Source organism: Tenrec ecaudatus, chromosome 2 (genome assembly GCF_050624435.1).
Source record: "Tenrec ecaudatus isolate mTenEca1 chromosome 2, mTenEca1.hap1, whole genome shotgun sequence".
In the NCBI taxonomy this organism is placed as follows: Eukaryota; Metazoa; Chordata; class Mammalia; order Afrosoricida; family Tenrecidae; genus Tenrec; species Tenrec ecaudatus.
This window is the reverse complement of record NC_134531.1, coordinates 194,551,298-194,623,386: the sequence shown is the minus strand read 5'-3', so window position 1 is coordinate 194,623,386 and position 72,089 is coordinate 194,551,298. Positions and strand designations below refer to the sequence as shown.

Here is a 72,089-nt window from a genome sequence, read left to right as displayed (position 1 = left end):
TTCACCCAGAGTGAACAAGTTTCAGTGGAGCTTCCAGACTATGACCAGACTGTGAAGAAGAAGGAATCAGTTGCTGAAGATTTTCAAAAGTTACTTCCTCTGAAGTGAGCAGCTTATGTATAGAATTGAAACATTGTCAGAGATGGTGCCAGATGATGAGCACCATCTGGTTGGAAGGGGCTTGAAAATATGACGGAGGAGAAGTTGCTTTCTCAAAGTCGCGTGGACTATTGTGATGTGAATGCAGTAAAGCCTGTGGAATACAGGTTTCTGGATCTTCATTTTCTGATAGGGCACAACTCAAGGTGAGAAGAAACAGCTGAAAATATTAATTAATACTCAGATCATGGGATGTACAAAGCATGAATCTAGGAAAATTGGAAGTCATCGTGAATGAAATGTAGCAGAAAGATCTGTATCCTAGGCATTAGTGAACTGAACCGGACTGGCATTGGCCATTTGAATCAGAAATCATATAGTTTACCCTGCCGGGAGTGACACAATCGTGACAATTAGGGTTGCATTAGTCAAAAAGGACACTTCCAAGCTCTATCTTGAAGCACAATGTTGTCTGTGATAGGATTATACGAGGGGGACCCCCGCCCAAATGGATTTTTTTTCAAAGCTATGTATTGAATTTTTTTTTTTTTTTACAAAACAACCTTATCACCTTCATTGTACTTTCCATTACACTTAATACATTTGTCAAATCTGTGATTCCATTCTTGGAAACATTTTCCAAGCTCATCTGTTTGGATGCTGCCAGCACCTCCCTCATTTTTTTCTTCACCTCTTCTATGTTGTCAAATTGCTGTCCTTTCATGTCCCTCTTCATTGGAAGAAAAAAAAAAGAAGTCACATGGAGCAAGGTCAGGTGAGTAAGGTTCATGGGACAGGAGTAGCATGCTGTTTTTTTGGGTTTTTTTTTGCCAAAAACTGGTGCACTGAGATGGCTGCATTAGCAGGTGCATTATTCTGGTGGAAAGACCAGTCTTCCATTTACCACAAATCAGGCCCTTTTTAATCGCACACTGTTATGTTATCCTTTTAGAACCTCTAAACAGAAAGCTTGTTTAACAGCCTGGCCTGGTGGGATGAACTCCAAACGCACGATGAGTGACATTTTCACTTGGGAAGTTGATGGATGTCCAGACCAAGGTTTGTCATCAATTGACATGTCACTGTTTTTGAAATGAAAAAACCACTCGAACACTTGAGGTTTTTTACCCCCATAGCACTGTCCTTGTAAGCTGTGTTCAACATCACAACAGTTTCGGTGTCATTTTTCCTGAGCAGGAAACAAAATTTCACAGCCACACTCTGTTCTCTTAAATTGGCCATCACACAAAACAAGGTTTGAGCGAAACTGCTTAACGAAAAAATTCACTGTGACCAGGGAGAACTTTCCTAGGCAATACCACTGGGTGCACTAACTCAGAGCGTGTTGCTGGATGGTTACCTAGTAGGGGAAAATGCGTACTATGAACTTTTTGATGTTTTGTGGGGGTACCCCTTGTTTTTATCTATCTTCAAGGAAATCCAATCAATACAACTATTATTCAAATGTATGCACCAACCGCAAAAGCTATGATGAAATTGAAGAACAATTGAAGAGCATTGTCTTGATCTGAAATCAAACATGCAATGTGCATTTGAATTATAGTTCTGGCTAAGATTACTGAAAATACCTTGGACTGCTAAAAGAACAAACAAATCTGCCTTGTAAGAAGCATGGCCAGCGTGTTCTTTAGAGAAAAGGGTAAGAAGACTTTGTCTTGCATACTTTGGACTTTTTATCAGGACAGACAAACCCCTGGAGAAGGACATCATGCTGGGTAAAGTGGAGGGGCAGTGAAAAAGAGGAAGGCCCTCAAGATGGACTGACATAGTGGCTGTAACAATGAGCTCAAACAGCAACAATTGTGAGGATGGTGCAGAACCAGGCAGTATTTTGTTCTTTTGTGTATTGGGTCGCTATGGTTCAGAACCAACTCAATGGCACTTAACAACAATAATTTTACATCTTCAATGATTTACTTAACCCTCACATTTGAAAGATAGTCTGGTAGTTCCATAATCTGTTATTCATTTGAGTACTAAGAGTGAAAGGGTGGAGTTTAGTCTGTCAATCAGGTTGCAGCTTGATGATCTCACTTGGAGTTGCTAAGGAGATAAATAGTTTGCTGGAGGCAGGAGACAGACCCACTCCTTGAGAAACACTCTACTTACAAGACATATGGAGCTATGCTGATGGCAGTGAGAGCCCTAGACTGGAGAAGCCATGTGGAGACCCTTGCCAGCAATGAGATGCTTTTTACCATCACCGAATCCACAAGACTTTCCACCCACTTGCCTGTGATCTTCCTGCATTCGGCATCATTGTATGTGTTTCATGAGTGTGAAGAGGGCTTTATAGATTGATATTGAACATATAGTCTAATATCAGACTTATGGACTTGATCTGAACTTGACTGGAATGTTTTCTCAATATTCAATTGCTCACATACATAAAGTTCTTTGTTATACACATATGAGTGTCCATGAATTTCTCTAGTCTACCCAGACTAACACAGATAGATAGGTTTAAAGTGTCTATGTTGATAAGTTGTCTTACCACCTTACTATTAATAATACGTTGGCACTTGAAGACATTGGCACTTGAAGATACTATGTTTTAAGTCTATTGGGAGGTGCATTTCATTGTTGAAAGTGTCAGAGAATCAGTCATTCAGTTCTTGTACACAACAGTAAGTGTGTGTGGGGTAAAAAAAAAGAGATCCTCTACTTAATCACAGATAAAATTGATAATAGGTAAAGCCCACAAGTTGGGCTGCTAACTGCAAGGTCAACAATTCAAAAACACCAGCTTCCCATGGAGAGAATGATTTGGCTTTCTACACCCGTAAAGAATTATGGGCTCAGAAACCCATGTGAGCAGTTCTACCTTGTCCTATAGGGTTGTTATGCGTTAGAATAGACTCAATGGCAGTGAGGTTTAAAAGATTATTTCAAATGCTTTGTATTTATAATTTCTTTTATTCCTCTTTATGTAGTCACTGTTATTTTCTCTCTTTTTCAGATAATGGAGTCAAGACCCAGAGCAATTAAATAACTTGACAGCGGCAACAGTTCTGCTCATGAACTGACTGTCACACCTGAGTGCCTATTCTTTACTCTTCATATATGCTACAATATCATTCTGTGTAGAGATTTTGATACTTAAAAGATAGCCATCTAAAATTCTAAGTGTGTGTCTGATTAATGCTAAGTGTTCAGTACATGCTATTTCTTGGGACTGCTCTCCTCCTCTGACAGCTACATCTGTATTTTACATAGCCCCTTTGAGAATCTGCCTACTTACTCTGCTTTAATGAGAGTGCTCATGTGTCAGCCAAGGGTTGTCTGAAGATATCTGTAAATCTTTCCCTCAAGGTAGCACGGGAATGCTGGGTATTGCACAGAACCCATAGCAAACTACTCTTTAAACTACTCTCGGCATCACAGAAGTCTCTGTTTCCAGAGCATCATACAATCTCTCTCTAATGGTTCTATCAGGTTTAACTTCCAATACTTCTTTCTATAAAGTGCTCAAGACAGATACTGTATATACTCATGTATAAGCTGAGTTTTTCAGCACAATTTTAATACAGTTTTTGTGGTAAAATTAGGTGCCTCGGCTTCTACTCAAGTATATATGGCATGTAGGGCACAGCAAAGAACAGATGCCGTATTCTGTTCTTCACACACACTCCTGTTGGCTGTCTATTACCCCCACATGTTACTCTCCCACACCACTGCTTCCAGCTTCCTATCATCCCACCCTTCTTCCCTCATTACTAGCTTTATGAAATCCAGTTTAATTTCGTTCTCTATTATAGGGAGAGTCACAGGCCATGCTTCAATGAGTCAGATTACAAGCATACAGGGGTCAGGGGCCTTGATCAGAGATAAAAACTGAAAGAGAAAAGGCAGGCTTTCAGGAGTGCCACCAATCTGGGCATAGTGCCATGCGAGGACAGGTGCAGAGCAGGGCCAAACAGTGCCGGCTGGGACAGAGATAGATCTGGCAAAAAATAAAGATAACCCAGAATTTGAAAAATTACCTCTCCATAAATTATCCCCAGAAACCCCTTCTGAAAAATGGGGCTTATTTGGTTATTTAATGAATGGTTAATAGAAGCACCCTAATAAGTTTATTTATAGAAAATTTCTTTTTTATTCCCCAAACAAAATTGGCCATCACAAAAAAATGACTATATACACGAACTTCTCCAGATGTAATACACAGAAATCAAATTGACTACACATGTGGGAAGAGATGATGCAGAATCTCAGTTTCGGCAGCTGAAATCAGGCCAGGGACTGTGTGTGGAACAGACCATCAATTGTTCATAAATAATTTCAGGTTGAAGCTGAAGAAAATGAAAATAAACCTATGAAAGCCAAGTTACAACCTTGAGTACATCCCCCCTGAATTTCAAGAATGGTTTAACACATTCAACACTAATGACAGAAGATCTGAAGAGCAATGGAAGGACATAAATTACAACATACATGAAAGCAGTCATTAAAAAGAAAGGAAAGAAAAGGTCAACATGGATGGCAGAAGAGACTCGAAACATGTCGCTAAGGCACATGAATGAAATGGCAACGCTGAAGAGCTGAAGAGAAAATTTCAAAGGGCAGCTTGAGAAGACAAACTAAAATAATGAAATGTGCAAGGACTTAGAGTTAGAAAGCCAAAGAGGAAAAACATGCTGAGCACATCTTACACTGAGAGAACTCAAGAAAAAATTCAAGCATCGAGTTGCAAATATTAAAAATCACATGGGCAAAGTAGAAAGCAAATGTTTGAGAATGATGATGGCAACAAATGTACAGATGTGCTTGACACAATGGGTGGATGTGTGGATTGTGATAGTTGTATGAGCCCCCAATAAAATGATTTTTTAAAAATCACATGGGCAAAATATTGACGCAGGAATGAATATTTTGATGTAGGAATCATCCAAAGAATGCATAGAGGAACTGTACCAAAGCTCATTAATATTCAAACATTCATATGAGCACGTGAGCAAAAATCAATGGTATTGAAGAAAGTTCAAGCTGCACTGAGAGCATCAATTAAAAACAAGTCTCCATAAATTGACGAAATAATAATTGAAATTTCTCAAGAGCTGATAGAGCTCTGGCCCATGCCAGGAAATTTGGAAGGCAGTTACTTGAAGAACTGACTGGAAGAGATCGATATTTGTACCCATTAAAAGAAAGGTGACCAAACAGAATGCTCAAACGATAGAACAATATCATTAATAGCACATGCAAGTAAAATTTTGCTGAAGAGCATCCAACAATGGTTTCAGGAGTATCATTGACAACTGCCAGAGATTCAGGCTGAATTCAGAAGAAGACGTGGAACATTGGAAGAACAATGTGGATATCATTGCTCATGTTAGGTGGGTTTTGGCTGAAAGCAGAGAATGCCAGGAAGGTGTTTACTTGTGTTTTATTGACTATGCCATGGCATTCAGCTATATGGATCATAAAAACTGGATAGCCTTGAAAAGAATGGGAATTCCAGAACACTTCACAGTGCTCGTGCAGAACTTATACGTGGATCAAGGGGCAGTTGTAGGACCAGTGCAAGGGAACACTATGGTTTGAAATCAGGGAAGGTGTGTGTCAGGGTTACATCCTCCCACCATACTTATTCAATAGCTACACTATGCAAACAATGAGAAAAGCTGCATTACATGAAGAAAAATATGACAGGACTGGAGGAAGCCTTATTAACAACCTACAATATGCGGAGGATACAACTTTGCTTGTTGAAAGTGGGAAGGACTTGAGGCATTTGCTGATGAAGATCAAAGTCTTCAGTATGGATTACAACTCAATGTAAAGAAGGCTAGAATTCTGACTACTGGACTAATATGGAACATCATGATAAATGAAGCAAAGACGAAAGTTGTCAAGGAGTTTTCTTTGCTTGTATCCACAATCTATGCTCATGGAAGCAGCAATCAAATGACTCACTGCATTGGGTAAATATGCTGCATAAGACCTCTTTAAAGGGATCAGTTATCAGGCATCAAAGGAAAAAAAATCACATCATTGGGTGCACCACCTCCATGATACGATCGCTGAGGACAAACGGGTGCATAAGCAAATGTGGCGAAGAAAGTTGATGGTGCCTGGCTATCAAAAGAGATAGCGTCTGGGGTCTTAAAGGCTTGAAGGTAAACAAGCGGCCATCTAGTTCAGAAGCAACAAATTCCACATGGAAGAAGCACACCAGCCTGTGTGATCACGAGGTGTCGAAGGGATCAGGTATCAGGCATCAAAGAACAAAAAATCATATTGTGAGGGGGAGTGCAGAGTGGAGACCCAAAGCCCATTTGTCTGCCACTGGAGATCCCCTTGCAGAAGGATCTAGGGGAGGAGATGAGTCCGTCAGGGTGCAATGTAGCACCAATGAAGAATACAGCTTTCCTCCAGTTCCTAAATGCTTCCTCCCCACCAACTATCATGTCATGATCCGAATTCTACCTTGCAAGTCTGGATAGAGCAAGGATATACACTGGTGCGGATAGGAGCTGGAGGCACAGGGAATCCAGGGCAGATGATACCCTCAGGACCAGGGGAGTGAGTGGCAATACTGGGAGGGTAGAGGGGGAGTGGGTTGGAAAGAGGGAACCGATTACAAGGATCTACATGTGACCTCCTCCCTGGGGGACGGACAACAGAAAAAGTGGGTGAAGGGAGAATTCGGACAGGGCAAGATATGACAAAATAACAATTTATAAATTATCAAGGGCTCATGAGGGAGGGGGGAGCGGGGAGGAAGGGGAAAAAAAAGGACCTGATGCAAAGGGCTTAAGTGGAGAGCAAAAGCTTTGAAAGTGATGGGGGCAAAGAATGTAGATGTGGTTTACACAATTGATGTATGTGTGGATTGTGATAAGAGTTGTATGAGTCCCTAATAAAATGTTTTTTTTAAGACCTCTTTAAACTGTTGAAAAGCAAGTATATTACTTTGAGGATGGAGGTGCACCTGACTCAAGCAATGGTATTTTCAATCGTGTTCTATGCATGTGAAAGTTGGACATCACTGAATAAGGAAAGCTGAAGAAGAATCGATGCGTTTGAACTATGGTGCGGTAAAGAATATTGAAAGTACCATGGTACGGACTGCCAAAAGAACAAACCAAAGTCTTGGAAGTAGTGCAGGCAGAATGCTCCCTTAGAGGCAAGGATGGTGAGACTCTGGTCATGTTCTTAGGAGAGAGCAGTCCTTGGAGAAGGGCCAGTGAAAAAGCGGAAAGCCCTTGACGATGAGTTGACACAGTGGCTGCAACAATGGCCTCAGACATAAGAACGGTGGTGAGGAGGGTGCAGGACCATGTAGCGCTTTATTCTGGTGCACAGAGGATCACTCGGGGGCCCGGACCAGTTCGATGGCACATGACCACAAGCTTAGTCTGGCATCAGAAGCCCAGGTGGGATAGTGGTTTCAAGTTGGGCTACTAACAGCTAGGTCAGCAGTTGGAAACCACCAGCCAGTCTGCAGGAGAAAGGTGAGGCTTTCTCTTCCTGTAAAGAGGTACAGTCTCAGAAGCCCACAGAGACAGTTCTACCCTGCCCTAGAGGATGGCTGTGAACCACAAAGGACTCCATGCAGTGAGTTGAGTTTGACTCCAGCCCGGCGGTTCTCAACCTTCCTCTTGCCACGACCCTTTCATGCGCTTCCTCATGTGGTGGTGACCCCCCAACCATAGTTATTTTCGTTGCCACTTCATCACTGTCATTTTGTTACTGTGATGAATTGGGAAACACCTGTGAAAGGGTCATTCGGCCCCCAGGTTGAGAACCACTGGTCTAGAAACTCTGCTGAAACCTGTTTAACATCATAGCAACACGTTTCTTTTGACAGCGGAAGTTTCACATGCATGAAGCAAAAACCAACCAACGTGAAAAATGAAAGATAGTATATCACTTTTAACCCTTGAATAGTATTCCAATAGAGGTAACCTAGGCTATTAGGTAAGCACTGGACTGCTAACTGCAAGGTAAGTGAGTCAAAACCACCGCTACCCTTTTGGAGAAAGGCGAGGCTCTCTGTACCCATAAACATTGATAGCCTGGGAACCCCTGTATAGGGTGGCACTGAGCTGGAATGGGCCTGATGGCAGAGGAGGTAAGTGGGTGGTGCAGTGGTTAAAGAGTTCAGCTGCTAATGGGAAGGATGGCAGCCCCCCAGCCCCTCTGCAGAAGGGCTGCTTGCATAGCAATTACAAATTTGAAAACCTCGTGGTCTATTTCTACCCCGACTCTCGGTTTGCTAAATCACTGGCCATGGGTATTCTGCTACTGAGTGCTTGCATTTTAGCCCAAAGACCCAGAGCTGATTCAAAAGACAGGCCTAGCTTCAGGAAGGGTCACAGCCCTGAAATCCTTGTGACGTTTCCTCTGTGCACATATGGTTACTATAAGGCACTACCTCTTTTTGCACTTGTTAGAATATTAAGAAGAAATTCCGGAAAGGTGAAATGGATACATCAGAGTGGATGCACTTTTAACGAAGACATTTCATTCTTAATTCTGAAAGGCTTGCAGGGGGAGCCCGCTGTCTCATTTTCCCCTTGTCCCTCTGGCGGTCTATGAGAGGGTCCGTTTCCATGGACCTTGGATAGCACCCAGGGTGCTGGGTCCTTAGAACATTTCCCAGTCTAGTACAAGGAACCAAGCACCGAGGCTCTGCTTGGCTCCAAAGCTCTTCACTCTTGCAGCCTTGTGCCGTGCGCTTGTCACACAATTTTGAGTTTCAGCAGCCCCGGAGATTTGCCCAGGATCGTAGTGACCACAACAAGGCGCTGTTCCCCAGTCAAGGCCTGGTGGATCCCTCCTCTCTCCGCAAAGCCACGCCCTCTCTCCGAAACCAGCGCCGGGCTCCACTGTGGCAAGGGCAGGATTTGGAGCTTCCTTCTCCTCTTCTGCTCAAGTTTCTGCTCCGGTAAGTGCGAGCCCTGGAGGCGCTTCGCATGCTGCCGAGGGGGGTTCTTGGCGCCCTCTTGCCTGCCGCGGGTGGGGTTACGGCCCCTGAAGCGTTTAGGGGTGGTCTCGGGCAGACCTCCGGCTGCCCTACCCCGCAGAATTGTAGATTCCCCCCCCTCGCCCAGGTCTTCGTTTCAAGTGTCCCCGTCTCCAAAGCCTCCAGGGGGCCCCAGCCACCGGCCAGGGCTAGGCTCTTGCAGCCGAAGGTTCAGCGGGCGGGTCCCTATCTGGGTGGGCTGCGGGTTGAGGAGCCCGGGCTTGGGCCACTCTCACCCCACGCGCTCCGGCGGTTCCTCCCCATCTGCTAGGACCCCGCGGTTCTTGTCGGACCCTCCAGGGAGAAATCGGGGGTGGGGTGGGGTGAGGGGTTGCTCCTGGAGTACGCGCGGGGTGCGCGCTGGGGGTCGCGATCGGCGGTGGAAAGGGCCCCGAGGAGCTGGGCTTTGTCCTCATCTGTCCCCGCTCGCCAGACCTGTCCCCGGGTCTTTCCCCGGTCGCTTGACTGTCCTCGGGCTATCTCCACGCACACCTTGCACCTCCCCGCGCCCCTCCTCAAAACCCACAGCCCCCCTCTCTGCCACGGAGTGCACGGCGACTCCTGCGACCCTACAGGACAAGCTGGCACTGCCCCGGTGAGTTTCCAAGAGTGCCCAGTCTTGACGGAAGTAGAAAACCCTGTCTCTCTCCCTCCCTCCGAGCTGTGGGTTTCAAACCGCTGACTTCAAGCTGCACACCGCGAGGCCACTCAGCCTCCAGGTCTCCTACCAGCTCCTGGGAGCCTGGACATCACAAGAGCCTCTCACCGCCCAGCTCTCTAGGATTCCCAGGAGCGAAATGGGAGGACGGAGGGATAGACTGGGATCGGTACCCACAGTGGGCTGGTTGCGGACAACCTCCTAGGGGAAAAGAGAAGCAAGCGCCCAGGCGGTGAAAAACTTCCTTAGTCACAAAATGCGTGGTGGAATCAGGATTTCCATCCACACCGGCCTGACTCAACTTCACCCCACCCCCAGCAACTCGTGCATGGCTTACTGAAATCATGGGGCTAGGGTTGTTGCTGCTTCTGTTAAAAATAAACTTATTGAACTATTTATTTATGTAATTGGTTTGGGTTGTACTGTGTACCATTCCTGCTATGTTTTGCTCAGCCTCCTTTAAAAATTTTTCTTTCAAAAGACTTATTTCAGAGTGTTTCATGATTGTGTGGGTCGACAAGTCTGAAATGTGTAGGTGAGGCTGGCAGGTTGGAAACACTCCGTCGATGTCTTTTTTAATTCCCTAAGTCAGACATTGTGTGTTATTACCGCCCATGTGTAAGGCTGTGCGCAGGGGCCGAGCACACAAAGATGAAAAAACAAGGTGCCTGACCTGAAGAAACGCACAGAAAAAGGAATGCAACTTTTTTTTGGAGGAGCCTGGGTCCTAGTTGATCTTCAAGAAGCACAAAGAGGGACTGACAATCCTTCTCATTCCTGCCTGAGCACCTCCTCCTCACAGAGCGCTTGGCAGAAGCAAGCGCCCAGGATTCGGTAGTCTCCAAGTGAGTGTTTGCTTGAAGGTCAGGGCAAAGGAAGGTGAAGAAGATCCAGTCTGCTCTCCTTTAGACAACGGCCCCTCACCTGAGTCCCCTGGGCCATCCTCTCCTATGCCAGGCCCTTTTCCCTCTGTGACTCTGGCTCTGGATGACTTGAGTGTTAGGAAGAAAGAGTCACTTATCAATATCTCCTACAACCGACCCATGAATAAGCTTCTCTTGTGTTTATGTGTTCGGTTTTAAGGTTGCTGGGTTCCTACCCTAGTCTTCCTCAAGCCTTTCCTATCAAATCCCATTATCTCTATGATTATCTATCTGGATCTTTCTTGTTCTACTCTTAGGTGGGTAGGAAGCAAACTTGTCTTGATGACCACCGCGTCCCCCGAGTAACGATGTGTTGAATAAGTAGATGAGTTGTGAAAGAACTGAGGCAGTTGTTAAAGGTCATGTATGTCTCAGTTTATCAAATAGGGAAATTCGGTTTTTCTCGGGTGTTGTTAAGTTGGTTCTGACTCACAACGACCCTATGTGCAACAGAACAAAACACAGCCCGGTTCCGTGCCATCCTCACGATTGTTAAGTTTGAGCCAATTGTTGCGGCCACGGTATCAATCAATCTCTTTCATAGTCTTCCTCGTGTATGCTGACCTTCCACTTTACCAAGCATGATGGCCTTTTTCAGGGACTGGTCTCTCTTGATAAGATGAAATATCTCCATTCTCACTTCAGAGGAGCACTCTGGCAGTATTTTTTGCAAAACAGTTTGGTTTGTTCTTTTGGTAGCTCATGGTACTTTCAATATTCTTCGACAGTAACATAATTCAAAGATGTCGATTTTTCTTTGGTCTTCTTTATTCAATGTCCAATTTCCACATGCATAGGAGACCACCAAAAAAGACCAAGACTTAGGTCAAGCACATCTACATCCTCAAAGTAGCATCCTTGCTTTTCAACATTTTGAAAAGATCTTGTGCAGCAGACTTGCCCCATGTAATGCATCGTTTGAGCTCTTGGCTGCTACTTCCATGAGCAATGCTTGTGGATGCAAGCAAAATAAAATAGTTAATTACATTGCTTAGTTCTTCTGTGTCTTTCTTGAGCGTCTGTTCTGATGATGTTTCGTTCATCAAGAGTGGTGTATTGAAGACCTCTACCATCATTGTTGCTTTATTCCTGTGCAGTTCTATAAGAGTCGGGTTAATGTATTTTGAGAATCTTTCAATGAGTATGTTTGTTAATTATGGTTATGTCCTCTTGCTATTTTGTCCCGTTATTCATTATGAATTGTCCTTCTTTGTCTCTCATGATGGATTTTGCCTAAAAGTCTGTTTCACTGGAGATTAATATCACCCTCCTGTTGTTGCTGTCATTACCATTATTGTGGATTCAAATACATGACAGCCACCATAATGTCTTGATAATTTACAATAGTCTTTATTCAGTTATAATAAGACTGCTAGAATCTAAAAGTGATTCTCTGATTGCAGTCCCAAGTCCACATCTCAGTCTATCTTTAAGACTGAAAAACTCATTTATCACCTGTTTAGGGTTCAAGCAAGCATGGACAGAAGCAAAAAGCAAACTTAATAGGTTAACTGTAACTTCAAGAAGAGTAAACACGCATTACAAGGTACATTGCTTATCATAAAAGAAATCATACCAAAATTGATTATAACATCCTGGTTGCCATAACAAAATTAACTACACTATACAGATTACAACATCCAAGGAACAATATTGAATCAGAACAAATGATAGATTGAAGAATAATTGAAATCAATTGCAGTGTCCAGAACCTGGGAACATGGGAGTACATTCTAAAATTAGTCACCAGCATAAGGGGAGGGAGACGGGCAGGTAACTAGCAGTCAACTTTCTGAGATGGGAGGGAGCAGTGGGCAGGTTACTTAGCAGCTTACAAAACTGGAGTTTCTTTTGCTAGTCTGCCTCAACCATGATAGCTTTTCGCATCCTTTGATATTTTTAGTCTTTATGTCTAAAGTGCCACCACTTCTCTGTCAGTTTGTCGTACTGTGGTGGCTTGTGTGTTACTGTGATGCTGGAAGCTATGTCCCTGGTATCTCAAATGCCAGCACTGTCACCCCAAGTGAACAGGTTCCAGAAGAGTTTTCAGACTAAAAGCAGGCCATGGAGATGGACTCAGCTACCAACTGCAGAGGAAGCCACAGCTGAAAGCCTTATGCATAGCTTCAAAGCATTTTCAAAAACGGAAAACCCAAACAAAGGAAGCAGAACATTGTCGGACATACTGCCAGCAGATAGGAATGTCGTGGCATTCATTGTCAGAGATACTGCCAGCAGATAGGAATGTAGTGGCATTCATTGTCAGAGATACTGCCAGCAGATAGGAATGTAGTGGCATTCATTGTCAGAAAGGATCTTGCCAGATCCATCAAGAAGCGCAGTGCACACTGTGATCGGATTATATGGATCCGTCTACAAGGAAATCCAATCGACACAATTATCATTCAACTTTATGCACCAATCGCAAAAGCTCATAATAAAGAAAAATTGAAGAATTTTACCAGCTTCAATCAGAAATTGATCAAACATACAGTCAAGATGCATTGATAGGTGTTGGCGATTGGAATGCAAACGTTGGAAACAGAGGCAAAGGAACAGTAGGTGGAAAATAAGGATTTGGTGATAGAAATGAAGTTGAAGATCATGACAGAATTTTACAACATCAATGACTTGTTCGTAGCACATACATTTTTTATTCAAAAAAAGCACACAGGGACTTCTCCAGATGGAGTACACAGAAATTAAATTGACACCATCTGTGGGAAGACACAATGCAGGAGCTCGATTTCAGCAGCTAAAAGCAGATCAGCGGCTGACTGTAGAACAGATCCCTGGACAATATCAGCAGCTAAAAGCAGATCAGCGGCTGACTGTAAAACAGATCCCTGGGCAAATCTGGTGCACAGGATCTCTTTAAAGTGGAGAAGAGCCAGGTGTCACTTGGAGGACGAAGTGTCACGTGACCTAAGCCATGGTATTTTCAGCCACTTCATATCCATGTGAAAGTTGGACAATGAATAAGGAAGCCTGAAGAAGAACTGATGCATTTGAATTGTGGTGCTGGAGAAGAGCAGTGAATGTGTCCTGGCCTGCCAGAAGAATAAACAAATCTGTCTTGGGAGCGTTATGGCCAGAATGCTCCTTGAATGTGAGGATGGCAAGATTTTGTCTCACAGACTTTGGACATGTTATCAGAACATTCTAGTCCCTGGAAAAGGACATCAAGCTTGGTAAGGTGAGGGCCACCAAAATGAAGACTTCAACGAGGTAGATTGACACAGTGGTTGCAGCAATGGGCTAAACTGAACAACTGTGAGGAGGACACAGGACTAGACAGCGTTTCGTTCTGTTGTGCACAGCATTGCTAGGAGTGGGAACAGACTCACTGTCACTTAAGAATAACAAGGGACAAAGTCCTTCAGTGAATTTGATGTTAGTGCTGAGTTGTTCACAATCCTGTTTATCATACCGAGAAACTGCCCTTCTATTTCTAGCTTATTACGTGTTTGCCTTATAAAAAAGGTATTGCATTTTGTCACATGCCTCCTGTGCATAATTAAAATGATCATGTGCTTCCTTTCCTTTGCTCTGTTGATGTGGTATGTTATATTGATTGCTTTTCTAATGTGGAAACACACTGCTTTCCTGGAACAAACCCCACTTGATTATGGTGTGTAGTCTCTTAAGTATGTTATTGGATTTCATATATATCACATAACACACATACACACCTATGTTACCAATGTTATATTATGTGTAGTACGATTTGAACTTTTTCTTTTTCCTTCAAACTTTTTATTATGAATTAAGTGAAGGGTTACAGAGCAGATCATGGTTTTACATTGAACAATTCATAAACTGTCTAATTCAGCTTTTCCACTGAAATCCTCTCCATGCACCATTGGTTATCACACTTCCTCCTCCTGTTTCCTGTTTCCATTCCTCTTTTGTAACTAACCCCCTGAACTTTGTAGGTTAATGCTGCAGTTTTCATCTTAAATGGTGGATTATTCTAACACGGAGATTAATTCAGTCCCAGACCTGTTTGCTAATATTCTGTTGAGAATTTTTGCATCTCTGCCTGTAAGAAGCTCTTGTTGGAGCTGTTGGGGAACATTGGAATGCAAACGGAAAGATCGCCAGTCAGACTCAACAGCTCCTCCTCCTTGAGAGAGATGAGGCTGCCTGTTTGGGTCAGAAACCCACACAGCCTTGCTATGCATTCAAATCAATTTGATGACAGTGGGTTTGGGTCTTCTGGTTTATATTTGTAAGGGGTATTAGTGTACAGTTTTCTTGTAGTATATGCCTAGCTTTGGGTTCAGGGTAATACTTGTCTGATAGAATATGTTAGGAAGCTTTCCCTCTTCTCTCTCTGTTTCTCTATTTTTTGGGGGGAAGAGTTTAAGGTGGATTGGGATTACTTAGATACAGGTTTGGTAGACTTCCTTAGAGAAGCCACCTAGTCCAGGACTTCCCTTTGTTGGGAGGTTTTTGATGACTGATTTATCTGTTCACTTATTATAGATCTGTGGAGATATTCTTTTTATTGAGTCTTTAAAAAATATGTTTCTAGAAATTTGACCATTTTAGCAAGCTTCTAATTAGTTGGTGTATAATTGTTCATATCATTCCTCTATGATTTTTTACTCATATAGCATTAGTTCATATCTCATTTTAAATATCTGCATCTTCCTTGTCAGTGCAGCTAATGATTTGCCATTTTTATTGATTTCTTTTAAAACCAACTTCTGGTGCAACCAGAGACAGAACGGACAGCACAAACTGGAACCCGGGAAAATGGCAGGGAATATTTTGTTTAATGATGCCTTGTCTGGATGTGGGAAGCCCACCTTTCAAAGATGGCCTGGGCAAACCAGCCTGGTGCAGCCTACCCAGGTGCTTACCCTGGGGCTGCTGTGTTAGGCTGGGATGACTAGAGAAACAAATCCAGAGACACTCAGTCTATGTGTGAGAGAGCTTTATGTCAAAAAGCAGTTATATGTCAGGAAACCATCCCAGCCCAGTCCAGATCAAGTCCATAAGCCTGATAATATATAGTCCATTAGTCCAGTCCTAGTCAATAAATCCCTTTTCAGACTCATGCAGCTACATGTAATGACGCAGAATGCAGGAATATCACAGACTGATGGGGGCAAATTTTGTGGATCCAATGGTGGTGGACGCATCTCCAGGGCTCTGGCTGACATCAGAGTGGCTTGAAGTGCCTCATCAACAGGAAGGTGAAGGAGAGGGAGAGGGAGGCTGGCTTCTAGAGAGCCATTTATTTCAGTCGCCCTCCAATCAAGCTGAGACCTGATTGACAGGCTAAACTCCACCCCTTCACTCTATCAGGTTGACAGGAGATTATGTGACGACCCAGAACCACCTGGAGCCTATCTTGGCTCCATTGCACCTGGAGACTCCCTGGGCAGCTGATCCTGGGCACAGTCAAGCCCAATACCAACAGAATTATTTTAGATTTCACTAGAGGGAATGATGTTGTCTTCCACTTCAACCCACGCTTTAATGAGAACAAGAGGGCCATCGTTTGTAATACAAAACAGGGTAACATGTGAGGAAAAGAAGAGAGACAGTGTTTTCCCCTTTGCAAGTGGCAAACCTTTCAAAATCCCAGTGCCTGAAGGGAGTCACTCAATGTCTCCATCAATGGCGCTCCCTTGCTGCAGTACAACCCTTAGATGAGAAATCTCAATGAAATCAGCCAATTGGGAATTTCTGGTGACATAAACCTCATTAGTGCTTCACATGTTATGATATAATCTTAAAGATGCAGGTTTAAAAAATTAACTTCAAATGTAAACTACACATTAAAGTACCATGTTCACTGTAAGTGAAAAATTTCATCCATCAGTATCATTTTGTAACTCATTTATTTAATAAATATTCTGAGTTATCTGTCTCTAAAAAAAACCCCAAAACTTCTGGTTTTGTTGATTCTTTTTTCTCATTTTTTCAATCAATTTATTTTTATTCTGACCTTTATTATTTCTTTACTCATAGTATTTGGGGGGTAGTTTTCTCTCTCTCTCTAGTTTCTCATGCTATAAAGTTAGGTTATTCAGACCTTTCTTATTTTGTAATGTGCTGCTGTTAGGTGCCATCAAGTCAGTACTGACCTGTAGTGATCCTTTGCACAGCAGAACAAGACAGTGACCGGCACTGTCCCATCCTCCCAATTGGTCCTGTGCCTAAGACCCCTTTTTTGCAGCCAAGGTGTCAATCCATCTCCTTGATGGCCTTCTTCTTTTTCTTTTTGAAAAAATCATTTTATTTAGGGCTCTTACAGATATTATAACAATCCATAAATCAATTATTTCAAGCACACTTGTACGTATGTTGCCATTACCCCTTTAAAAACATTATCTTTCTACTTGAGCCCTTTCTAGCAGCTCCTCCTCTTTCGCCTCCCCTCCCCAACCCTCTTACCCTCATGAGCCCTTGATAAATTATATATTATTTTTCATGTCTTACACTGTCCACTGTATCTGTTATTTGTCCCCGTCTGGGGGTCGGGGTTATACATCCATCATTGCAATTGGTCCCCCTTTCTCCCTGGGCCTTCTTCTTTCTCATTGTCCCTCTACTTTACCAAGCAGGATGTCCTTCAGAGTCTCACCATCCTTGCCTTGAGGGAACACGCTGGCTGTACTGCTTCCAAGACAGCTTTGTGTGTAGTTTTGGCAGTCGATGCTACTTTCAGTATTCCTCTCCAGTGCCACAGTTCAAATGAGTGCTGAAAGTCAAGTATGACACTTAGAGGAGTAAGGTGTACCTAACCCAAGTCATGGTATTTTCTTTAAAAAAAAATCATTCTATTGGGGGCTTGTACAGCTCTTTTCACGATCCACACATCCATACATTGTGTCAAGCACATTTGTATATTTGCTGCCATCATCATTTTCAAAACATTTTCTTTCTACTTGAGCCCTTGAATTAGCTCCTCATTTTTCCCCTCCCTCCACACCTCCCTCCCTCATGAACCCTTGATAATTTATAAATTATTATTATTTCATGTCTTACACTGACTAATATCTCCCTTCACCCATTTTTCTGTTGTCCATCCCCCTGGGAGGGGGTTATATGTAGATCGTTGTGATTGGTTCCCTCCTTCTACTCCAACCTTCCCCTTCTCCTTCCCCTCCTGGTATCAATACTCTCATTATTGGTCTTGAGGGGTTTATCTGTCCTGTATTTCCTGTATCTCCAGCTCTTATCTGTACCAGTGTACATGCTCTGGTCTAGCCAGATTTGTAAGGTAGAATTGGGTCATGATAGTGGGGTGTTTGCTTTGTTTTTTTTAATAGTTTTATTAGGGGCTCATACAACTCTTATCACAATCCATACATACATAAATTGTGTAAAGCACATCTGTGCATCCATTGCTCTTATCATTCTCAAAACATTTGCTCTCCACTTAATCCCTGGCATCAGGTCCTCATTTTTCCCCTCGCTCCCTACTCCCCACTCCCCCATGAGCCCTTGATTATTTATAAATTATTGTTTTGTCATATCTTGCCCTGTCCGACGTTTCCCTTCACCCACTTTTCTGTTGTCCGTCCCCCAGGGAGGAGGTCACATGTAGATCCTTGTAATCAGTACTCTCTTTCCAACCCATTCTTCTTCTACCCTGTCAGTATGGCCACTCACACCACTGGTCCTGAAGGGAATCATCCGCCTTGGATTCCCTATGTTTCCAGTTCCTATCTGTACCAGTGTACATCCTCTGGTCTAGCCAGACTTGCAAGGTAGAATTCAGACCATGATAGTGGGAGGGGGAGGAGGGAGGAAGCATCTAGGAACTAGAGGAAAGTTGTATTTTTTATCGTTGCTACATCGCACCCTGACTGACTCATCTCCTCCCCAGACCCCTCTGCAAGTGGATCTCCAGTGGCCAACAAATGGGCTTTGGGTCTCCACACTGCACGCCCCCCCCCCCTTCACTATGATAAGAGTTTTTTGTTCTGATGATACCTTATACCTGATCCCTTCAACATCTCGTGATTGCACAGGAGGTGTGCTTCTTCTATGTGGGCTTTGCTGCTTCTGAGCTAGATGGCCGCTTGTTTACCTTCAGGCCTTTAAGACCCCAGACACTCTACCTTTTGATATCCAGGCACCATCAGCTTTCTTTGCCACATTTGCTTATGCACCCATTTATCTTCAGCAATTGTATCAGGGTGGTGTGCACCTAATGATATGATTTTTTTTTGTTTTTTGATGCTTGATAACTGATCCCTTTGGCAGCTCATGATCACACAGGCTGGTGTTTTCTTCCATGTGGGTTTTGTTGCTTCAGAGCTAGATGGCCACTTGTTTACCCTCAAGCTTTTAAGACCCCAGGTGCTATATCTTTTGATAGCCAGGCGCCATCAGATTTCTTCACCTCATTTGCTTATTCACCCACTTTGTCTTCAGCAATTGTGTCGGGAAAGTGAGCATCATAGAATGCCAATTTAATAGAAGAAAGTATTCTTGCATTGAGGGAGTACTTGAGTGGAGGCCAAATGTCCTTCTGCTACCTTAATACTAAACCTATAAATATAGGCACAAAGATCTATTTCCTCATCCTCATCTACAAATATATTTGCATATGTACACGTCTTTATCTAGACCTCAATAAATGCCCTTTGCCTCCCAGCTCTTTCCTATATTTCCGTTGACTTTCCTCCTGCCCCACTATCATGCTCAGTCCCCACCTGGGTTTCATCAATTCCTCTTGGTTACATTACCCTTAATCATGCCCTACCTGGCCTCCCACACCCACCTTACCACCAATTTGGATCACTGGTTGTTCCCTTGTCCCTGGGTTTGTTAACACCACTTCCTTTGCCCCCACCTCTCCCTCTCACATGTCCCCCCAGAACTGTCGGTCCCATTGTTTTCTCCTCCAGATTGTTCATCCAGCCTATCTTATTTAGACAGACCTGCAGAAATAATAACATGAACAAAAACAAGACCAAACAACAATATACAACAAAACAACAAACCACTGAAAACGAACAAAATAAAACACAACAAGAAAGAAAAGCTTGTAGTTAGTTCAAGGATCATTTGTTGACATTTAGGAGTGTTTTCCAGTCCAGTTTGTTGGGGCACCACGCCCTGACCCCAAAGTACACTTTCAGCATTCCCTGGGGACCTTGCTTCTCCATTCCCTTGCTGTTCTGCTGCACTCCCCCAGTGCTTTGCCTCGGTGTGGCGGCATCAGATCGGGTGTAATTCCCACACTGTATCTGGTGTTGTCCCCTGCAGGGCCATGGGTCAGTGAGGGGCGTCATGTCTCATGATGGGGCTGGCCATGTGGTCCTCTCTGTGGACTGGCTGCTCTAATTGGGGTCATCGTCTTCAAGGCCTGGTGGGCCAGGATGTGCTCCACTCTCTCCTCCTCCCCCTTCATCTGCTCCCATGTGCTCCGATCTGTTATGTCCCTCTCCCGGAGTTGCAGATTCAATGCTGTCCTTTGAAATAAATTCTTCTGGGAGGAGGGGAAGGCATCCACTCTGTATTTGGGACTGGGGCCAGGCCCCCAGACATCTCCACTGGTTCCCTACTCCATGCCAGAAAGTTGCATTCACACCTTGGGGCACTGGGTTGAAGTCTGGTCCCTCTTTCCCTGTGGAGATATAAACAATACCCTTCTCTTGGATGGATTAGCGCCCCATGCCACCGCTACCCATTTCTTCCTTATTTCCATCATTTTTCCCCCTTTCTCCATCTCCTCCCCAGTTGTCTACATGGGCATCCCTACATTGGATCTGGTCCCTGCCATACTACACGGTCCTCACCCCAAGATTGTTTGTATACAGTAGCTTTTTCCCTATGACTCTTTTGCATCTTTAAACGCTTACCTCAGCAGACTCTTGTTGTATTTGTCCTTTTGTGCCTGACTTACTTCGCTTAGCATGATTTCCTCCAGTTCTTCCCATGCAGCAATGTGCTTCATATGTTCATCACTGTTTTTTAGCAATGCGTAGTACTCCGTTGTATGTATATACCAGTTTTTTAATCCAATCACCAGTTGATAGAAATTTGGGTTGCTTCCAAATCCTTGCAATTGTGAACTGTGCCTCAATGAACATTGGAGCACAGATGTTTGGTCTTGGTTTGTTTCTTGTGTCTTCTGGGTATATGCCCAGTAGGGGGATTGCTGGGTCATATGGCAACTTGATTTCTATCTGTTTTAGATATCGCCAGATCGATTTCCATAGTGGTTGTACATACTTACAATTCCACCAGCAGTAGATGAGCGTTCCTGTCTCCCCACAGCCCCTCCAACACTTGTTGCTTCCTGATTTTTTGAATTGGGCTACCTTTGAGGGTGTTAGGTGGTACCTCATTATTGTTTTAATTTGCATTTCTCTTATTGCTAAAGATTGGGAGCATTTTCTCATGTGTTTGTTGGCCATTCAGATTTCTACCCCTGTGAAACTTCTGTTCAAGTCCTTTGCCCACCTCTCAAGTGAGCAATTAGTTTTTTTCTTTTTGAAAGCTAGTAGAGTATTGTAGATTTTAGTAATAAGGCCTTTGTCTAATGTGTCATTGCTAAAGATGTTTTCCCAGTCTGTGTACTGTCTTATTACTCTCTTGGTAAATTATTTCGATGTACACAGGTGTTTTATTTTCAGTATATCCCATTTGTCAACTTGTGCCTCCTCTGTGTTTGTGTCCTTCCCTATTTCTGATAGCCTATGTATCCCCTGTGCCAAAGTTTTCAAGTTGGTCCCAATTCTCTCATTGATAGTTTGGAGTTTAACTTCAAGGTCTGTGGTTCACCTTGTTCATGGAGTGAGATAAGGGTCTTTCTTAATTTTTCCGCAGGTAGATAACCATTTTTTCCAGCACCACTTGTTAAAGAGGGCATCTGCTTCCGATTTCATATTTTTGGGGCCCTTATCAAAGATCAGTTGTCTGTATGCTGATGATTTTATTTCTTAGTTTTCAGTTCTTTTCATTGGTCTGAGTATCTATCATCTACCAATACCATGCGGTTTTGACAACTGTGGCTGTATAGTATGTACTAAAGTCAGGTAAAGCAAGGCCTCCCACTGTGTCCTTCTTGAGGAGTTCTCTGCTAATTCTGGGCTTCTTTCCTCTCCATATGAAGTTGGTAATCAGTTTTTCCATTTATTTGAAGTAAGGTGAGGGTAATAGTATTGGGATTGCATTAAACTTATATAGTGCCTTTAGCAGAACTGACATCTTGACTATATTGAGTCTTCCATTCCATGAGCATGGTACATTCTTCCATTTGTTGAGGTCGCTCTTGGTTTCTTGTAATAGTGTTCTGTACTTTTCCCCATATAGATCTTTTGTTCTTTTAGTCAGGTATATTCCTAGATATTTCAATTTGTATTTGGCTTTTGTGAAGGGTATCACCTTTTTGATATCCTATTCTGTGGTCTATTCCGATGTGTATAACAGTCCAATGGACTTCCATTTGTTGATCTTGTATCATGCCACTCTGCCAAACTCATCTATTGCTTCTAGTACTCCCCTTGTGGAACTTTTGGGATTTTCCATATATAAAACCATAACATCTACAATAGTTTCACCTCTTCCTTCCCCCAGAGGAATATCTTTGATGTCTTTTCTTTGCCTTGTGCTATTAGCTAAAACCTCCAGTAAAATATGAAATAAGAATGGGGACAAGGGGCATCCTTGTCTGGTCCCCCTTCTCAGTGGGATTGTGTTAGTCTTTTCTCCATTGACTAACACGTTGGCTGTTGGTTTTTCATATATAGCTTGTATTGTCTTGAGAAAGTTTCCTTCCATTCCTATCTCCTCAAGTGTCTTAAACAGAAATTGGTGTTGGATGTTGTCAAATGCTATTTCTGCATCTATCGATATTGTTATGTGATTCTTATAGTTTTATGTCAATGTGATGAATAATACTAATGGTCTTTCATATGTTGAACCATCTCTGCATCCCTGGTATGAATCCCACTTGGTCATGATGAATTATTTGTTTTATATACTTTTGTATTCTGTTGGATAGTATTTTGTTAAGGATTTTTGCATTGATGTTCATTAGAAATATTGGTCCGTAGTTCTCGATTCTTGTGGGATCCTTTCCCGGTTTTTGTATCAGAGTTATACTAGCTTCATAGAAGGAGTTTGGGAGTTTGCCATCTTTTTCTATGTTCTGGAAGATTTTGTGTAGGATTGGTGTTAGTTCTTCCCTAAATGCTTGGTAGAATTCTCCTGTGAAGCCATCTGGTCCAGGGGATTTTTTGGCAATCCCTTGATAACCTTGTGTATTTCTTCTATTGCTATGTGTCTGTTGAGATTTTTGACCTCTAGGGAGGATAGTCTAGGGAGGGATTGTTTTTCCAAGAATTTGTCCATGTCTTCCAAATTGTTGAATTCATTGGAGTACAATCCTTCATAGTACTGTGTAACTATCCTTTTGATTTCATTAGGGTTTGTTGTAATGTCCCCTCTTTAGTCCCTTATTCTTGCCATTGAAGTTTGTTCCCTCCTTTCTTTGGTTAGGTTTGCCAGTGGTCTATCGATTCTGTTTATTGTTTCAAAGAACCAATTTTTTGCAGTATTAATTTTTTCCATAGTTTTCTTATTTTCCCTCTCCTGAATCTCAGGCCTGATTTTTATAATTTCTTTTCTTTTGGTATTAGTAGGATTGTCCTGCTGGATGCTCTAGTTGTTGTAAATTTTGTGCCAACATAGCAATCATGAGTCTCACTTCCTTTCTCAGGTATACATGTATTGCTATGAAACTTCCTGTGATGACGGCCTTTGCTGTGTCCCATAAGTTTTGGTACGTCATGTGCTCATTCTCATTGGTTTCTAGAAATTTCCTAATTTCGTCTCTGATCTGTACCAGTATGCACTCCTTTTGCAGTAGAGAGTTATTCATCCTCCAATTGTTTACTCTTGTTTTCTTTGTCTTCCTTTTGTTGATTTCCAGCCTTATGGCACAGTGGTCAGAGAGAGAGGTCTGTAGTATTTCAATGTGCTTAAATTTATGTAGATTTGCCTTATGCCCCAGCATGTGGTCTATCTTCGAATATGTGCCATGTAGGCTTGAAAAGAATGTGAAATTTTTTATATTTGGATGAAAACCTCTGTAATATCTATCAGGTCAAATTGTCTAATTGTAGTGTTTAGATCTCTAGTCTCCTTGTTGAGTTTCTTTCCCTGTGATCTATCTTTCTCAGTGAGTGGTGTGTTGAAGTCACCCACTATAATTGTTGAGGCTGTGATTTCTTTTTTAATCTTTTGGAGTGTTTTGTTGACATATTCAGAGGGGCTCTCGGGGAATATATGTTTAAAATGCTTAGTGGTTCTTTGTCTACCATTCCCTTGAGCAACATATAGTGTCCCTCCTTACCCTTTTTATGGTTTGCACTTTGAGGTCAATTTTATCTGACATTAGGATTGCAACCCCTGCTTTTTTAGAATTGCTGTTTGCATGGTATCACTTTCTCCATCCTTTGATTCTCAGCCTATTTTTTTGTCTGTAGCCTTGTAGGCAGCAGATTAATGGGTTGTGTTTTCTAAGCCAGTCTCAGTCTTTTAATTCCTGAGTTCAGGCTATTGATATTCAGAGTTATTATCTCCATCTGTGGACTCTGTGATGTCATCTTATACCATTTCTGTTTGGACTTTTTCTCATTTGTGTGTTGTGCATGTGTGTGTCTGTGTCTATAATTCTTGACTTCTTTCCATCTTTTGCCAATGCTATCTTGGGGTCTGTTTTCTCTTTGTTGCCCTCTGGGTGAGGTTGTTCTATGTGGCAGTCTCTTATTTATGCTTGGTGAGTGTTGTTTTTTGCCCATACTGGGTCAGCAAGGATCTTTTGTAGGTCTGGGTGTTTTCTAACGTATTCTTTGAGTTTTACCTTGTGTGGGAAGACTCTTACTTCTCTATCTATTTTGATCGATAATTTGGCTGGATAGAATATTATTGCGTTTGCCTGGTTTTTCTTCAGTTGTTGGAATCTGTTACTCTACTCTCTCCTCTTCTTCATAGTTTCTGCTGATAGGTCTGAGCATAGTCTTATTTGGGAACCTTTATATATGATTGCTTGTTTTTCCCTGGCTGCTCTCATGATTTTCTCCTTTTCATCAAAGTTGGATAGTTTAACTATCATGTGTCTTGGTGACTTCTTCTTGGGATTCTGTCTAGTTGGTGTTTTTTAAGCCTCCTGAATAGTTGCCTCGCTTTCATTCATTAAGCTGGGGAAGTTTTCCTCCAAGAATTTGCTCACTATTGTTGCAGATGACTTCTTTGTTGTGTCTTCGTCCAGTAAGCCAATAATTCTAATGTTGCTCTGCTTCATAGCATCAGGCATTAGCTCTTAGGTTTTCTTCAGCTTCCCTGATAATCTTATTAGATTTTTGTTCACGTTTGTTCAAGTCTGTTTGGCTGTCCTCCAAGTCACTGATGCAGTTCTCTGATATCTCCAGTCGATTCTCGAGGCCCTTGTTTCTGCTACTGTTTTTTGTTATATCCTCCCTAAGCTCCTGTATTTCCCTTTGGTGTGTGGCCTTTATCTCCTCTATCATTTCATCCTTTTTCTGTATTGTTTCCCTTATATCCTGTATGAATCCAAGCAGTATTCTGAAAATTTTTTTCTGTGGCAGTTCAATGCCTGCTTATTCTATGTATATTGTTATATTGGGACATCTTCTGCCATTGCCTGCTGTTTCTCCTGTTTTTTCGCTGAGGTCCTTGGGACTGATGGCTGTTTGCATTGTGTTGTTTTAGAGGAGCCAAATGCCATTTTCCAGGAAGTTGAAGAGCACTGGCTCTCTCCGGGAGACTTGTAGGAATGATTCTTTGAACTTCCTACAGTTAATTTTACTATGGGATTAACCTACCTCTTTATCCTCCTGTGGCTTCCCTCTCAGGGGAGTGACCCAGAAGGCTGTTGGGTTGCCTGCTTTGGTGTTGAGGAGGTTGGGCAGAGGTTCCTGCAACAGCTTGGAATGTTGATGAGTCTTGGCGGACCTGCCTTATGCCCCTAGGTATACAGGCAGGAATTCCTGGGTGAGAAGTTGGGCAGCGTATCCCCTGGAGGTAAAGCATGCCTTTCCCTAGTGGTGGACTAGATATACAGGGTGGAGCTCACCTAGCTGGGTGTGGTGCAGGTGTAAATGCCCTAGGATAAGGGGAGTGGTCTGGAGGTCAGTAGTGGGGTGTGAGAGAACAGGAAGGAGACAAAGAGGAGAAAACAAAATTAAAAAGTAAGACTTTTAGACTGTGTGGGAATATAGTGAAGAGAGGGAAACAAAAGCAACTATGTAACTGAGTCCCCCTCCCCACCGTGGAGCTGCAAGGGTTTACTCCCTGCCCCAATGCAACAGTGGCAAGCTGCAGCTGAATCAGGGGAAAAAAGTCCCTGGGCAGCCCTCAAAGACCGTGTGGGCACAGAAAGCAGAGATGTAAACAAAAGCAACAATGTAGCTGAACTCTGATCCCTGCCCATGGATCTGCAAGGGTCCTATCCCTGCCCTGATGCAGGCAGGGGCAAACTGTGGCTGTGTTGAGACCAAGCCCCCCCCCCCCCCCCCAGCCTACAAATGGTCCCAGCTCTGGCAGAGACAGTGGCGGGACCAACTTCAAGCCCCAGCCTGCTTCCACTGAGGTAAGCCAAAAGCCCCCAGCCCCTCAAAACCCCATAGGTCTGTGCCTACTTATCTTTATTATGGTCCACCTGCATTCCAGCTGTGTTAAAGTTCCCTCTAAGCAACTTTCCTGGGCTGGATTCTACGGAGTCCCTCTGGTATGTGTCACTCCATCACCATCTTCTTGGAAGTCCCCAAGTCATGGTATTTTCAGTGACCTCAAATGCACATGAAAGTTCGACATAGAATAATAAAGATGGAAGAATAAATTTTGTGATGTAGTTCTTTACAAATTTCTCACTGCCGTTGAATTGTTTCTAATTCTGTACATTTTGAGCCTGAGACTCTTTTAAGGAGCAGAAAGCCTCATCTTTCTGTCTTGGAGAGGTTGGTGAGCTTGAACTGCTGACCTTGAGGTTAGCAGTCTAACACATGACCCACTGCCCAACCAGGAACCCTGTGGTCTTAGATATTGGATAAACGCTGGACAGCTGACCACAGGTGAGTGGTTCAAATCCACTAGTCACCCACTCAGAAGAAAGTGGAGGCTATCTTTTCCTGAAAGGTTTATAGCGTTGGAAACCTAGAGGATCACTAGGAGTCAACACTGATTGAGTGGCAGTGAGATTTTAAAAACAAAATAAATTTACCCCTTAGCTCTGCCTTCATGGCAATGCTTAAGTTTTGGCATGCTGCGATTTCATTTCCATTAGATTTAAAGCATTTTATTATTTCTCTCCATTACCACTTTGACCCATTGGTTGTTTAATGGTGTGTTATTTAAATTTGTGTATTTTCTAAGGACCCCTGGTGGCCAGTTGGTTAAGCATTGGGTTGCTAAGCAAAAGCTCAGTGATTTGACCCCACCAGCCACTCTAGGGGAGAAATCTGATTCCATGAAGATTTGAAGCCTCAGAAACCTATGGAACAGTTTTACTATGTTCTATAGTGTTGCTAAAAATTGGAATCAACTTGTTGGCATGGGTTTGGGTACATTTTCCAGTTACTTCTCCTTATTAAATTCTAGTTTTATTCTATTTTGGTCAGAGAATACACTTTGCATGATTTCCATCTTAAAAAATTTATGCATATATCTTTTGTGAGCTAACATATAGTGTAAGCTAGAAAATGGTTCATGTGCACTGGAGAAGAGTGTGTACTGGAATATTCTATATACCACAGCTTTTAAATTTCTCACACCCCCCCCACACACACAACCCACACACACAGAGAGAGACACACAGAAGGATGGGGGATGAGAGGGAACTATTATTGAACGATTTTCAGCAAAATTTTAATTATTAGATGACATTATTATATTGTTTGATAGTTTCCACATTCTGTTGAGTCACCGTTCTTTGGAATTGGCACAAATAGGGATCTCTTTCAGTTGGTTGACCAGGTAACTGTCCTCCAAATTTATTAATATGGACTGGTGAGTACTTCAAGTGTTTCATCAGCATGTTGTAGCATTTCAATTGCTGTTCTGTCAATTCTGGGAGCCTTGTTTTTTTGCTACTGTCCTCAGTGAAGTTTGGATGTCTGTCTTCCTTACCAAAAGTTCTTGATCATATGCTCCTTCTTGAAATGGTTGAATGATGATGTGATAAATTGCACATTTATTATGTGTTAAATGGCATACACTTGTCATTAATTTTTGTATCTGTATTTTGGAATCATGTATGACATACTCCTAAAATTATAAGACAAAAATAGCATCAAACTGGCTCTTACATTTGCTCTTGAGATTATCTTTGTCAAAGAAGTTTCTTTTCTACCTACATCTTCAAGTAATTGCCTACTGTCCTTTCTGTTCTGAAGAACTTTATTTAACATATTTTATAGTGTAGGTCAAGTTGTCACAAACCTTCTTAACTTTAATCTATGGATGTCTTAAATTTGCCTCATTTTTGACAAACACCTTTATCAGATATAGTATTTGTCTACTCCTATCCCTTGCACTTGAAATATGCCATCTCAATACCTTTTGGGTCCAACACTTCTGAGAGGTTGGTGTTTAATCATCGGTGACATTTTATTTTTTTCCTTGCAGCTGGTGATATAGTGGATTAGTCTGGTGGGCTGCTATCTAAAAGGGCTACAGATAGAAACCACTAGCAGATCCTCAAGAGAAAAGGAGGCTATGACTTTAGTAATGAGTTACAACCTTGGAAATTCAGAGGGGTAGTTCCAGCCTGCCCTGTAGGGTTGCTATGATTTGGAATCAACTAGATGGCAGCGAGTTTGTTTTGCACTTCTTGAGCATTTACTTTGAAAGCTCGATTGTATGTGCATCAGTGTAGATCTCTTGATTCTCAGGGTAGGTTCTTGTTTCTTTTCAGTATCTTGGTAATCTTCATGTGACCTGGCATCTGCCTTCCTCATTCTCACTGGCTTGCTCAAAAGAGAGTAATCTGCTCTTTTTATATTTATTGTTATTATTGTTATTGCTCAAGACACACCCTAAACTGTTAGGGCCACAGAGAAAGACTTAGAGCTGATGCCCAGAATTTGGATTCTACCACCTCAACTACATTTGATATATTTTGAAGTTACACAGTTGTGGTATTTCTTTTGTAGCAGCACTAGATAGTTAAGATGGAATTTGGGACTGGAGGTTGGAATGCTGCTCTAACAAATACTGGAATGTGGAAATCATGTTACAGTTAGATAATGGGTAGAATCTGGAGGTGATTTGATTTGCTTCATTGGAAGATCCTTGCTTTCCTGAAGAGACTGTTGACAGAATTATGGATAATAATTTTTGTTAAATCACTTTGTAAAAGAATTGTATGTACATCATCACGATCCGTTTTAGTGCTCCCTTCCCCCTCCCACATTCATTGTTTGCTCCCAAATTCCCATCCCCCACGCCCCCCACAAACCATCGCATCAGTTACTGTCTCTATGCATCCACTCCTGTGCTTCATAAACTGGGAATCTAACAGAAACAATAAAAAATAAAACAGAAAGAAGAAATAATATCAAGATAAAAATAAAAAGTACGAAAGAAAAGACCACCAGCAATGTTTTAAAAGCAAGATAAGGAATTTCTGTTGTGGAACAAGCAAGACATATTTAAACCTAGAACAAATTCAGGTTGGCGCAAGTGGAGGTCAATTGGCCAAGTATCATATTATACCGCAGTTCAATGCACCATGATCAAGTTGACAATAATCTCTGTCTGATAGTAAAGCTGTCCGAGTCCTTTGCCTGTGGCCAGAGGGGATTTGTCAGAAGCTTATTCTGACTAGATGCTCTGCAGATGGATTTTGGGGTCCTACTGTCCTTCTTAGCCTTTTACAAATTGGGTCTTCACAATTTAAGCTCTGATACTTTTCCCTGAATCATATTTGGATTTTGTTATTGTCATCTTTGGATCACACGGGTTGTGTGCTTCTTTCATGTGGACATAGTTCACACCTCACTTAGATGGCTGCTTCTTCGAATAGAAGCCTTTAAGACCTCAGACACTGTTCCAATTGATAACCAGGCACCATCGGCTTTCTTCACTACACTTTGTTTGTTGTATAGCACCTTTAGCTTCCGCGATCTCTTCATGAAGGCAAGTATTGAGCAGGGCCCTATTATCAGAACTATCTGTTCTTAGATTGGGACACAATTACGTGGGAGCCCAGAATCCAACTGCTTGTCCACAGGTTATAGCAACTCTGGTTTACTTTAATCATAGGATGACAAAAACAAAACACAAGAAGAACAACAAAAACAAATAAACAACCTCCCCCAAAACTAAAAAGAAAAACATTAATGTTGATGGCAACATATGTGCAAGTGTGCTTAATACAGTTGAATGATGGATTGTCATAAGATTTGTAAGAGTCCCCCAATAAAATGCTTAATTAAACATTAATTCATTAAAAAAGAGAAACATTGAAATCATGCCCCCGGGCCTAGGCAATTGCATTGATAATGTCAATAATTTGTTCAATGGCATAGAATTTAAGGTATTGTTTATCTGAGGAGTTTATGTGAGCACAGCCCACTGTGAGCTGCAATCCGTATCATTGCCTTGTACAGACTGTTTTTTTAATTAATTGATCTCTGTTCACATTGAACATGGGGCTGGTGCTCGGGGAGTATTTCCTGTAACAATCCTTACAAGGACAGATCCTTGCCTATCAGGTTAATACCTGTCATACTAATGCAAGGGGAGAATTGAGATACTAAATATATGGTGATTCTGGGTCCCTTTTATTGGATGCCCACTAAGCCTGGGCTCCCATCCAAGGTCCACTGACTGCCATTTCCACAGCCTTGGGGTGACGAATCTATTGCTTCCTCTCCCATCAGGGAATTTCAGTCCTAACTCCAAGAGCTACAGGTACTTTGGGGGTATGGCTTAGTTGGTCCAGTTGGGTTTCCATGTTGAGTCCTTCTGGTGTGGCCCTTGGGGGATGCCATGTTCCCTGTTAGGTCAGTGTCTAAGGTCATCACAGTGCTTAGTCCATGTTGTGACTGACCAACATTTGGGTAGAAATGTTTACCCAGGAATATAAAACTGGGTTTATTCACCCCTTACGATCTATACAATTATTGTTCAGCATCCCTTCCCATTGTGAGGTTGCTCCTCCCCATGTACCCACCACACCCACCAGCAGAAATATCAGTGCCTCCTCTGAAACCAAGCTGCTCCCCTCCCCTGGTCTGAACTTGATTTTTCTGGTAAAGTTCGATTCTCATTCCTGTGGAGGGCCTGTTGATTTGTCACAGCCTTGTCTCAGTGGGTCTACTCCCTTTTGTACCCTCCTGATGGAGTGACCCCAGTCGATGTGAGACCTCCTTTTTCAAGGTTCTTATGAAGTTTATAGAAGGGGGGTGATGTATGGTTCATGGCTGGTAAGCAGACTTTCTACCCCCTTGTTTGGGAAGTGGCCTCTAAGGTTTATTTAACTGGCGTTTCTCCTTCTAGCAGTGGACTCATACAATATTTGTCCTTTTGTGAGGGACTAATTTCACTCAGCATAAAGGTTTCCAGGTCCTTCCATGTCATGCGATGTCTCATGGTTTCGCCATTGCTTTTTAGGGATTCATCATATTCCATTGTGTGCGTACACCATAATTTCTTCACATAATCTTCCACTGTGGAGCATTTGAGTTTCTTCCAGTTGCTTGCTATTGTGAGCGGTGGTGCTATAAACATGAGAGAGCACACACCCACTCATGCCTGGCTCTTGTTTCTTTGGAGTCGATGTCTAACATGGTATTGCTGGATCATATGATATTTCAAATCCCAGTTGATTGAAGCATTGGCATATCATTATCCATAGTAGTTGTATAGATTTACAAATACACTAACAGTGTATATGAGTTCCATTCTCTCCATAACTTCATGTTTGTTGTTTTGTTTTTCTGAATTCAGTTTGCATTGAGGGTGTGAAGTGGTATCTCATTGTGGTTTTAATTTTCATCTCCCTGATGGCTAGTGACCAGGACCATTTTTTCATGTGCTTTTTTTGCCATTTATATTTCAGTTTTGGTGAACGATTTCTTCATGTCTTTCCTCCACTTCTTAATTGGGTTGTTTGCTGTTTTCCTATTGAACTGTTGTAGCGCTCTCTAGATTTTGGTATTTAGACCCTTGTCTGCGGTGTGCTTGGTGAAAAAAAAATCTCTCCCCTCATCTGTGAACTCTCATTTGTCCCTCCTGATGAAGTCTTTGGATGTGCATACGTGATGTCATGTCAGCATGTCCCATGCCTCTACTTTGTCTTCCATTGTGCGTGCTTCTCTCTTATGCTGGGTGTCTATGTCTGCCCTGCAGTAGGACCCTTAAGTTTGTTCCAGTCTTTTCATGGATGATCCTGAGAGCTTTGGGGTTTACATTTAGGTTTTTAATCAATCTTGAGTTTTTTTTTTGTGCATGGGGAGAGATATGGGTCTTGTTTCATTCTTCTATATATGAAAATACAGTTTGTCCAACACTTTTTTTTTTGAAGACGCTGCCTTTGCCCCGTTGACTATTTCATCTTCGTCAAAGATGAGTTGCCTGTAGGCTGATGCTTTTATGTCTGGGTTTTCTGTTCTGATCCATATATCTCATACCAGTACTAGACTTTTTTGAATACTGTGACTGTTTTGCATACTGTGGCTGTGTAGTAGGTTTTTAACCAAGTCTCCTACTTGGTTCTTCTTTTTAAGAAGTTCTTTGCTTATTCTGGATTCTTTGCCTCTATCGGTTATTCTGATGAGCATTTCTACCATCAAGAATAGAATGTTGCTAGAAATGTGAACATTAACTATCCTTCTGATGAAATATGAACATGTGATTAGACACTGAAAGGATGATGATTTTTTAACGCAATGGCAAGAAACTTATGTAAGTTATGCTAAGTGATTATTGGAATGTAGGATTTGTACGTGACGAACTTGTATATTTGGCTAAGGAGCTTTGTAAACAACATCTTAAAGGGACAGGTGGTTTCTTCTCACCACTTACAGTAGAATGTGGTGGGAAAGAAGGCTTTAAAATAAACTGGTGCAAAAACTTCAGGATTTGGAAAAATTGTTGTAAGAACTAAGGGCATGTCACATGCCCCAGAACTCTCACTGAGGACCCGCTGATTCAATCTTTTGTTAAAGAAATCAAGGCTGTGATTGCTGGCTCTATTTACCACTGAAGCAGAAATCCCATCAGTTTAGACAGAAAGGGACAGACAGTAGGAAGTGAAGGAAATCTGCCTGTTTCCTGGAATTATACAGGCAGGAAATGGGCCTATGAGGAGATTTGTTTGTGAACATGTTTTCCTCCAAGAAAAGAAAAAGACCATCCCAGTAGTATTTCAGACATCAGCAAAATTGTAGGAGGGAACATAATGGACAGGGCTGCCTCCATTTTTAAGGGTGGAAAAACTATCTGCTAGATTCAAAGTCCAATTCCGCCAACTCATTTCCTGAGTGTGGGGCTGCTACTCAGGTGGCTCAAGTAGATGGATCACTGCACAGACCTGAGGCGGCAGACCTGCAATTTCCAAAAGACAGAATAGAGCCTATCATGCTGAGTGAGTGGGTTTGCCACTCCTGGGCTCAAAGAAGGGGCTATCCAAAGCTGAGGGTTTTTGATCCCGTGAACCTAAAACATGGGACTGGTGTTGATAGCCAAAGGACTTCCACCCATAATATGGAGAGCACGTTCCACACTCAGCGTCTGGAGGGTGGGGTAATTGTGTGGCTGATCCTGGAGAACAGATTATTTTCAAGCCTTGATAACTCACACAATTTGTTTTGCTGGGTTTTGGATCTGCTTGGTATCCATGAATCTTTCTTTCCCACCAATTTCTACAATTTGTAATGGAAATGTCTACTCAGTATTTGTTCCACTATTGTACTTTGGGAGTAGATAACTTGTATTCTAGATATCACAGGTAGACTGATGAACAGGACTTTTGCCCCAGTATGAAACACAGCTAGTCATACTCAATCTAGATGATTCTGAAGAGATTTTGGACTTAGGGATGATGCTGGAATGGCATAAAAATTTTGAGATGGAAATGATGGGCCAAATGTGTTCAGCATGTGGGAAGGACATGAATTTGGAGGCCAAATTTTATTCCCCCCAAAATATATATTGTAAATCTTTATTGTAAAAATAACCTTCCTCTAGGAAAACAATGGGAGTTTGTGTATTGCATAGCAATAAACTTTCCTGATCAGCTGAGTGGGAAAATTTTTCTGAGTGCCCAGCTCAAAGATGATTCCTAGTGGGACATTTGAATGTGTGTCACTCTTCATGGTTCTGGCAATAATCCCATGTCATTGCATCAGGCTTTTGAAATGGTTTACTCAGCCTTTTCCAAGTCTCACATTCAGAACTTTTCCCTGTCATTTTCTCAATCAGGTATCATTTTGTATTATCCAATTTAACAAATTACAACTGTTTAATCCCTTCTTTGTTCGTGAACTGGTGTGAAACCCTATAGCTGTCAAGTCCTTTCTAACTCATAGAGACCTTCTAGGACAGAGTAGAGCTCCCCCTTTGGCTTTTGGAAACTGGCTTTATTGGAGGAAAAAGCCTCATCTTTCTCCCATAGTGGCTGGTGGTTTCAAACCGCAGACCTTATGGTTAGTAGCCCATGGAGTAACCCATTACATCCCAAGGGCTACACACACACACACTCCTATATGTGTGTATATGTTTACATAGGTATTGTGTGTATATATAATACATATATTGTCAAGTGATAATATTTTTTAAAGTCCAGTTTATTGAGGTATAACTTACAAAGAAAAATTCACAATTTGTAGGCATAAAATCCCATAAGGTGTGATAAATATCAGCAATCACATAGCCATGCCAAATGAAGATTTAAAATATTTTCATCAGCCCCAAAGTTTCCTTATGTTCCTTTGTAGGTATTTCCTTGTTTACATCCAGCTCGTAGAAACCACTGATGTGTTCTTCATAGTTTCACCCTTTCCCAAATGTACTATCAATGGAGCCAAACATTGAAAATAATTATATTTTCAATAACACTTTGGACATTATTCCATATTGTGCATATATCGTAGTTCAGTTTTTTGTTGTCAAGCGCTCTTTTATTGTAAGGATGTACAATTATTTTACTCCTCGCTCAGAACTGATTCACCAGTGGATGAACATTCTTGGCCAAAATGCAACCGTAAATTCTGTAGAAAAGATGAATTTTGTTCTCCCTATGTTCTTGACTAAAATCAGTTCAACTGGGCAGAAGGATCATCAGCAAGGTCTGCGAGGTTGGGCCTTAACACACTGGCAGGGCTAGAAAGATTAAGGAAAGGGATATGGCTACTCATTCCGGATCCAGGCCCCTGAGCAGAGGAAGGAAAGGCACAGGAAAAGAAAGCTATGTTTTGGAGTGAGAGTCACATCTCCGCAAACGAGTTCACAGGAGCAGACAAAGGAGATTTCTAAGTGGAAACTCCCAATAATGAAAAATTGAAGACAGTCTCAAATGTCAAACTCAGCTAGTCAAAGGCCATTGACAAAAGCAGGCAGCATCTTCAGTTCTACATAAAACAAAACAAAAAGCCACAAAAGAACCCCCATCATGTGTAAAACCTGCACGATTATGAACAGCCCCCCTCCTCCTCCACAGGCGCGTACATTTTGTGGTGAGGACCTAACCTCTCACCAAGACCATGGGCATGTGTCTTCCTTCCTGTCTTCTTTCCAAAGATCCGCCACTCAACCAACCCCTTCTGGACGCGTGCTCCCAGCTATGGCAGCCTGCACCGAAAGAAGTCAATACAGCACGCAGTGTTTGGTTTTCTGTGTCGGCTGCAGTTAGATGGGCTCAGGCTGTGGTGACCGAGCCTTTCAGAGGTTATTTTGTCGCCTCCGACCACTTTCCGAGTAATAAATGTGGAGGATCACAAAGGATCCCGAGCAAGATCAGAGGCGGGATTGGGGGACCAGTAGGGAACAATGTCCGAACCCAAAGCGGCGGAAGAAAAGGTGCCGGGCGGACCCACTAGGGGGCGCCAGCCGGCAGCACCCGTATGCGGAAGTAACCGCAGGGGTCTCTGGTAAGTGTAGTCTCGGAAGTGGAGTAGTCCTAGCGCGTGTCTTTCACTGGTGCCTCACCTCCTTCCCCACAGCCCAGGTTTTGTCAAAAAGAAGGAATGAGCTCTGGGGTCATAGTGTGTGTGTTTGTCAGGTGCCTCGACTCGCGGCTCCGACGCCGCTCCCGCGGCGGCTCCTGGGAGTTGCAGGCCGTGAGAGCACGTCCGGCCATTCAGTGGATTGTGGGGCTTGTAGTCCGGGCACCCCGATAGTTCAGGTCAGCAGCCGGCGGCTGGACCCACCCACTGCCTACACTTCGGCAGCGCTTTGTGAGTGAGGTCAGCGGCTAGGAGCATGGGGGAGCGGCCGGGGCCGAGGGTCGCTGGGGAGGCTTAGGGTGCAGATCCCGAGCGTCCTTTCGCGGGAGGAGGAGAGCCATCGTGTCCGCTCGTGGAGTGGATCACGGAAGTGAGTCTTGGACTGGGCTGAGGCTGATCCGTGAGTTTTCGGGTGGAGGGCCGCGCCTCCGGCCCGAAGTCCCTGGTGGGCAGATGGGTTGGCCCAGGCTGATCTGCACCCCGATTTTCGTTCGTGGAGGCGGCGCGGTAACGGGACCCCAGTTCTTTCTCCACGTGGTATGTGGGGCGGACGCCGGAAGTCCCTAAGTGTTTTGCTGGGTTACTACACGCTGGGCTTGGAACAAGCCTCACGGATGGTGCGTGGGGGCCCTGGCTCGGTCCATAAATCCTGAATCTTTGCAGGGGAAGAAGGGACTCGAGGCTTGGGCAGGCTGGTGGTTGGGCGTCTCACACATGATCGTGAATATCGAGGTGTTTGGCAGAGTTTGGCTGGGCCAAATGGTGGGAAAGAGGTGCTGCTTAGGCCTAGCATCCTTGGGGGTTTGGCGGGTTAGATAGAGATGTACGGTGGAGGAAAGGGCTAAACAGGCACAGATGGTAGGATAAGGGGGCGTGTCTTGGACCTTCCGTTTTTGAGTCGTTTAGGCAGTTCTTGTCTCCAGCTCTGTTGCCCCAGAGTTTGTCATAATGAACACGAGTCGTGACTTGGTGCAAATATTTTGGGTTTGAGTAGGAACCGGGGTAGCTAGTTTGGTTTGCCTGATACTCTTTTGGGCTGTGGACTTTAGCAGGCTGCCCTCAGTGTAAGGAATTTTGGGGCGAGAAACAGAACCAAAGATCCAGTTGGCAAAATTTAGAAGCAGGCTTTATTGGGAGGCTTGCGGGCGGATTCAGCAACTCAGGGAATTGAGCCTTTGAAACCGCACTTTGGGAAATTTAGGCTGTGGTTTTTATACCCCTGCTGGCATACACCGCTGGCAAGGGTCCAAGCTGGGGAGGATCTGTGCACACAGGTGCTTCAGAAGGGAGAAGGTCTTTGACCTTATCTATATGCCAAGGATGGCTAGAGTGGAGTGTGCATATCTTCAGAAAACATTCTGGCTCGTGGAGGAGCTGGCTCCAGGAATTTGAAGGTTGAGCAGGGGAGGGGGATATCAGTGAGAGAGGGAGGTCAGTGAAAGGGAGGTCTATGAGAGGTGAATTCTGAGAGCCAAGCTGAAGGCACCGGATTCAAAATGGAGTCCCTTTTGCCAAGACCAGGCACTCAGGGTCAGGACCCTGGGGAGGGGAGGGAATAGACTGGGGGCCACTGAGGGCAGGCTTTTGCTAAAGTTCCTGGCTAGCTGACACCTGAGGAACTAATTCAGACATCTCTGATGGTGGCCAGGCCTTGAGGCGTTCACTTTTAAGGTTATGTTGTGGGGGGAATAAAACAAAACATTCCCAGAAGTAGAGAGCATAGTCAAAGGCGCCCTCATGATGCATCTCTCAGACCCCACATATAATCAGCTGTTGTCAATCCTCCTGTTTCATCCAATCCCCTGAACTCACGTGAAGACACTCTTTGATATCATACCCTTAAGAGCCAGGCTGACTGGTTAAGGTCATGGCCTTCCATGGTCAGTTCAGGTCCAGGATATGCCACTATCTAGCTGTGCTACCTGAAGCAAGCCACTTTTACCTTCCTGTGCCTTAGTTTCTTAATCTAGTTTTTGTTTTTAAAGCAAAACAAAAAACAAACCAGTTGCTGACAAATTGATTCTGACCAATGACAACCTTACATGTTTCGGAATAGAAATGCACTTTATAGGGATTTCAAGGCTGTGATAGTTTGGAATTAATTTGCCAGACCCTTCTTCTGTGATGCCTCTGGGTGGATTTGAACTGTTAACCTTTAAGCTAGTAGCTGTATGTGTTTGCCTGCCTGTGTGCCTTGCACATGTAGACACGCTGTACCTACAACTTCTAGGTGGCTATAAGATTGCTAGGAGTAAGACACATCTGCTGGTGTGTATAGGTTTGTGTGGCATGTAGGTATCTATGACTGAATTGGACACACGAGACACACACTGTTGACAAAATGAAAGCCATTATTATTTTATAGAAAGCAAACAGTAATCACTAACAACAAATTCCCAAAGGGGACATTCTTCCCTTTCTCTAGATTATTCGTATCTGTTTTATGTTGCTAGGCAGGTACAGTCTGCTAGAGATTAGCTGCTGTATCTGGCTACCACCAGGGCCATGCATCACTCCCTCTGTGACCCCAGCTGCAGCTGGAAGACCCCTGCACAGGCTCTCCCGAGCCTGTACCTTGGGGCCCTTCTAAGACTCTGCTACAGGTTTCTGCTACTGGTTTGGATCTGTTGTGCTTTCTTGCTGCCTTGATACCTGGCTCTCCACTGCCCTGGGATTGGGATGGGGTGGCATGTAATCCCTGCTCCGGGCACACACATGCCTTTCTTGACTACAGTGTCAAGCCTTCTACATGGAGGCATCCAGGTCTGTCCTGCCCTAGGAAGACTCTTGGACAGCATCCTTCAAGGAAACCCCCTGCACAGGCATAGTCAGGCTTTTGCCCTGCACAGGAATGTGGTCTACCTACCTCTTTTTACTCTGCCGGATGCTTCCTGCCCAAGGGTACTCAGTTCTTGCTCTGTGGGCTAGCAAATCCACTCCCACTAACTTTCACCATCTTGTGCCATCTTCAGTGTCTCAATCCATTCTTCTAGGTCCAGGAGGTTCTCAGCACAGGGACTCTGGGGCTTTGACCCAAAGGATCTATTCACTACAGACTCTTTGGAGGTAGTGAGCTTTCCCACCTTAGCCACTCCCACTCTCACTCCCACTGCTGTGGGACTAACCCTTACAAAAGTCAGCCCCTGTCAATGTCAAGGTATAGCCCTCCCACCAAGATCACAAACTGACCAGTCCCCTCATAGGACTGCTAGTCACTCACTTTTCACCACAAATGGACCAATCCCTTGCATTACTGTAGCTCAGCTAGTGATTTTGGGCCAGTTCCAAGACCATGGCTAGAAAGCTATAGACAAGTGATTTCATGATACTTAACTGCATCATTCAGTGGAGTTGGTGTCCATCTTTAATAAAGAGGGTTGAAAGGGCTGTGGCGAGGCTTGAGTGAGGCGGCATTCATACAGTGATGGCTAAGTGGTCTTTGGCATATTTAAAATGCTTAGCGAGTCGTTACTCTGATGGCCAGCAAGAAACGGTGAAGTCTTGAAGGGACAAAGAGAGTAGATTTCTACTTTAAAGCAAATCAAGGAGTTCTGCTGGAGCAGCAGGTGAAGCACTAGGTTGCTCCTCTGTAGGAGAAAGCTTTACAATCTAGGAAACCCTAAGGAACAGGTCTTCTCTGCCCTCCAGAGTGTCTGTGACTCTGAATCAACTCACGCTTCTTTTTATAGCACACCAGAAAAAGCGTTCTCACGCCTAACTCCAGCTCTGTCTCCTAGAATCTGTGAGTCTTTTTTCTGTTGTAAACTTTTCTTGTAAACCTTTGTTTTGTGGTTGTTGTCAAGAAAGGGAGACCCGTCTTTGCACTCGAGGGGGAACTTTGAGATTTCCAGGATGATGTCTGGAGGCCCGGAAACATTCTTTGGGATCACACCAGCCTTTTCTTTCCCAGGACAGCCTTCTCTAGTGCTTGTCCTCTTGGAACGGACTGTCTTTTGAGAGAGAGGAACCGCATAGCATATTTTCAGGTATGTACCACCTAAGTTTTGTGGGCTTTTGCTCCAATTGACAGGTGACCTGCTAGTCTTCTTCCTTGACTTCATTTGTCCTGTAACATCCCCTCCAGGCCTTTGCGCCTTAACTGATTCCCCAGGAAACAAGCTGCCTCCAAGGGCAAGGCTTCTTGGGAAATGATCCTCCAAGCCTGCAGTTCAAATTGACTCCATCTGTGGAAAGAGATGAGGGAGAAGCTGAATATCAGCTGCTAAAATCAGGCCAGGGGCTGACACATGGAATAGACCATCAATTGCTCATACAAGTAAGTTCAAGTTGAAGCTAATGAAAATTAAAGCAAGTCCATGAGAGCTAAAATGTGACCTTGAATATATCCTACCGAAATTTCAAGAACATTTCAAGAACAAATTTGACACATTAACGCTAATGACAAGAGAACTTGATGAGTTGTGGGATGATACCAAAGCATCATACATGAAGAAAGCAAAAGGTCATTAATAAGATCGGAGCGAAAGAAAAGATCCACATGGTTATGAGATGAGACTCTGAAACTTGATCTTAATCATAGAGTAGTTAAGGCAAATGGAATAAATGATGAAGTCGAGAAGCTGAAGAGAGCATTTCAAAGAGCAGCTTGAGAAGACAGACTGAAAGATTATAATGAAATGTGCAAGGACCTAGAATTAGAAAGCCAAAGAGGAAAAACACACCAACATGTCTTACACTGAAAGCACTCAAGAAAAAAATCTAAGCTTCAAGTTGCATGATTGAATGATTCGATTCTATGGGAAAAATATTAAACAATGTAGAAGGTGCCAAAAAAGCTGGAAAGAAAAAAAAAAAAGCTGGAAAGAGTACAGAGTCACTGTACCAAAAGGAACTAGTTGACATTCAGCCATTTCAAGAAGTAGCATGTAAGCAAGAACCATTGGTACTTAGGAAAGAAATTCAAGCTGCATTGAAAGCATTCGTCAAAAACAAAGCTCCAGGAAATGATGGAATTGAAATGTTTCAACAAGCAGATGAGGCACTGGAAACACTCACTGCTCTATGCCAAGATTTTTGGAAGATAGCTACTTGGTCTACTGGCTGGAAGAGATCCATATTTGTACATATTCCAAAGAAAGGTGACCCGACACAATGTAGATATTATTGAACGATATCATTAATAATACATGTAAGTAAAATTTTGCTAAAGAAAACCCAACAGTGGTTGCAGCAATACACTGACAGGGAGCTCCCACAGCTTCAAGCCAGATCAGAAGAGGACATGAAACAAATGATGTCATTCCTGATCTTGGCTGACAGCAGCAAATACCAGAAAGATGTTCACTTGTGTTTTATTGACTATGCCAAGGCCTTTGACAGTGGGAATCATACCAAAGTATGGATAGCCTCGAGAAGAATGGGAATCACAGAACCTGTACATGGATCAAGGAGTAGTTGTGTGAACAGAACAAGGGAATGCTGCATGATTTAAAATCAGGAAGGTGTGCCCCCGGGTTGCATCTGCTCACCATACTTACTCCATGTATGTGCTGAGCAAATAATCAGAGAAGCTGGATTGCGCGAAGAAGAATGCAACATCAGGATCAGCGGAAGGCTTATTAACCTGTGATATTAACAACCTATGACACAATCTTGCTTGCTGTGAGAAGGACATGAAGCACTGATGCAGATCAGGGATCGCAGCCTTCAGTGTGGATTACAAATCAATGTAAAGAAAACCCAAATCGTCACACCTGGACCAGTGGTTACCTTAATGATAGAGAAAAGATTGACGTTCTCAAGGACTGAGCTTCCTTGGAGCTACCATTAATGCTTATGGAGCAACAGTGAAGAAATCAAATGACCCATTGCATTGGGATCTGCTGCACAAGACCTCCTCAAAGTGTTGAAAAGCAAGGATGTTACCTCGAGGACTAAGGTGCGCTCACTCTAGTACTGGTCTTTTCAGGTGCCTCATTTGCATGTGAAAGTTGGACATTGAAGACTGAAGGCTGAAGAAGAATCAAGGTATTTGAATTCTGGTGCTAGCAAAGAATATTTAAAGTACCACATATTGCCAAAAGAACAAATAATCCTGTCTTCAAAGGACAGCCAGACACTTCTTAGAGGAAAGGATGGGCACTTTGTCTCATGTACTTTGGACATGTTATCAGGAGAGACCAGTCCCTTAAGAGGCACATCATGCTCGATAAAGTAGAGGGGCAGAGAAAGTGAGGGAGACCCTCGGCAAAGTGGACTGACACTGGCTGCAAAGATGGGCTCCACCATAAGAACAATCGTGAGGAGGGCCCACGGCAGGCAGTGTTCCTTTCTGTTGTACATCCGGTCTCTCTCTGAGCTCGAATTGATTTGACAACACCTAACAACCATATCGACAATGTCCAGTGTTCTTAGTTTTCGTATTTCCTGCTTTCTCAGTAGCATTTAATGCCATTGGCCTTGCTATCTCACTGTCTTCTATGACATACTTTTCCCCTTGGTCTCCAGGATCCTTAATTTTCTTCCTAACGTACAGTTTTTCTCCCTTTCCCCTACACTTTCTCCCTGTGGAGACCCAGTCCTACACTGCCCTCCGCTGAGCCCTTCCATTCTCAGGGCTTACTACTATCAAGATGACATCAGCCTAGCCCTTGGTTTTGAACTTGAGATTTATAATCTCTGGCAGCATGCTCAACAGTTCTCTTTAGGTGTTGAAAAGATGACTCATTCTTTCAAGTCCAGAACCAGTCTTCTGACCTTATCCCCAATGTGCACTACTCTCAGCATCCCCCAACTCAGTGTATGGCCAGTCCATCCTTCCAATTGTTCAGAATCAAGTTGTGACTTCATTTTGGCTCTTTTCTTGCCTTTCACATTCCACAAGGAAATCCAGAATTTGACCACCTTTTATCACTTCCACTATTTCCAACTTGGTTGAAACCACCATCATATTTCATCTGAATATTGATTCCAGAGGATTAAAAGATTTGACCTATAGTAGTCCAGCACAAACACTTTTTTGCCACCTGTGGACCTCATTTCTTCATTAGTCTATTTATAAATTGTGATGAATTCACCTAGTGGTGGGCAGATGAGAGCGCCAGAACCTGGCCCTAAATGTCCTAGCTCTCTGGTCCTTGCCTCCAGGGTCCTGGTAGACAGTTGCTGCTTGGGAATGCTCTGCAGCTCTCCTACTCCCTACGATGGGCTGGAGACGAGGCTTGCTTTTGGTGTTAGGGAGAGCATTTCTACTCAAGACTTATCTCCTGCTTTTCTTTTATATTCCCAGATCTGCCTTTGTTATTTCCCACGTCTCCAGGGAGTGCATCCACAAGATAAGGAAATGGCCACAGCACCTCTGGGAGCCAGGGATGAGGTGAGTATTCCAGGACATTCCATCCTAGGGCTTGTCCTAGAGGCTGGCTTGGTGGTAATCCGATGTCTCAAAGGGAATAACTTGTCTTACTCTCTCAGCAGCTCTCTAGTCCACCCATTCACAAGTAATTAACTATAACCAATAACGTTTAAAGATAGGATATTTTCATTGTAATTGCCCAGTAATGATGTAGTTAAGATCAGACATTACAGCAGAGACAATTGGTCTTCAGAAAAGACTTCTAGGAATCGAGCCTGGGTGGTTTCGGAAGGACTCCCCATGTTGGAAATTGGAGAGAAAGGAGAATGCCAATGAAGAGAAACGGGAGACATAATAAGAGGTGGATAGGCTGGACCAGTGGGTGAATTACCCTGGCTAAAGGTCTTGTGTAAGGTTGAGTGTTTATTAAAGGGGAAAATGCTTACAAGCTTTCTAATTCTAATACCCAGGACTTAGGTGGTCTGATACGTGTTTTACTCTTTGTGAAATTTTCAGCATTTAGTTTCCAAATATTTGATGATTTTCCAAAAAGAAATCTATTTTACTATCTATTTTTAATTTCATTTCATTGTTGTTATTGCACATATTTTGTATGCTTCTAATCCTTGTAAAAAAAATTTTGGTCCCGAACGTGAGGGTCTGTCTTGTTAAATGGTCCATATGTTCTTGATAAACTCACTGTCACCGAGTAGATTCCACCTTACAACGTATCCTACAGCATAGCGTTGAAGTGCCCCCGGGACCTCTGGGCCTGTGCATCCTGTTACAGCAGCGGCTCTCCACCTTCCCAATGCCGCCGCGGCCCGTTCCCACAGCTCCTCGTGGTGGGCACCCCCAACCATAACATTATTGCCGTTGATACTTCATCACTGTCATTTTGCAACTGTTAGGAATCGTCATGTAAATATCGGATACGCAAGATGTATTTGCATCATTACAAGTTGAACATAATTAAAGCGTAGTGATTCATATACAATTTTCAATTTAACTTTTATTTTAAGCCTGACGTCCCCATGGTAGCCACTGACTGCATCACTTCGAAAGGTCATCCAGTAACTGCTCAGAGGTTGTGCTAAGGCCCCAGGAGCCAGGAGGGCTGTCAGCCTCTGCTAATGGATCTGCTCGTTGTGGAAAGCACGTTCTAAGTTCATGTATTTTAAACCGGCCGTGGCCTTCACTCTTTTCCATCTCGTCTTCTGCACATACACACTGGCTCATATTCAGCCAAGGAAGTGCATATGTTTTGGAAACTCTCTGGTGTCTTCTGGAGACCTAGGAAAGCCGTAGAGGTTTGTTTTGGCTGTCTTGTTTCCTGGATCTCTTTGACGTTCCAGGCTAGTCTGCTATCTTTTGCTTCCTTAAATTGTGACGACAGTGCTCAAGCTAGTTGAGCTACTCGTCTCCCCCGTCCCTTGGCGCACTTTGCTGCTATTGAAGAGACCAGTGTGCACAGGTGTTTTGATTTTCACGATCCACTCCAAATTAAATCAGTCCCCTTTAGCATCTAAATCATGTTGTCAGGTGCCATTAACAACCCATAGTGATCTCATGCACGGTAAAACGACACGCTGCCTGGTCCTCACTGCTGTTCCGATGCTTGAGCCCCTCCTTCATTGCCGCCCTGTGTCAGTGTCTCTTTGAGGACCTTCTTCACATATATATATATACACACATACATATATATAAATAATTTAATTAGGGACTCATACAACTCTTTTTACAACCCGTACATACATCCTTTGTGTCCAGCACATTCGTACATATGTTGCCATCATCATTCTCAAAACACCTGCTTTCTACTTGAGCCCTTGGTATCAGCTCCTCATTTTCCCCTCCCTCCCTGTTCGCCCCTCCCCCTTGATAATTTAGAAATAATTATTATTTTCTCATATCTTACACCATCGGACATCTTCCTCGCCCAGTTCTCCGCTGAGGACCTTCTTCTTTATTACCGTCCCTCTGCTTTGCTCCACATGACGTCCTCTCGGGAATTCTCTCACCTGCAAACATGTCCGAGGTATGGAAGACTTAAGTCCTGTCACCCTTGCCTCTGAGGGGCACTCTGGCTGCACCTCTTCCAAGACAGCTAGGTTTGTCCTTTGTAGTAATCCAAGGGAACTTTCACTGTTCTGCTCCAGCCCCACATTTCAAAGGTGTGGATTCTTCTTTGATCTTTATTCGGTGTCCAACTTTCCCAGGCATATGAAGCAATCAGAACTACCATGGCTCAATCGTCAATTCAATACTCTAAAGAGGGCTTTCTCCCTTCCTCCCAACAGTTTTATTGATACATAATTCGCATTTCATACAATTGGACATTTCCACTGTTTGATCACATCACAGGGAGTTGTACAGTCACCATCACATCTGTCTTACACGCAACCCCTCAGGCCCCCTCCGGTCACCCCGTGTTCACACTGAGCCATGCAGTCACGCTGTCTTAGTGCTCCCTCCCTTCTAAAGCGGTGTGCGCAGCACATTACCCAATCCAATCTGTCATTTGACCTCCTAACTGCTGCTTCCTTGAACATGCATTATAGATCCAAGCAAGACAAGACCCTCGGCAGCTTCAATCTTTTCTCTTTTTCATGATGTTACCTATTGGTCCACTTGTGAGGATGTTGGTCTTCTTTCCATTGAGTTGTAATCCACACTGAAGGTTGCACTCTTTGACCTTCATCAGCAAGTGTTTCAAGTCCCCCTTGCTTTCAGTGAGCAAGGTTGTGTCTGAATGTTGCAGGTTGTTAATAAGCTGCATCCAATCCTGTTGCCACATTCTTCTTCATATCATCCATCGTTTCTGATGATTTGCTCAACATACAGATTGATTCAGTACAATGAGAGGATGCAACCGTGACCCACGCCTTTCCTGGTTTTAAAGCATACTGTATTCCCATGTTCTGCTATGTTCCCCAATTTATTTGGTTTTCTGCCCCATAATCTAGGATAAAGTGAAGCTAGCTGCTTCTGCAACCCTGTTCCATTGTCCTCTAGAGGGCAGTAGTGTCCACTTTGGGGTGGGGGTAGGGGGGGAGAAGAGTCAAAGCAAGTAATTCACTGAACTACACAGAGGAATATTTGTAATTATTTTGATGATGCACAACTCAAGTGATATGTCATCCTGTCTCAAAAGCATTTCATTCAGATTAGTAGAATTATGTTCCAAAAAACACTGTCTTCAAAAGTTTTTAATTTCAGGAGGGAGGGGCAAAAATGAGCTGATACCAGGGACTCTAGTGGAAAGCAAATGCTTTGAGAATGATGATGCCAGCAAATGTGAAAATGTGCTTGACACAATGTATGTATGTATGGATTGTGATAAACATTGTACAAGCCCCCAATAAAACGATTAAAAATAAATAAATACAATTTTTTTTATTTTACCAGTAAAACATTGTGAAAATGTATCTCCTCATTTGTTATGCCAATATGTATACTTGATTTTGCTTGTAGGCCTGTCAAGTGTACAATATTTACTATCTGACTCTTCACAAAAACAGTTTGCTCACTTTTGAGTTTAGATTACTAACATTAGGTTTTACCATTTAGAGAGCTAATACTATGAATTATATGAATTGATTTTGCATACTAAATAAACTTTGTAATTTTGGTCATAATATAATCTTTTTCATATGTTGTTAGATCCGCCCAAATTTAAAGAGCATTTAAACTTCCATATTCATGAGGGATATTAGGGACATTATATTAGGATATTATAGTTTCATTGTAATAATGTCTCCTTTGGGGTGACAGCTGAATAATGATCTCACACCATGTGTTTGGAAATATTGAATTTTAATTTCTTTAAGGTTGTTGTCAGGTGCCGTTGGGATGGTTCCAACTCAGCAGCCCACTGTGCAACGGGACAAAACCGGGCCTGGGCTGGGCGCCCCCACCACGGGGGTTTGGGAGCCCGTTGTTGCAGCCTCTAGGGCATTCTGCAGCTTGAGGGTCTCACTCTGTTCCACTCACCCCTGACTTTACCAAGTGTGAGGTCTCTGTCCAGGGACCAGCCCCTCCGATAACATTCCCAAAGAACATGAGACAACACTGATTGTACTTCCTCAAAGACAGCTTTGCTCATTCTTCCGGCAGTCGGTGTATATTTAATAGTTGTGTCTAGCACCATAATTGGAAGGCATCAAAAATTCGTATTTGGTCTTCCTTATTCATTGTCTACTTTTTGTATGCACATCAGGCAATTGGAAATATTGTTTGTGTCAGGCTCACCTGGCTTTACAGTGATGTCTTTCCTCTTTGACACTTTAGAGGGATCTTTTTCAGATTGGTCCAGTGTAATATGGCGTTTGGTTCCTTGACTCCTGCTTCTGTGAGCATGGATTGTGCATGTAAGTCAATGAAGTCCTTTCGATAGATAGAGTGAAATCTGTGAGAACCAGAACTTGATGGTTCTGGGCCTGCAAGTTTTCCACCTTTGAAAGGATACAGTCTTTTTTTTTTAATCACTAGCAGTAGAAAATATTTTCATTTTCCTTCTTTGACAGATTTCTGCTTTCTACAGGTTGCAACGTTGACATAGTTCATTCCATATGCCTATTCCTTCTTGGGTGAACTTCGGTAGTGTTTGTCTATCATGGAATTTGCTCATTTTATCTGAAGTTTGGATTTTTGGAGTCTACAGGAGTGTAATAGACTCTTTCCAGGGGCACTGGCAGCTCAGAGGTAGAATTCTCACCTTTTCTGTACAAGCAGTTCAGATCGATTGCTGGCAGTGCACCTTACGAGCAACCACCACCCGGCCTGTCTGAAGGCTTGTAGGTTGGTGTGATGCCAAACAGGCTGCAGCAAAGCTATCAGACCAAGGCGGACCAGGAGGAAAATCCTTGTGGCCACTTAGCACTGGCGATCTATTTCTGAAACCCGTGCTTCTGAACATTCCGTCTGCGATTGGTCAGGAGCAGCAGCTTTTGTTCTGTTGTGCATGGTGTCGCTGAGTTGGAGGCCAACAATAGGTCAACAATAATCTTCTTTTAGGGTTTTTAAGAAATAAAATAATGTATCTTAACATATATATTTGATAATATTTTGTTGTCGCTCCTTTTTTTACCTGACCACTCTAGTCAGGATTGTGTCAAACACATCATTCTTTTCACAGATAAAGTTTTTATTTTATTAATTTCAGTATTTACATTTTGTTTTCGATTTCATTATTAAAAAACAATCTTCTTTCCTGCTTAGTGTTTTAGTTTCTTGAAATTGATGTGTAAATTATTGAATTAAGAATTAACTTATTTTCTATTTTTTGCTGCTCTAACATACCCTACAGATTTTGTTATGTTGTGCTTCATTTTATTAACCTGAAGATATTTTCTTACATTTAAAATGTTTTTTTCTTTGACATGGGGGCTATTTAGAAATGTATTGTTCGTTTTGAATATTTAAGGACTTTTCAAGTATCTGTTACAGATTTTTCATTTATTTTTTATGAGACCCTCCTTTGTATGATAAATCATCCTTTTAGATTTGTTGAGACTCATTTCATGCCCCAGACGTTGCTCATCATGCTGGACGTTGTTTACACACTTTAAAGGAGCATGCATTCTGCTCCTGTTGGGTGTACAATGCTCTGTTAACGTCAGCTAGGTCAAGTGATTTCTTACTGTTGTTTAACTCTTCCATATCTTACTGATTTTTTTCTACTTATTAGTTGTTGACAGCTGAGTCTTGAACTTTAAAATTGAAGTTGTGGATCTGTCTGTTTTGCCTTCAAGTTCTCCCACTGCGGTGCATGCATTTTTGTTTGTGTTAACTGTTAGATGCATGCCCATGGAGCATTGTGATGGCCTCGTGATGACTGGGCTAGATATCATAGTAAAGTATTTCTCTACTGTTAATCCTTGACCAAAATCTACTTTGCCTCTTATTCTTATCACTATAGCTGTCTCAGCTCCTAACACTACTCCTCTTTTCTCCAAAGGTCATTTACAACGATCCTGGCTTTTATATTGTTTCTTTGCTACATTTTATAGTTTTATTGCCAAAGTAAGAATCTCCAAACTGTAGAATAAATTTTCTTCTTTTTTCCCTTTACTTGTTATATATGGACCCATACTTTCCAGTCTTCTAGACGATATTGTGTTTGTGAGAGTCATCCATGCGGTATGTATCTGCAGTTCATTTGTCTTCATTGCTGTGTGGTATTCCATTGTATAAATATGCAATTTTACTTTCTATTGTTAGGGTATTTCCAGGTTTTCCCTAATATGAATAATTCTGCTGTCAAAGTCTTGAATATGACTTTTGGTAGACAAATATTCCTATAGGATATATTTTAGTACTAGAATTACTGTTTTATGGGTATACATACCTTCAATACATATTTGAGGGAGTACCCCCCCAAAACTGGATTTTTTTCCAAAGCTATATATTTAATTTTTTTTTACAAAACTACCTTATCACCTTCAAATACTCTATTACACTTAAGACATTTGTCAAATCTGTGATTCCATTCTTGGAGACATTTTTGAAACTCATCTGTTTGGATGGCTGCCAGCACCTCCCTTGTTTTTTCTTCACTTCTTCTATGCCGTCAAATTGCTGTCCTTTCATGTCCCTCTTCATTTCAGGAAACAAAATGAAGTCACCTGGAATGAGGTCAGGTTCTGGGACAAGAGAGGCATGGCGATTTTTGCCAAAAACTGGTGCACTGAGATGGCTGTATGAGCAGGTACATTGTGATGCTGGCAAAACCAGTCCCTGTCTGCCACAAATCAGGCCTTTTTGGTCCCACACTGTTACACAGTCTGTTCATAACCTCTAAATAGAAAGCTTGATTAGCAGTCTGCCCTGGTGGAATGAGCTCCAAGTGCACTATCCTCCTCACATCGCATCCATTTTTGGGGGAGTACCCCTTTGTGCATATGTAGACCTTGAGCAGTTGTCTAGAATGGTCCTGTGAGTTTACGTTCTCACTGGAGGGTTTACTTTACTCCTTATCTTCAACAATGTTTGGTATTGTCAGCATGGAAAATGTTAGCCCTTTTGGTGAGCCCGTAGTGGTTTCTCATTGTGGATTTAAATAGCATTTTACTAGTGATTAACTAACTTGACATCCTTGGTGACATTCCTGTTATGTCTCTTGCCTGTTTTCCTATTAGGGTTTTTTTTCTCTCCAGTTTGCTTGTTTATTGTTTATCAAGTGGATGAATTCTTTAAGTATTTTGTTTTTGAGTCCTTTGTGAGTAAAGTAGGGAATTGGTAATTTAAAAAAAGCAGGGAATTGGCAATAAAAATTATGTGTGGTGGTGGTGGTGATTTTAGATAGAATGGCTAAGGGGTCATCTGTTCTGAGGTCATCTGTCGATGCGTGGCAGGTAATTGTCTAATTTGCTTTAGTCAACCCTCCTGTATCTGTGTGAGGTAACGGCTGTTATTATTCCCCGAGGCACTGAGAGGTTAAACAACGTGTCCAAAGTCGCATTGATTGGCCCTGTGCTTTCAGTCCGTGCTCTTCGTCATTCCGAGCTTCTGGCTCCGCCTCTAGGGGAAGGATTCGGACCTGTGTGGAAGCTGCGGGATTTGTGGTGGTTATGCGAACTCTTGGGCATGTCACATAACCTACGTAGATAGGGCTTGGATCTGTTACCTGTAATGTCAGTTTGTACACCAAGTGTTCTTTGAAAGTTTGCAAACTTGAGCAGTCTTATTTACTGTTATGTGTATATTTGTGGCACTGCAGTTCGGGCTGCAGCCTTTGCTTGTAAACGCCACACCAGCCAGCCGCAGGTATGGCAACAGTCAACGCACACATGTTACCGGCTAGATACGTAGGGGGCAATGACCTTCCGCACTTGGCATTACAGTCGTTAAAGCAGGGCCTGGAAACTTCAACTTCTCCCTGAACCACCTTTTGCATTCTCTCTCAGACCATGGGCAGGAGGACCCTGGATGAGCAGAGATGTGTTTTGTGTTACAGGCTTTTGTGGCATTCGGGGACGTGGCTGTGGATTTCACCCAATATGAGTGGCAGCTGTTGAGCCCTGCTCAGAGAAGCCTGTACAAGGATGTGATGCTGGAGAACTATATCAACCTGGTCTCACTAGGTAAGACGGGCCTCTCCTAAGACATCCAATATGGCTGCCGGACTCGCTGGGCTGTGTGAGGACCACCTGCTTGGCTAAGCTGCCTTTGGACTTAGGATATGAAGTCCGTGGACTGAAACTACTGTGGATATTTTGTTTGGTGCCTGATACTCTGGGTTTCCTGGTCCATTTCTCAAGGTTGAAGCTTTCTTTTTTGTCGCGGGATGCACATGTTAGTTTCTAGATGAGACTCACCCTCCTTTTCTCAGTCCTCTCCCTGCCAAGAGTTCAGTTTTCAGAAGGCCTTGCTGTTATCACTTGGCTTCCCTACCTGACTGAGTTGCTAAGAGACAATTTTCTTTTCTCATGAATAGGAATTCCTTTTTCCAAACCAAAGCTCATCACTCATCTGGAGCAAGGGGTGGAACCCTGGCGAGAGGACAGGCTATGTCCACCAGCCCTTTGTCCAGGTGAGTGGGAAACACGCAGCAAATGGGACACGTGGCAGCTCAGCAGGTTGGGGAGAAGGTTAGTGTTGACGTGTGCCAGCATGAAAGCTCTTCTTCAGGCTTTTTGGCTATTGCTTAGGCTGCCTGGCTCTGCCTACAATCTGGAACATTATCTTCAGCAAACAGAGGGGGCGCTCTAAGCATCCCTTGATTCCTTTCAGTTGGCGTACCTCTCCTACTATGTTTGGCTGCTCTTCGTTCGTAGGCTTTGTTTGTCAGCTTCATCTTCAGAACAGCACCTGCCCTACCTACCCTGTGTCTGCTCCCAACTCCTGCTACTTTGATTTCTTTTATTTTTTTATTTTTAAACATTTTATTAGGGGCTCATACAACTCTTATCACAATCCATGCATATACATACATCAATTGTATAAAGCATATCTGTACATTCTTTGCCCTAATCATTTTCTTTATTTTTTTACACTTTATTAGGGGCTCATACAACTCTTATCTCAATCCACATATATACATACATCAATTGTATAAAGCACATCCATACATTCTTTGCCCTACTCACTCTCAAAGCATTTGCTCTCCACTTAAGCCCTCTGCATCAGGTCCTCTTTTTTTCCCCCCTCCCTCTCCGCTGCCCCCTCCCTCATGAGCCCTTGATAATCCACAGATTGTTATTTTGTCATATCTTGCCCTATCCGGAGTCTCCCTTCTCCCCCTTCTCTGCCGTCCGTCTCCCAGGGAGGGTATTTCTTTTATTCTTAACCTTGTAAATCCGTATTTCTCTCTCTTCCTGTCCCTTGCACAGCAAACAGGTTGAAAAAGTATATAAAAGGATCCAACACTGATACATAGCTTTCTTGTTTTAAAATCATGAAGTATCTGTTCAAGACAATGATGCTTGAGATACTGCCTGGAAAATCAGATGTAGGGAAAGTCACGTAGAAGACATTTTCATTATTCTAGGTGAGAGACAACATGGGTTGGACCATAGGGTAGACATTGAGGTTGTAAGAAGTGGTCTAATCGAGGATGGGTCCTTTTATTCTATTAAGAAGGCCTTTTGGCTTGAAGTTAAACAAGCAGCCATCTGGCTCAGAAGTAACAAAGCCCACGTGGAAGAAGCACACCAGCCTGTGTGATCACGAGGTATCGATGGGATCAGATATAAAGCTTCAAAGAACAAAAAAATCATATCATTGTGAATGAGGGGGAGTGCGGAGTGGAGATCCAAAGCCCATCTTTAGGCAACTGGACATCCCCTTACAGAAGGGTTGAGGGGAGGAGACAAGCCAGTCAAGGTGCACTGTAGTAATGATGAAACACAACTTTCCTCTAGTTCTTTAAACTCACCCCCCCCACACACACACACATATCACGATCCCAAATCTACCTTACATATCCGGCTAGACCAAAGGATGTATACTGATACAGATAAGAACTGGAAACATATGGAATCTTGAAGAGATAAACCCCTCAGGACCAATAACGAGAGTAGTGATACCAGAAGGGTAAGGGGAAGGTAGGGTAGAATGGAGGAACCGATCACAAGGATCTACATATAACCCCCTCTCGGGAATGGACAACAGAAAAGTGGGTGAAGGGAGACATTGGACAGTGTAAGGCATGACAAAATAATACTAATTTATAAATTATCAAGGGTTCATGAGGGAGGAGGGAGCGGGGAGGGAGGGGAAAATGAGGAGCCGATATTAAGGGCTCCATTAGAAAGCAAATGTTTTGAGAATGATGATGGCAACAAAAGAACAAATGTGCTTGACACAATGGCTGTATGTATGGATTGTGATAACAGTTATAAGAGCCCCCAATAAAATGCTTTAAAAACAAAAAAGAAGGCCCTTTGATTTAATTTGATGTATTGAGATCAACTGATGTAAATCAAGTATGAAGCTTTTGTTTATAGGCCGTTATGGTAGAATGCTGGCATTTTATTTTTGGATTTGTGAATAGAGGAGTTTGAAAATTATTGTGGGGATTAGGCGCCTGAGTCCTGTACTTAATAAACAAAGCTGTGTCTCTCCTAACCACTGCTGAATTGGCACTTGGCTGGTAGCATACCCGTCCCCAGTAGCCTTCTAGAATACTGTGTGTGTGGAAATCTGCTCAGCGTGTATTGTCATCTTTCCGAAGCCTTTCCTCTAGAGCCTTCTGCATCGGGGAGACCTCCAGCTAAGGGGCTTCTAGGGAGGTCGGTCAGTCTTCCAATAGGAAACTTCACTGTAGTCATTTCCATGGCGTTCTTAGATGGTTGTCTTTTAGTTGAAAAAAAAAAGAGCTTTATCGGTTATCTATAGCTGTAATTTCCCACTCTAATTGCAGCGATTTACAGCTCTGAGGTGCCCTGTAGTTTACTTGAAAGTCTCCTAATCTAGAACATGTCCTTCCTTGGTGTGGATTTGCTACATTTGCGAACTACCTTGGGCAAAAGGAACCTTAGTGGTACGGTGGTTAAAGTGCGTGACAGCTAACCAAAAGATCAGCGGCTGGACCCACCAATGACTTCACAGGAGGGCGAGGTGGCAGTGTGCTTCTGTACAGACGACAGCCCTGAAAGAGCTGTGGGACAGCCCTGTTGTCCTTACAGATTTGATGGGAGGAGAATGGCTGTGGGTTTACATTTTTAAAAAATTTTAACGGATAGAATCGAATGAAACTGGTGCTATGAAGTGCTATGTCTGTAGCTTGGGGAGCAAAGCCTCACCCTACTGCAGGAAGCATGGCTCAGGCTCGCCTCTGTGGCTGCTCTCATGGAAACCTTTTTCTCCTCAACAGAACCAAAGCCTGAAACCCACCCGGGTGCTGACTACCCTCTGCCCTTCTCCACTCAGCCGTTCCTCAGCCATCGTCTTGTGACCGCCTCCTTCGCAGGTGCGGAAGGTCACCTCCATGCAAGGAGCCTCTGTCGGGAGGAGCAGAGCTGCTGGAACAGCAAAGCCAAAGGGCAAGAGAAAGGAGACTCGGCGTCTTCCGTGTGGAGCATGGGTGGAAGGGGACTTGTTAGGGCATTCCCCACTCCACTCCTGGGAGAGCTACTAAACTCTAGGGAAGGAAATGGAGCCGCCGAAATAGAGCCCAGGCTAGCCACAAGTGCGGAGCCGGAGGCAGCTGACAGAGTATTGCAGGGAGTAGAAGTTTCTGGATTTGGAGCAGCCAGTGGGGCAGAGGGTACAATGAGCCCCAATCCAAGCCGCCTTACTGCGACACCCTCAGGGGAGAAGTCTTTAGAGTGTGGGGAGCTTGGGCAAGGCTCCGCCAGTCAGTCACCCGTCACCGAGCACCAGACAGTGCCCTCGAGGGAGAAGCCCTTTGTGTGCAAGGAGTGTGGCCGAGGATTCAGTTGGAAGTCCAATCTCCACCGACACCAGCGGTCACACTCAGGAGAGAAGCGCTTTGTGTGCAATGAGTGTGGACGCCCTTTTACTGAAAAGTCAACCCTCATTGCTCATCAGAGGACGCACTCGGGGGAGAAGCCTTATGTGTGCAGGGAGTGTGGGCGGGGCTTTCGGCAACTGTCAATTCTCGTGAAACACAGCAGAATACACTCGAAGGACAAGTCATTTGTGTGCAGGGAGTGTGGGCAGGGCTTCCGATTGAAGTCCAATCTCCTGAGACACCAGAGGGGCCACTCGGGGGCACAGCGATTTGTGTGCCCCGACTGTGGGCGAGGCTTCAGCTGTAAGTCTGCCCTGGTCAGACACCAGAGGACACACTCAGGGGAGAAGCACTTTTTGTGCAAGGAGTGTGGGCAAGGCTTCAGCTATAAGGCAGCCCTCTTCAGACACCAGAGTCTCCACTCAGGGGAGGAGCTCGAGGGCTTTCTGTGTAGCGAATGTGGGAAAGGCTTCAGCTGTAAGTCCGCCCTGGTCAGACACCAGAGGACACACTCGGGAGAGAAGCCCTTTGCGTGCAAGAAGTGTGGCCGAAGTTTCAGCTTCAACTCCTACCTTATCCGACACCAAAGGATACACTCAGAGGAGAAGCCTTTTGTGTGCAGCGAGTGTGGGCGCGGCTTTACGGAAAAGCTAACCCTCATCGCCCACCAGAGGACGCACTCGGGGGAGAAGCCGTACGTGTGCCAGGAGTGTGGGCGGGGCTTCATCCAGATGTCCGTTCTGATCAGGCACCAGAAGATACACTCAACGAACAACCCGTTTGTGTGCGTGGAGTGTGGGCAGAACTTCCGACTGAAGTCCGATCTCGTCAGGCACCAGAGGATCCACTCCGGGGAGCAGCAGTTTCTGTGCGTGGAGTGTGGGCGCAGCTTTACCCGCAAGTCAGTCCTTATCTTGCACCAGAGGACGCACTCGGGGGAGAAGCCTTATGTGTGCAGGGACTGCGGGCGAGGCTTTAGCTGTAAGTCGGCTGCCATCAAGCACCAGAGGACGCACTCGGGGGAGAAGCCCTTTATGTGCAGGGAGTGTGGGCGCTGCTTCAGTGTGAAGTCCAACCTTGTCACACACCAGAGGACACACTCAGGGGAGAAGCCTTTTGTGTGCAACGAGTGTGGGCGCGGCTTTACAGAAAAGCTAACCCTCATCGTGCACCAGAGGACACACTCTGGGGAGAAGCCTTACGCGTGCCGCCAGTGCGGGCGATGCTTTAGGCAGCTCTCCATCCTCACAAGACACCAGAGGACACACTCAGGGGAGAAGCCCTTTGTGTGCAGGGAGTGCGGGCGCGGCTTCAGTGTGAAGTCCAATCTTGTCGCACACCAGAAGACGCATTCCGAGAAGCTTTTATGCTTTGGGAATGTTGGCGAGGCTTTAGTGGTAAGTCAACCTTTGTCAGGTGTGGAACACACTCAGGGGAGAGGTGGTTTTTGCTCAGGGAGTATGGCCGGGCCTTTAGTTGAAAGTCACCTCTCGGTGTACATGGGAGGGCAAACTTTGGCCACCCCTGCCCCATCCCAGCACAGAACCGTCTCCTGGCCCTTTATATGCCCTATGAATGTAAAGATGGAATGGGAAGCAATGGAAAAATGGGGCTTTCCCTAAGTCAAAGAGCATCAAATTGTGACCTAATTTCCCTAACCAGGCCCTCTCCCTGGTTCAATTGTGAATACACAAGGTTTTTTTGTTGTTGTTTTTTTACAAGCTGTAAACCTCTACCTCACTTGTTAGAGCAAAGGAGATCAGCACTGGGAAGGAGAACTCATACTCTCAGCCTTTGTTCCCACGAACTGGACTGAGAAAAGCCTAAGTCCACAGCTGCGTTTTCATATTCATTGTAGAATCGAAATCTTTGGACCGAGAGTTGTAGGTATTGGGAGACAGTTCGCCAGAGGCGCTGGTAAAGTTTCATTGGGACTCTTTCTGAGGCGGTTTGGAGATCAGGCTGCCTTGGAAGATATTTCCCTCCAGGGAGGAGGGATGGATTAAAAAAAAAAAAAATGTCTTCGGAGCAACGAGCAGGCGAGTTTGCTTGAAACCCTTTTAAAAAAGATTGAGATTTCCTCAGCTGAGGGGATCTCACCCATTTCTTGCATAGCTTCCTCCTTGGCCTACTGCTTGTCAGCCCCACTGCATGGGGCTTGGGTGGGGTGGGGGGGAATGGAACCAACATGAACAGGAAGTTTATCCTGTCTTGTTCCACAGGTAATAAAGTCCTTTGTCTATGACCCAGGATTCCTTTGTCATCTGCTAGTATCCATGAAACTATCAAGCTAGGGCAAAACCTCAGATTTCTCTCTTTTTCCCCTGCTATGGTTATTTTTTTAACAGCGTTATTGAGATCAAATTCTATACCAGTATACAACTCAATGACTTATAGTAGAGCCATAGGGCTCTATCCATCACCACAATCAACTTTCGAAGATTTTCATCACATGTAACCAGTAACTTGTGTCCCTTAGCTATTACCCTTATATCCCCCAGTCCAAGGAAACACTACTTTCTGTCACTATAGTTTCCTAATCCAGGCATTATATAAATGGCATTCTCTAATATAAGGTCCTTTGTGACTACCTTATTTAGCATAACATCCTCAAGAATCACGTTATAACGTGTCAGTACTTCATTTTGATGGCTAAATAAGATTCTGTTACATGGATAATACCTTTTATTAATCAGTGGTTAGACATTGGGATTTTAATATTATGAATAGGATGTCTAATTATGAATAATACTGCTATGAATATTCACATACAAGTTATTGTGTTCATTTCTCTCGATTATATCTTGAATAAAAAAAACCAACTCATTGCCAGCAGGTTGACTCCAACCCATACTGGTGACCCTGTAAGACAAGTAGAATTGCTCCTCAGAGTTTTGAGTACAATGAAGTGGGTGTCTCTGACCTCTAGCTTCCCTATTGTCACAACACCTGTTCTTCCCATGCCACTCCACATCTATGCTGGGGTCCACAATAAATTGTGATGGCCACACAGAACTCAAAATGCTGAAAATTAAGGGGGCTTATTAGGGAAGTCAGTCAGTTACCACTGACATTGTGAATCACAGCCCAAAGCATAACCACTGCACCAGGATTCCTATCATCTGCATATAGCAGGTTGTTAATAAGTTTTCTCCATTCCTGTTGCCAGTCTTCATCTAAACCAGCTTCTCTGATGATTTTCCCAGCATACAGATTAAATAAATTTCAGCTCACAAATGCCTAGGATAGCAATCTTTATGCAGCCCATTTCACTTTGATCTCCAATTTTCCTAGATTCATACTTCACATATTTCAAATTCTGATTATTAGTAGATGTTTACAGCTCTTGTCATGGTGAGTCACATCCCGTTAGTAAATTTTTTTAAAACCATACTCATCCACACCACTATGATTGACTCTACTTTGAGAAGGCAACTCTTCCTCCATCATTTGAGTGTGGTATGTATTGGGCTCATTTTCTGGCATTATATATGACAGTGTTCCACTACTATTCATAAAGCTTTTGGTGGTTAATTCCTCCAGAGTGGACAGCCTATTCCTGCTTTGTAGTGTATTCTTAGTTTGGGAGCTCTGCTGAAACCTGTTCACTTTGGGAGATTCTGCTGACATGTGAAATACCAATGACAGCTTCTGGCATCACCACAACATGCAAATCACAGTACAGCATGCAACACCACATGTTTGCATCACCACAACATGCAAATCATCACATTACATCAAAGTGAGACAAATGGAGTCTAAGAAGCACAATCATATGGAAAAAAGGAAGAAAATGTACAAAACCCAAGGGATCAAATAGGTAGTAAACACTTTATGAGATTTCCAGTAAAAGAAGGCAGAGAAAATGAAAGTACATTTGAAAAAATGATCGCTAAAAAATGTTCAAATTTGAGGAAAAATAACGAAGCTACACAAACAAGCGACATTAATTACGTTCGTAATAGTCAAAGACATATTTGAAAGCAAGAAAGATACAGTTGATCATGTACAGAGAATTCTCCAATAAGATTAACAGCTTATTTTTCATCAGAAACCATGGATCCTGGAAGAGAAAGTACTGAAAGAACAAAACAGCTGTTAGCTAGTAATTTAATATCCAGCAAAACTGTCCTGTAAAATAATGGCATATAAAGACAGAAATAACATAATTGCCCATTATTGTATGAATGCATAAACAAAAAATGGTACGTGCACACACAAAGAAATACTATGCAATGTTAAAGAAAACCGGAGACTCCGCCAAACCTGATACCATGTATGGGCCTGGAGGACATTATGCTGAGTGAAATATCTAATACCAATGGACAAACGTATGTGAGCACTATTGTAAAAAGTTGACAAAGGTTTATACACAGAAAGAAATATTCTCTGATGGTTACCAAGGATGAGAAGGGAAGAAAGAGTAAATCATCAACCAGAGCAGATGCATATCCTAGTGGGGGAAGCAAAAGGCAGTACACAATAAGGGGGAGAGCAATACAGCATGAACAATGGCAAGGGAAGTCATAAGGAGATGCACATGAATAAAAGACAACCCTGCAATAATGGTAATCACGAACTATGAGTAGATACCTAGATAGATATGCCAGCTGAACATGCCAAATGTGAATGGAAGTATATATATTCATAACCTACATATACTCAGAGTATACTCTCAAGTAAATGTAGACTAGGCAGAGGATATTTCTACATATGTATTTGTTGAGCTATAAGCATAGTAGAGGATATTGTTGAGTACACAGGCAGGAAACTTTTGAACATTTCTTGAACATCTTATGGAAATGGGTCACTAGCCTTGGGAATGTAAGGCCACAATCTTGGGGGACATCTAAGTCAATTGGTATAACAATCCACACAGACAGTGTTTCATCCCACTATTGTGAGTAGTGATTGAGTTCTTAAAAGCTTGTGTGTGGCTAAGAGGCCACTATAGGTCTCTCCACATTTGAGGCAAAGAAGAGTGAAGAAAATCAAGGAGTCTGAGAAACAATTAATAGACCACATGAATCACAGCCTCTATTAGTTTGAAATCTGAAGGACTTAATGGTGCCTGGATAGCACTACCAGCCACTCTGATCAGGATCACAATAGAAGATCAGGATCACAATAGACAGAGAAGGAGAAAAAAATACATAGAACAAAATTCAAACTAAAAAAAATCAGACTTACTGGTCTGACAGAGATTAATGGAATCTCAGAGACTGTGGCTCTACAGACATCCATTAAATTTTAAACTAAATGCACCCCTGGGGATCAATGTTCAGCCAAACAATAATCCAAACAATAATTATTCATAGTAAATGAATAATAACAAGAAGGAATAATATACTTCTCATAATTTGCATTCATTCTTCTACGGTCTTCCTTATTCAATGTCCAAATTTCACATGCATACTATGCAATGGAAGATATAGCTTGGGTCACAACTTAGTTTTCCAAACTAACACCTTTGCTCCTCAATCCTCTAAGGAGGTCCTTGTGCAGCAGATTTACCCAATGAAATCTGTCTTTTGTTCTCTTGACACCTGCTCCAATGAACATTGCTTGTAGATCCAAGTAGGACAAAATCCTTTACAACTTCAATCTTTTCTCCATTTTTCATGATGTTTCCTATTGGTCCAGTTGTGAAGATTTTGGCCTTTACAATGAGCTGAAATCCCTACTGAAGGCTACAATCCTTGATCTTCAACAGCAAGGGCTTCAATTCAGCCAGGGCTTCAATTCCTCCTCACTTTCAGCAAGGAATAGTGTGTCTCTGCACACCACCGGTTGTTAACAAGCCTTCCCCTAATCCTGATGCCACACCCTTCATATTATCCAATTTCTCTGATGATTTGCTTAACATATCGATTGAACAATTATGGTGGGAGGATACAACCCTGATGGGCATCTTTCCTGATTTTAAAGCAAGCATTATCCCCTTGTTGTGTGCACATAACTGCCTCTTCATCCACGTACAGATTTCACATAAGCACAATGGAGGGTTCTGGAATTCCATTCTTCTCGAAGTTATCCACAGTTTATTATGATCCACACAGTCGAGTGCCTTTGCGTAGTCAATGAAAGACAAGTAAACATCTCTCCGGTATTTCTGCTTTGAGCCAAGATCCACCTGACTTCAGCAATGATATCTCCCATTCCACATCCTCTTTTGAATCCGGCCTGACCTTCTGGCAGTTCCCTATTAATGAGAATTAGACAGTAACTGAAAAGACTGTATGAAGAAATAAGATATCTTGTAGCTGATGTACAAATATAAAACCAAAGTTCCTGTACTTTTGGCTGTAACTAACACTTTTGGTATCTTTTACATATTCAATTTATTTTAAGTTGGTTTGTGGCACTCCTTTGTATCTTTTACATCATGTAAAAGATAAATGCATAGATATAATTAAATTTATGATCTTGCACAATGTATAAAGTTATACATTATGACAACAACTTCTATAGTGAAAGAGCTATACAGAAGCATAGTTTTTGTATGCTTTTGAAGTTGTTCATTCAGTTTCAACTAGATTGTTATACACTAATAAATTTAGGAGTTGAAATATTATTCCCATGATAACCCCAAAGAAAGTAGTTTTAAATACATACAAAAAATGAGAATCAATGTTGTTGGGTTTTCTTTATTTTGTTTCCTGTTTGTGTTTTGTATGAGTTTCTGTATATGAAATCCAGGAGAGGTAAATCTGTAGAGACCGTAACTGGATTAATAATTACCTTGGGGCAAGGGAGGTTGGGGGAAATGGGGAGCAAACAACAACAACGAGTATGTGAAGAAATAAATGTTCAAAGTTGTTTGTGGTGATGAATGCACAAACTTTGTTAAATATAATAAACTATTGGGCTGTATGACATATTGACTATATCTCAATAAAACTATTTTACACAGAAGAGCGTAGAGCATGTTATTTGGGCCTTGAGATTCCTGTGCATTGAACCTCCTTGATCCAGGTACAGAAAGCCCTCACAGCTGAAATGGATTGTGGTGATGATGCAAAAGTTTTAATATTAAAACTTTTGAATGATTAAATTGTATGATATGATTAAATTTAATCATATAAATAATTAAATTGTGTGATATATGAAGAATATTTCAATAAAACTATTTTTAAAAGAAGTGATATTAGAACAAATACTTTTATAATGTCTGACCCCCTCCCCCCCCCTTGTAAACAATTTAGCCCTTGGTTCTGGTTTCTAGGAACATTACCACACCTGAAACCAATAAACAGAGATTGATCAGACTAAGTGATACCAGCTGGGGACAAGGCAGATGAAGTCTCTCAAGTCTTAATATAATTTACTATGGCAATGTGGTGAGGCCTTTATTAAAAGTCGTTTAATATGGAGACTTAGTGGAACTTCCTGGGTGGTGAGAGCAAACATTTGTTTTGGGAGGACAAGTGTGTCCCAAAGGATATGGACGCTCTGGGATGACTTCTTTTGGATCCAAACCCATTTTTCTGCATCATTTTCTTCTCTGCTAGACTACAACCCTTCTCATGGAGTTTTGTAATCATTGCAATGGCTTATTGGACCTAAGAAACCGAGAAAGGGCCAGTACCCACTGACCTAGCCCCAGATGAATAAGAATAACAGAGAAAGGGATGCACTGGAAAAACCATATCATTGTCTGCTCACCCTCTGATAGAATCGCTGAGGACATAAGCAAGTGTGGTGAAGAAAGCTGATGTTGCCCAGCTATCAAAAGATATAGCGTCTGGGGTCTTAAAGGCTTTAGGGTAAACAAGCGGCCATCTAGTACAGAAGCATCAAACCCACATGGAAGAAGCACACCAGCCTGTGTGGTCACGAGGTGTCAAAGGGATCAGGTATCAAGGATCAAGGAACAAAAATCACATCATTGTGAACGAGATGGTGTACAGAGTGGGGACCCAAAGGCCATTTGTGGGCAACTGGACATCCTCTCACAGAAGGGTCTTGAGGAGGGAATGAGCCAGTCAGGGTGCAGTGTAGCAACAATGAAACATATAACTTTCCTCTAGTTCTTAAATGCTTCCTCCCCTCAACTATCATGATCCCAATTCTACCTTACAAATCCAGCTGGACCGGAGGATGTACATTGGTACAGATGGGAACTGGAAACGGAATACAGGACAGATGAACCCTTCAGGTCCATTGGTGAGGGGGGTGATACCAGGAGGGTGGAGGGAAGGTGGGGTAGAAAGGGGGAACTGAGTATAAGGATCTGCATATAACCTCCTCTCTGGAGGTCGGTCAACAGAAAAGTGGGTGAAGGGAGATGCTGGACAGTGTAAGAAATGACAAATAACAATGACTTGTAAATTATCAAGGGTTTGTGAAGGAGGAGGGAAAGAGGAGGGAGGGGGAAAATGAGGAACTGATGTCAAGGGCTCAAGTGGAAAGCAGATGTTTTGAGAATGATAATGACAACAAATGTGCAAATATTCTTGACACAATGGATGCATGTATGGATTGTGATAAGCGTACGAGCCCGCAATAAAATGATTTTTTTTAAAAGATGGATGTACTGGAAGCTAGGGTATGAACTAATCAGGGAAGGAAACCTGAACTTTGTACAGGATATACTTGGCATGTGGAATGGGCTTTATTATCCACTAGACATTTGGCATCAGAAATGAATTATCTCAGCCTCTCTAAACTGGTTTGATATAATTAACAAAGAGGCTGGGATCTGCTTGAGTAGTCCTGACATCTCAAATTTGTGTCAGAAGTGGGATTCAATGCAAGGCCTTCTGACTCATGAAACATAGAGCTTGGGAAGAAAAAGGATAAGTGGGCAAAAGATGAGAAACTTTTAGATTTTTTTGGTTGTAGATATTTGTAGTAAGCAAAATGAAGGTAAGAGATTAGCTGGACCTGTTTTCTGACCAACCCAGAGTGCTGAAGTCATTTCCAAAGGGAAAGGCTATGCTGAAGCAGTAGCTAAGGAAGAGGTAGATTAATTTTCATAAGAATAGTGATGAGAGAAAAGCTGTAGCTGGAGTGTCTTGGGGTGAAGACCTGGCAGGTTAATCTGGATGATGATTGACAGGGGCTTAGAGTTTTCTTGATTCAGTTCAGTCAAGGAGAGCATATAAGTGGGTAAAATGGTCAAGAGAATACAATGAAATGACATTATGTTTAAGCAGGTTTTATGAAGAAGACTTTATGAATGAAATTTGTTTTGTAAATCTGGAATGTTTAAATAGACTTGAGTTAGAGTGGTTGTGTTTATCTGAATATTTTGTGAAATAAATATTGGTTTGACTATGAGAATGTTCCTTTACCTGATATGGTAAATGCAGAAGACATATAAGTCACCCATAAGTCAATACTAATTATAGATGCTAAGGTATCACTGAAAATTGCCTGACCCCACCTTAGGTGGTAATTGACAATATTCCTTTGTGGAGCTTTAATCGGGGTCTATGCTTAAAATTGGCCATATGGTCACAATTGCCAAGATGTTTGCACCAGATGATTTGCATTTAAGAAGCAGCTACTGTTGGACTTTGGGAAGCCAATTGGAAAAAAAAAAATCTGTTGACTTAATAAAAGTGTACCTGTGTGTGGGACAAACTTGTGAAAATCCAAGGTGTTTGGGCTGCTAACTGCAAGATGATCAGCCGTTCAAAACTACCAGCTGCTGTGCTGGAGAAAGACAGGGCTTTCTACTCCCATAAAAAGTTAACAGCCTTGGAAACTCACTATTCTGTCTTAGAGGGTCACTGATAGGAATCAACTTGATGGCAGTGAGGGGTTTTTTTTAGACATAAGTGAGGTGAAATAGATTGCTGTTGCCCATTTTGAATCAGAAAATTATATGGTTTACTATGTCAGGAATGATACAGTGAGAAGAATGGAATTGCATTCATTGTCAAAAAGAACATTTCAGGGTCTATCTCGAAGAACATTGCTGTCTGTGATAGAATTATATCTATCCCAATACAAGGAAATCTGATCAATACAATTATTATTCAAATTTATGTGCCAAACACCAAAGCAAGTGATGAAGTTGAAGAATTCTACCAATCTTCAGTCTGAACTCGATCAAACATAAAATCAAGATGCATTGACAATTATTGGCAACTGAAATGCAAAAGTTGGAAACAAAAAAGAAACTGTAGTTGGAAAATATGGCCTTGGTGATAGAAATGAAGCCAGAGATTGTATGATAGAATTTTGGAAGACCAACATTTTCTTCATCACAAATATCTTTTTCAACAACACAAAAGGCTACTTTACACATGGATGTTTCTAGATAGAATACACAGGAATCAAATTGATTACACCTGTGGAAAGACAGAGATTCTAAACACCAGCAGCTAAAGCCAGGCCAAAGACTATTTTTGGTAATATGTAAGTTAAAGGTAAAGGTGAAGAAAATTAAAACAGTCCAAGAGACCCAGAATATGACATTGAGTCTATCCTACTTGAATTTCAAAAACATCTCCAGAACAGATTTGCTGCATTGAACACTAATGACAGAAGACCTGAAGAGCTGTGGAATAACATCAAGGACATCATACATGAAGAAAGCAGTCATTAAAAAGACAGAATAGCCCCCACCCAACTATCATGATCCCAATTCTTTTTTTTAAATCATTTTATTAGGGGCTCATACAATTCTTATCACAATCCATGCATACATCAATTGTGTAAAGCACATTTGTGCATTCATTGCCCTCATAATTCTCAAAACATTTGCTCTCCACTTAAGCCCCTGGCACCAGCTTCTCATTTTTCCCCCTACCTCTCTGCTCCCTGATGAACCTTTGATAATTTATAAATTATTATATTGTCATATCTTGCACTGTCCGATGTCTCCCTTCACTCACTTTTTTGTTGTCAGTCCCCCAGGGAGGAGGTTATAGGTAGATCCTTGTTATCAGTTCCCCCTTTCCACCCCACCCTCCTTCCACCCTCCTGGTATCGCCACTCTTACCACGGGTCTTGAAGGGATCATCTGCTCTGGATTCCCTGTGTTTCCAGTTCCTATCTGTACCAGTGTACATCCTCTGGTCTAGTCAGATTTGTAAGGTAGAATTGGGATCATGATAGTTGGGGGCAGGGGGGTGGTGAGGGAGGGAAGAAGCATTTAGGAACTAGAAGAAAGTTGTGTGTTTCATCGTTGCTGCACTGTGCCCTGATTGGCTCGTCTGCTCCCCACTACCCTTCCGTAAGTGAATGTCCAATTGCCTACAGATGGGCTTTGGGTCTCCACTCTGAACTCCCCCTCATTCACAATGATATGATTTTTTGTTCTGATGATGCCTGATCCCTGATCCCTTTGACACCTCATGATCGCAGAGGCTGGTGTGCTTCTTCCATGTGGGCTTGTTGATTCTGAGCTAGATGGCCGCTTGTTTACCTTCAAGCCTTTAAGACCCCAGACGCTATATCTTTTGATAGCCGAGCACCATCAACTTTCATCACCACATTTGCTTATGTACCCACTTTGTCTTCAGTGATTGTGTCGGAAGGTGAGTATCATGCAGAGGATGTAAACTGGTACAGATAAGAACTGGAAACACAGGGAATCCAGGACAGATAAACCCCTCAGGACCAATAATGAGAGTAGAGATACCAAGAGTGTAAGGGGAAGGTGGGATAGAAAGGTGGAACCAATCGCAAGAATCTATATGTAACCCCCTCTCTGGGATCCGGATGGACAACAGAAAAGTGGGTGAAGGGAGATATCAGACAGTGTAAGACATGAAAAATAACAGTAATTTATAAATTATCAAGCGTTTGTAAGGAAGGGGAGCGGGGAGGGAGGGAAAAATGAGGAGCTGTTACCAAGGGCTCAAGTAGAAAGGAAATTTTTTGAGAATGATGATGGGCAACAAATTTACACATGTGCTTGACACAATGGATGGATGTATGGATTGTGATAAGAGGTGGATGAGCCCCAATAAAATTATTTTAAAAAGAAAAAAAGAGGACAGGATAGAAAGAAAAGATCAAAGTGGATGTCAGATGTTCAGGCCAGATTCAGAAGTGGGCATGGAACAGAGGATATTGGCTAAAAGCAGAGAGAAATACAGAAAAATGTTTACTTGTGTTTTATTGACTATGCTAAGGGATTTGACTGTGGGGACAATTAAAACTATGGATAACCTTGAGAAGAATCGGAATCTCAGGACACTTCATTGTGCTCCTGTGGAATCTATACTTGAATCAAAAGAGCAGTTGTGCAAACAGAACAAGGGTATAGTTCATTGTTTTATACAAGTTAAAATGTGCATCAGGGTTGTATACCCTTGACATACTTATTTGATCTGTATGCTGAGAAAATCATCAGAAAAATGGATTATGCGAAGAAGAATAAGGCATTAGGTTTGGAGAAAGGTTTATTAACAACCTATGATATGCAGATGACACAACCTTGCTTGCTGAAAGTGAAGAGGATTTGAAATATTTGTTGATGAAGATAAAGGATGAAGCCTTCATTATAGGTTACAAATCAATGTAAATCAAACCAAAATCCTCATAACTGGACCAGTAGGTAACATCATGATAAATGGAGAGAAGACTGAAATTGTTAAGGATTTCCTCTTGCTTGGACCCACAATCAATGCTCATTGAAGCAGCAGTCAAGAGATCATTGGACACCTATTGCATTAGTTAAATCTGTTGCACCAGACCTCTTTAGAGAGTTGAAAAGCAAGGAGGTTACTTTGAGGACCAAAATGGGCTTGACCAAGCCATGACTGCAACAATGGCCTCAAACACAAGAGCAGTTGTGATAATGGCACAGGATGGGGCAGTGTGTCATTATGTTGTACACAGAGTTCCTATCAGTTGGAACCAACTCAATGGGACCTAACAATGACAACAACCACAACATATCTGGAATAATCCTCTTTTCAATTTACTCTGTCTGAAGGCAAGACGATTCCTATCCCTGGTCAATGATCTGCAGAAGTTCAATGGAGACTTCTTCCCAGTCGGGACTCTGGAAATGGATAGTAGTCTTTCAATGTCATCCATAGTCTGCACATTGAATGTTTAGAGTTTAAGCTCTCATACTGTTGGACATTGATTAAGAACTATGGTAGAAGAATCAATGCACTTGAATTGTGGGACTGGGAGAGAAAATTGAAAGTATAATCGACTCCTAAAAGGACCAATCAATCTGTATTGGAAAAAGTAAAGCCAGAGTGCTTCTTGCAGGCAACGATGGAGTGCCACCCTGGCCGATAAACACATGTGGGGTTAATTGAAGGGTGGAGGGATAAATGGCTTGGTGCGCCTCGCCTTTCTAGTTCTCTGGGTCCCTTGCTTTGTGATGGTCGGACCAGGGTGAAGCTGCATTAGCCAGTTCCCTGCTTCAGCTGGCAAGGATCATTTCCTGTAAGACATCCCCAAGGAGAAGTCGCATGGACTTCTGATGCAGCCCTGGGTACTGAAGCAACCGTGTGGAGACCCCTGCCAGTGCTGAGATGCTTACACACTCACTGATTCGGCTTTCCTCCTGCAGTCTATGTCATATGTGTTTTGTGAGATGGAAGAGGAATTTGTGGATTGGTGTCGGGCATATGGGTTAATGTTGGACTTATGGTTTTGGGCAGCACTGGGTTGGGATGTTTTCTTGATGTGCACTTAACCTTTATATAACACTCTCTCTTATGCATATGAGTTTCTGTGGATTTGCTTCTCTAATGTACCCAGACTAACACAGATGGCAAGACTTCATCTTACATATGTTAGACATATTGTCAGGAGAGACCAGTCCCTGGAGGAAGACATCATGTGTGGTACAGTAGAGCGGCGATGAAAAAGAAGGTCATCAGCGAGATGGATCGACACAGTGACTGAATCAATGGACTCAAGCATGAGAACAATTGTGAGGATGGCACAGGACTGTATAGTGTTTTTAAAAAAATATTTTATTAGGGGCTCATACAACTCTTATCACACTCCATACATAATACATACATCAATTGTATAAAGCACATCCGTACATTCTTTGCCCTAATCACTCTCAAAGCATTTGCTCTCCACTTAAGCCCTCTGCATCAGGTCCTCTTTCCGCCCCCCTCCCTCCCTACTCCCCCCTCCCTCATAAGCCCTTGATAATCCAGATTGTTATTTTGTCATAACTTGCCCTATCCGGAGTCTTCCTCCCCCCCGTTCTCTGCCGTCCATCTCCCAGGGAGGAGGTCACATGTGGATCCTTGTAATCAGTTCCCCATTTCCAACCCACTCACCCTACACTCTCCCAGCATCGCCCCTCACACCACTGTTCCTGAAGGTATCGTCCACCCTGAATTCCCTGTGCCCCCAGCTCCCTTATGCACCAGTGTACAACCTCTGCCCTATCCAGTCCTGCAAGGTAGAATTCGGATCATGGTAGGTGGCGGGAGGAAGCATCCAGGATCTGGGTGAAAGCTGTGTTCTTCATCAGTACTACATCGCACCTTGACTGACCCATCTCCTCTCCTAAACTCCTCTATGAGGGGATCTCCAGTGGTCAACACTTGGGCCTCGGGTCTCCACTCTGCACTTCCCCCTTCATTCACTATGGTATACACACACACACACACACACATTCTTTTTTTTTTGCATGATGCCTTTGGCACCTCGTGATCGCACTGGCTGGTGTGCTTCTTCCATGTGGGCTTTATTGCTTCTGAGCTAGATGGCTGCTTGTTCACCTTCAAGCCTTTAAGACCCCAGTCACTATCTCTTTTGATAGCCGGGCACCATCAGCTTTCTTCACCACATTTACTTGTTCACCCGCTTTGGCTTCAGCAGTTGTGTCGGGAGAGTGAGCATCATAGAGTTCCAATTTAATAAAAGAAAGTATTCATGCATTGAGGGAGTGCTTGAGTAGAGGCCCAAAGTCCTTACGCCACCTTAATACTAAACCTATAAATATAGACACTTAGATCTATTTTCCCATCCTCATATATATATTTGCATGTACATTTCTTTGTCTAGACCTCCATAAATGCCCCTTGACTCCCAGCTCCTTCCTCCATCTCCCTTGACTTTCCTCCTGCCCCACTACCATGCTCCGTTCCCACCTGGGCTACAGCTATACCTCTTCTCTACACAACCTTACCCTTGATCGTTCCCTATCAGGCCTGCCACTCCCCCCTCACTACCATTTTGGGTCCCCTGTTGTTCCCTTGTCCCTGTGTTTATTAACACCACTTCCTTACCCTCCTCCCCCTCCCCCACCTGGAACTGTCTGTCCCATTGTTTTTCCTCCAGATAGTTCATCCAGCCTGTCATATTCAGACAGACCTGTGGAGACACTAACATGCACGAAAACAAGACAGAGGAAAAGAAAACAACAGTATACAACCAGACAACAAAACAACAAAAACAAACCACTGACAAAGAACAAAACAAAACACTTCACAAAAGAAAAGCTTGTAGTTAGTTCAAGGATCATTTGCTGGCCCTTAGGAGTGTTTTCCAGTCGAGTCTGTTGGGGCACCACGCCCTGGCCCCAAAGTCCACTTTCAGCGTTCCCTGGGGACCTTGCCACTCCATTCCCTTGATGTTCCGCTGCAATCCCCCAGTGCTTTGCCTCGGTGTGGTGGGGTCAGGTCAGGTGCAATTCCCACACTGTGTCTCCGGTGCTGTCCCCTGTATCGCCCTTAGTCACTGAGGGGCATCGTTTCTCATAGTGGGGCCAGCCATGTTGTTCTCTCTGTGGACTGGCTGCTCTACTCAGGAGCATCATCCTCACGGCCTGGGACTGTATAATGTTTTGTTGTGCAAAGGGTCTCGGAGGGTCAGAGCTGGTTCCATAGCACCTATCAACCATACTATTCCCTCCTCTAATTTCAAATTTTGTTATTTACAAATTGCATCACACAGGCTTGTGTGTTCCTTCTTTGTAGACTTAGCTGACACTTGACTTAGATGGTTGCTTGTTTTAGGACAAGCCTTCAAGAACCCAGACTCATTTCTTTGTGATAGTCAGGGGCCATCTGATTCTACAGCATGCTTTACTATTGTACACGTTGCAGCACACTTTGCTATTGATCATTTCATGAAGGCAAATTCTGAACAGGGCACATCATAAGAACTACTGTGTAGACTTATGTATAAGCCGAGGTTTTCAGCACATGAATGGATGTCATCTGGTCAAGCCCGACTAACAAAAGGAGAAAATCTCATGAAACCCGACATAGAGTTTATAGCAAAGTGGTTTCGAGATGCATGGGAAGACATGATGTGACGTGCCTTCCAGAAATGTAGTATTAGTAATGCTATGGATGGCAGTGAAGACTGCGCTTTGTATGAAAATGACAGCAGTGATGGTAATGATGGTGGGCTCATTGAGGACAGCGTCTATGATGACCTCACACCAGCTGAAGCTCTGCATTGGGAAATGGATGATGATGATGAATCCAGTTTTGAATTCTACATTTTAGCTTGTTTGCTGATTGAGCTCAGGGAATAGCACTCTTAAGGTATCATTGCTGATACCTTATTGTTTTTGTTGAACCTATTTTCCACTGACTGTCCTGGTTTACTAATGTTAAAAGACTTGTTGTCCTTTTATTTAAAATAAATATTTAAATACATTAACCCACTGATGTCTCAACTTTTAGTAATTTTATTTTCATTTGTTTTGATTATTGAAACTCACCAATAGCTTCTGCATTTTCCACCCTAGGTTTATACTTGAGTGAATTGGTTTTTCCGGTTACCCAGGTAATAATTAGGTGCCTCGGCTTATACTCGGGTTGGCTTATATTCGAACATATATGGTAGTTGTTTTTAGATTAAGGCTACAACTAAGTGCATGCTCAAAATCCATTTGTATATCTCAAGTTTTTATATATATCTGGTCCATTTTAGAGGAAGTATTATCAACTTGTTGAGAAATAACTAAAGTAATCACTGAGACATTTGGTAATTTTAATGATAGTATCATTAATCTAGCCAATGGTATATATTTTAAAAAATCATTTTATTAGGGGCTTTTACAATTCTTGTAATAATCCATTGTGTTTAGCACATTTGTACATATGTTGTCAT

The 72,089-nt window shown here is 42.8% G+C and overlaps 1 protein-coding gene across 1 annotated transcript; it reads left to right on the top strand.

Annotated features, from left to right (window-relative positions):
• Positions 1 to 36,080: 36,080 nt before the first annotated feature.
• Positions 36,081 to 61,940, top strand: LOC142439596 (uncharacterized). The gene is made up of 6 exons (XM_075542089.1): positions 36,081 to 36,211; positions 39,752 to 39,827; positions 43,091 to 43,177; positions 51,114 to 51,240; positions 51,594 to 51,689; positions 54,474 to 61,940. Exons 3-6 carry the CDS (start codon positions 43,145 to 43,147, stop codon positions 56,693 to 56,695), a joined length of 2,478 nt encoding a protein of 825 aa, XP_075398204.1. The 5' UTR covers positions 36,081 to 36,211; positions 39,752 to 39,827; positions 43,091 to 43,144; the 3' UTR covers positions 56,696 to 61,940.
• Positions 61,941 to 72,089: the final 10,149 nt, after the last annotated feature.

Coding starts and splice junctions, on each gene's coding strand:
- LOC142439596 (XM_075542089.1), top strand. CDS start 43,145: ATGGCCACAGCACCTCTGGGAGCCAGGGATGAG. Junction 51,241..51,593: donor TATCAACCTGGTCTCACTAG/GTAAGACGGGCC, acceptor TCTCATGAATAG/GAATTCCTTTTTCCAAACCA. Junction 51,690..54,473: donor TCCACCAGCCCTTTGTCCAG/GTGAGTGGGAAA, acceptor TCTCCTCAACAG/AACCAAAGCCTGAAACCCAC.